Below are 72089 nucleotides of genomic sequence, written 5' to 3'. Positions count from 1 at the left end.
CCCGTACGTAAAAAAAGTTAAAATAAACTTTATTTCTATCAATCATGTAAGCAAACGACTGGGACGGTCTAATTAAGTAATTACTTTATAATATTTATCTATTAATGTATACTATTTTTTTGACAATCTAATATTTTATATCAATTTTTTTTTAGACGCTCGAGAAATCTATCAAAAAATTTGAAAATCTCATCCGCTGGGGACAAGCGCCCCGTTACACCAAAAAAATTGAGTTTTTTTTATTACTCCGTATATAAATTTTTGTGTAATTCTAATAATTTACGTGTAAACGGTTATTTTCCTAAAAAGAAACAGAACATTATGTGTCCACAATTGCTTTCATCATATCACGTCGATGGAGTATTATATCAGGAGCTGCAAGAAGTACCAAGATTAAGAATTTCATCAATAAAGTTTACTTCGAAAATCAACTATATGTACCGTTTCTTCTGTTACTTGGGTTTCTAGTAGTTTTGGGGTTGCTAATGCCCTTTTGTTTGCAACCTATGCATTCCGTATTAGTTTTTATTTATAAAAGTTCATCGTTGTAAAAAAAAAAAAAAAAAAAAAAAAAATCGGCAACCCTAAAGTACAAAGGTAATGTTGCGTGATATTTCCTTCGTTTCAATAAGTTGTTTACATTGATTAATTGGTTGAAACGGAGTACGTTTTTTCTTTTTACTTGTGATCTTACGGTATATTGTATATAAGACGATTTTTCATAACTAAGTATGCTAGCTTTTGTGTTACTGCTAAACAACTAGGATTGAGTCAAGGGAGTTTTGTTTGCTTTACGTGTAAAGATTTTGGTTATGTACCGGATTTTGGTAAGGTTCCTATTATCTACAAAGTCAAAGGTAACGTCTGTCGGAAACAAGAGGACTTCCATTCGTATATCACTATTGATTTTGGTCGTCCTCCAAAATGGATTCGCCTTATGGTACCATTCGAGTAAAGAGAGAAAATCGCGAAAAAGCAAAAGAAAGAAGGGCCGGAAAGGCAAGTAGGTAACCGTACAACTGATGAAGGCGCTCATTATCGAGACGCTTAATGGCAACCGACCCAGTCTGGCATTCGCAATTGCCGTATTTGCAAGCGAATGGCGGTTCATGAACAACGATCAAATCCCAAAAAGACTTGAGTTTGCCGTAATAAGTAGTAACATCCATTCCTTTCACTTGTTTACAATTGTTGAGTTGTGTCTTGAGAGAATGAATACGGGTACCATCAACAACAGCGAATTGCGACTCCAAATCGGACCATAAAACAGAGGCACCCTCGACATAAGAGATGGTGTCGAGTAATGACGATCAATCGTGTTCCGAATCCATTGAACTAACGTACAATGAACAACTTCCCAGTGTTCAAGATAAAAGTCGTCAGTGGGCTTTGTAATGGAGCCATCAACGAAACCGTATTTGCGCCGTGGTTTTAGCGACATTCGCATTGAATTTCGCCAGTCGTCATAATTATCGCGACGGAGAATAACATTAGAAATTTTAGCCTCTGGTACATCATGAGAACCGAGGTAGTATGAGGAGGTGTGATCAAGTTTTGGTTTTTCAAAGGGAACAACTTCTCCAGCCATGGTGACTGTTTCGAAAAATGGTTTTTTTTTTTTTTTTAGGTTTCGGTAACCTGAGCTGGATACCATGTTAAGACGATTGAAAGGGAATAGTGTGTGTGTTAGAATAGCATAGTAATCATCGTCTCGGAAATTGGCTGATACATTGAACCTTCTAATCTAAATACAATGAATAACAGGAGTTAAGTCTAAGATAAGGACTCGAACTATGATCTTTTTTACAGTTAAGGACTCGAACTATGAGAGTTTACAGTTAAGGGACTATTTTTAACACCGTCAAAGATTTTCTTCAAAAGCTAATACTCCCTCCCAGTCACTATATTGTTCCCATTTGATATGGGCACAATACTTAAGGAAAAGTATTAAAATAGGAGTAAAAGAGTTGTGTGGGGTTGGTGATAGAGGAGAGAGATGAATTATTAGTAGTTAAATAAAGAATTGTGGGACCAAAACATAAAGGAAAATAATAAAATAGGAGTAAAAGAGTTGTGTGGGGTTTGGTGATAGGAGAGAGAATAATCTGTTTCGGGAAAGAGGGAACATTATAGTGACTGGGAGGGAGTATTTCCTTAAAAGATACGTGGGACCCATACTAAAGTTTACTTCTTTATTTTAATTTTTAATTTTTAATTGTTAATAAAAGCTTAAAATTAATAAAAGCTTAAAATCAAATAATTTTATAACCGAGTATGGTAATTTTTATTGACTGATCTGTTACTATAGTATTATATTTTCATGTTTGCATTAATTTTGTTAAATCTTGGTCGAAGAGGAAATCGAGGTTTTTGTTGGGAAATTAACGTCATTCTCTCGCATGAAACGAAATTAACGTCATTCTCTCAGGAGACTTACTGAAGTAAGTAAAGGGTAAAAGTAAAGAACTACAAGCAATAATAAGACGAGACGGTATTTAGGGTCAAAATTAGGGCAAAATAAACTCAATAGCCAAATTGACCGAAAACTCCCCTATAATAATAACGGTTTCGAGAGCGGAAATAAATTAGACTTGATAATAAGATTTCTTAATGTTAATTTAATTAAAAAAAATCAGGTTTACGATATTTTACTAATTAAAACTCATAAGCGTTCTATTTAAAATTGTATTGGCAACATTCATGATTACGGTATCATTAGTGCATTGTATAAAAAAATTGCCGAAAAGAAATAACTACATACTTCGTTAATGCAACCAATAAATAAAGCTGCTCCAATTTCCATCTTTATTTTTTCCAAAAGGAGTTTTAATTTTTTTTATCTGGTTAAACATTCAAAAACTCAATTTTCATCATCATCGTTAATTAACGATCGTTACTCGACTCAACGAAGCTTACATACACATAAAAAATAAGAGTAAATATAGATGAGTTAATCAAAATCGGGCAACACTAAATGTGATCATGGAGTTGTAGAAACTAACAATTGCATTTAATGTGGCCCCGCATGTTTCCCCTGATATGAAGCTTTTGTTGAAGAATCATTAACGCCGTGAAGTCTAGTCCCTTAACGGTAAACTCTCATAGTTCGGTCCCTTAACCGTAAAAAAGATCACAGTTCGGGTCCTTATCTTAGAGGTTAACTCTGAATAATAGCATAGTAATCATCGTCTCGGAAATTGGCCAAAGACCAACCAAAGACTCTCAGATATCCGTTAATCCCAACAAAAACTTTATAAATACCGTGCATACATTGTACGGGATCTATACTAGTTTTGTTACTAATAGAGTACTAAGCCCATTAACAGGTCCAAAATAAAAGATCTCCTGCATAGATATTTATTCTAGGTTTTGTAAAGTTATACATCTAACGACCCAAGATGTGTGAGTCTAGTGGAATTCCAGGGTAACCTCAAAGCCTCCTAAGGAGGAATTGCGAGGTCCTGGGTTCGATTCTCTAGATGAACACTTTCCTGGGGACCTGACGCCCGGAGAGGGAATAATCCCCGCGGGAAAGAACTCACATGGTACAGGCGCCTAGCGGGGTGGGGTCTCAGATCCGGGAGGATCCAACCTCCTCGTCATCAAAAAAAAAAAAAAAAAAAAAAAAAAAAAAAAAAAAAAAAAAAAGTTATACATCTAACGACCATAGAAGAAGCCGTTGTCGACGGTGAATATCCCGGTCTACACAAAAAGGAAACATTGTTATCTTTCAATGTCTTTGAGAAGTACGGAGTACGGCTCTAGCGATGGTGCTTATGATTGGGCTGAACTGCCTTGTGACATTATAGTATCTATCTTCGAACATCTAGACGAATACCTTGTCGATCTACGTCGGGCTGTTTCGGTTTGCGTAGCGTGGCGTCGTGCTGGGTCTCTTCTTAATTCCAAGAAGCCTTCCATCATCAAAATTCCTTTCATATGCGGCTGCGGTACACGCATCACTAACTGTGTATGTCGAGACCGCAACTATAATAATTCTGAATTGAGGCCAAATTTGTTTTATTTTTTCATCTCCCCGGCAGCCCCAAATCGGCCCAAAACTCGGGTTTGGCTGATTCGTGTGGAGGAGAATGGAACGAATAAATGGTTACTTGATCCATCCTCGAATTTAGAGTATAATTTTAATCTTCTCGACGAACATAAGATATTGGGTGTGGCTACACTCCATATCGTCAACATCAAAAACAAATATTATATCCATATTCGTAAAGTTATTTCAGTTTCAGATTTGGGAATGTTCTTAATATTGTTTGGTGATGGAAAACTAGCTTTGTGGTCAGAAGATGGTCAATGGAGTTATATAGAGACCGGTAATTACAAGTTTGAAGATATTATATATCTTCGAGATGAATTGTACGCAATCGACAGAATTCGTAGGCTTGTGATAATTAATCCGACTACACTCGATCTTGTTGAAGTCGCTTCTCCACCCAAGGGAATCGAATATGATGTTAAAGTCATGTATCTAGTGTGCTCGGACGGGTTCTTGTATTTAGTATATACGAATTTCTATAGAAGTCACCTAAGTACGGAGCCAAAGGATGTCGGAGTTTTGATGTTCGACAAGCAAAGCCGTGCGTGGGTAAGAGTCGAAAACTTAGGGAACAAACTGTTTTTCATAACTAAGTATGCTACCTTTTCGGTTACTGCCAAACAACTAGGATGGAGTCGAGGGAGTTTGATTTGCTTTATGTGTGATTATTTTTTTAAGGCTCTTATCTACAAAGTCGAAGGTAACGTCTGTCGAGAAGAAAAGGACTTGCAGTCGGAAATCAAGGTTGATTTTGGTCGTCCACCAAAATGGATTCGCCGTATGCTGTTACCTTCGAGCGAAAAGAGAAAATCTCGAAAAAGCAAAAGAAATTCCGCATCTATTATCTAAGAAAGACTCGAGTCAATGAAATAGAAGCAAAATGGTTCACTAAATACCTACGAGTATTATTCTTCACTCAAAACTTTGGACTCTTGCGACGCTTTTTAAACCTCTATTGCGACTACATTCGATCTTGTTGAAGTCGCGTCTCCTCCCAAGGGAATCGAATATGGTGTTAAAATCATGTATCTAGTGTGCTCGGACGGGTTCTTGTATTTAGTATATAAAGGTTTTGTTGGTGGCGAAGCTTGGTGGGGGAAATATGGAGTTGGGAAGAGAAACCGATCATGGTATGAGTTTAGACCCGTACTAGTGAGGAATTGTAGTCCTGAAATAATTGGCGAGCCAAAGGACGTCGGAGTTTTGATGTTCGACAAGCAAACCCGGGCGTGGGTAAGAGTCGAAAACATTGGGGACAAAGTGTTTTTCATAACAAAGTATGTTGCCTTTTCGGTTACTGCCAAAGAACTAGGATTACAATTCCTAGGATTGGTTTCTCTCACTACTACAGAAACGGACTACAATTCCTCTCAAGTATTGGTCTAAACTCATACCAGGATTGGTTTCTCCTTCTACCATGCTTCGGCACCCACAAAACCTTTATATACTAAATACAAGAACCCGTCCGAGCACAATAGATACATGGCTTTAACAAGATTGAAAACAAAATGTGGCAATGGAATCTTTTGTGTTTGTGTCACACAAGACTAGTTGCTGACAAAGTAGGGTAAAAACAATCATCTTTTTCGCACCTAGTTCGACATCCAACCCGATTTAATATTGAGCAAATACTATACTACTTCGTATATGTTCATTTTTTTTTACGTTGTTTTTCCACCGTAGAAGCTAAACCCATATTTGGGTTTGGTCCTATTCTCCCTTGAATATAATATAAGAAATATATATTATAATAATTAAAAGATTCTCCATTTTCATTTTTTTTATCAAAAATATTATTTATTATACTTTTCTAAATTAATTATTGATGATGTAAATTTTATCATTGTGGAGATAATAGTACTAACTTTTGAAAACTCTCTAAGACAATACTTAAGAATGACTCCTATTTATATCATAATATCACTCCACCTTATGGTAATCTTCCGATGTGAGACAACTACTCTACTATTTATACGTAGTAAATTCACCACACCTATATTTTTTTTCAATATGAGACAAATAACATACTAAGAAATACAACATTTTTTTCACACCTAGTTCAACATCCAACCCAATTTAATAATGAGCAAATAATATACTACGGAGTACTTCATATTTGTTAATTTTTCCATGAGATTTGTCATAATTTACACGAGACAAATGACTATATATAAAATCGTCTTATATAGAAGATACCGTAAGATCCACAAGTAAAAAGATAAAATGTACTCCGTTTCAATCAATTAATCAATGTAAACAACTGATTGAAAAGGGGATATAGTAACACGCAACGTTACTTTAAGGATGCTGAGAATGGGTATGATCGTTTAGCAGATAAACATAAATTTTTGTGTGTGCTCGTAAATTGATCGTTTAGCAGATAAACGTTACTTTAAGGGGATATTTGTTCATTAGCTTCGTTGTGCTCGTAAATTGGTCGGTGTGTCTTCTTAATTAGCATCATTTGTGTGTTTTTAATTACTCTGTATATAAATATATATTTTTAAGTAATTCTAATAATTTACGTGTAAGTGGTTATTTTCCTGAAAAGAAACAGAACATTATGTATTCATCATTGATTTAGAAATATTTCTGCCATAAGATCTAGGATTTCAATTTACCCTGCAAAAAACAGCTTACGACGGGCTAGAAAACACGTCGCAATCCCAAACTAATTCCTTGCATGAGTTGCATCGATATTTTTGCAAACGAACTCTGTTGCAAGGCAATAAAGTTAGTATGACACGTCTTTCTTGTTATAAGGATTTTTTTTTATATTGTATAAGGCGAGAATTTCACAAAATCTTATTTAAACATGTATATCCGTCTAGAACTTATAACGACTTACCTTTCTGGCCTTTTTTTTTAGGGGGCGTTTGGTTCGTACACGGGTATGGGGTTGGAATCAGGAATCATACCCGGGTGGTATGGGTTTGGAACTTGATTCCTCATACCTTGTGTTTGGTTCATTTTTGAGTGGTATGGGTTTGAACATCAATTAAGGTTAAAATGCGTAAATTAAAGTATTATAAATAATAATTTTCAATATTATAAAATCACTAGTATTGGTGTCCGGCTTCGCCCGGGCTACCTCTACTTACCATTAAATTTTTTTTTTTCATTAAATAAAATTACTTAAAGTTGCATAACCCATAAATTTATCATTAATATATTTTTTATTACATATCCTAAAATTACAATGAAATAAATTCTAAGACAAATTCACTACTCCCGCTATTAATATTTTACTCTTATTAATGAAACAATAGTAATAACATTTCACTAATTGCCCGTAATCATTGTTACTTTCACTACTCCCGCCTTAATTATTGTTACTGTCACTACTGCCGCATTAATATTGATAATTTCACTACTCCCGCCGTAATTATTGTTACTTTCACTATTGCCGCATTAATATTGATTATTTCACTACTCCCGTTGTTGTTTCTACCACTCTCACTAATCTCGTTGATAATATTGTTACTTTTACTATTCAAATGAGTGATTACTATCATATAACTATATCCAATGTTACTACAATTCTTTTCTTTACTGATGAAATTACTTTTACTACTTAGGCATGCAATTTTAAGTGGATTATATATTTATATAAATATATTACATATATGCATTAAATCAAATCGAAAGAATTATGCAATATTATATATTATGGAATCTAACTTGAATTATTTATAACCTACATATTATATTTTTGTATGTTAAATAATTAACATTTATATACATCTAATAAACTGTAAAGTTTAATAAAATTGCATAAATTTTAAATTTAATATATAATTTTATGATGATAATAATTAATACCATAAGTGTGCATGTTTATACTAATTAATTATTTTATCTTAAGGAAATTGACCATATTCTAGTATTCTATAAATATTTAGGAAAATTACCAGACATCTTCCTTCTTTTAGTCTCATTGAAATTGACCATCTTAATTAATTATTTTCTTTTAAGGAAATTGACCATGTTTAGGAAAATTACCAAGCTTCTATATAATTTAATTTTAATCCAAACTATATAATATTTGCATTAAGATCCCTCAATCGGGTCCATCACACGGTGCTATTGATTTAAAACTATATAGTATAATTAATTTGTATAACTTTCTTTAATTACATTGAAGTCTCTTGGTTTCTGGATTTAATATATAGTATTGATGAAAATGATTAGTTAATCAAATAAGTATATAAAAAATTGGATTTCAATATGCTATAATTTATTTTTTCATATTTTTGATCAATTTAGTTTGATACCCGTGGGTATCAATCTCATACCCACCACCCTCTTTGGGTATGAGAAACCCATACCTCATGGGTTTGAGGTATGGGTATGAAACCCTTGTATTTGCCAAACAAACACTTGGTATGGGTTTGGCTCATTCCAAACCCATACCTCATACCTTTTTTGGGTGAACCAAACACCCCCTTAGAGTAATCTCATGAGAGACCGTTTTTCAATAAGTTTATTGAGAATATTTTACAATTTTAAGAAAAGTGGTACTAAAGTTAAATAAAATAGGTACAAATCTCGATTAAAGATAAAATGGATACATTTATTATATAAATAAATAGGTACGAAATTACCATGTCACGATCAATAACAAAAGGGTCACGAAATACAAATAAAATGTAATGTTACGAAAGACTGATCTCTCAATAACTTATTAAAAAACTGTATCTCACAAGTTTTAGTGTTCTTTCTATTGCTTTCACGATTTTCTCTTCCTACTCGAATGTGGCACAGGGCAAACCCAGTTTGGAGGAGGACCAAGATCAACCGGTATATCGGAATGCAAATTCTCTTGTTTCCGACACATGCTCCCTTCGACTTTATAGACGATAGGAGCCTTACCGAAATCCGGGCCATTATAAAAATCCTTACACATATAGTATATGAAACTGCCTTGACTCCATCCTAGTTCTTTGGCAGTAACCGAAAAGGCAACATACTTTGTTATGAAAAACACTTTGTCCCCAATGTTTTCGACTCTTACCCACGCCCGGGTTTGCTTGTCGAACATCAAAACTCCGACGTCCTTTGGCTCGCCAATTATTTCAGGACTACAATTCCTCACTAGTACGGGTCTAAACTCATACCATGATCGGTTTCTCTTCCCAACTCCATATTTCCCCCACCAAGCTTCGCCACCAACAAAACCTTTATATACTAAATACAAGAACCCGTCCGAGCACACTAGATACATGATTTTAACATCATATTCGATTCCCTTGGGAGGAGACGCGACTTCAACAAGATCGAATGTAGTTGGATTAATCATCACAAGCCTACCAATTGTGTCGATTGCATACAATTGACCTCCAAGATTTATAATATCATCAAACTCGTAATTACAGGTGTCTATATAACTCCACTGACTATCTACGGACGACATAGCTAGATTTCCTTTTTCACCAAACAATACTAAGAACTGTTTTCCCAAATCGGACATTGGAATAACCTTACGCACAATAGGCGGGTCCAAAAAGGAGAAACCTCTCTTAAAATCGTTTTCGATGTCTGAGACATAATGTAGGGTATGGAATTTAGCCACACCCAAGATCTTAACTTGGTCGAGAAGATTAAAATTATATTCCAAACGCGAAGGTATGACTAGATGATCATTCACCGAAGAAGAGGGTGAACGAAGCAACCATCTATTTGTTCCAATCTCTTTGACACGAAACATCCAAACCCGAGTTTGGGTCGTATTTGAGGCCGGTGAGATGAAAAAATAGTACCAACTTTGACTCAAGACAGGATCATAGTTAATTTTAGGACACGATGACAAACATCCATTGATTTTATTTTCCCAGCAGGTGCAAATAGAAGGAAGTTTGATTAAGGTATCCTTCTTGGAGTTATGGAGAGACCCGGCACGACGCCAGGCTACGCAAACCGAAGCAGCCCGACGTAGATCGACAAGGTATTTGTCTAGATGCTCGAAGATAGATACTATAATGTCACAAGGCAGTTCAGCCCAATCATAAGGACCACCCGTAGAGCCGTGCTCCGTACATATCAAAGCCATCAGAACAAAACGATGTTTCACTTTTGTGAAAACCGGGATATCCAACGTCGACAACTAGAACAAAACAATGTGGAATACTGCTGAAACCACGGCTGCTTCCTCTATTGGTAGTAGACGTATATCAGTATAACTTTACAAAACCTAAAATTTTGTTGGGAGGGATCTTTAGTTTTGGATCCTTTAATGGGCTTACTTTTCTATGAGATTTGTATGACTATTAGTAGCTGCAAGTAACCCATTTATAAGATCGCCTTGTATAGAAAAGACCCATACGTAAAAAAAAGTTAAAATAAACTTTATTTCTATCAATCATGTAAGCAAACGACTGGGACGATCTTATTAAGTAATTACTTTATAATATTTGTCTATTAATGTATACTATTTTTGGACAATCTAATATTTTATAACAATTTTTTTTAGACACTCGAGAAATCTATCTAAAAATTTGAAAATCTCATCCGCCGGGGACAAGCGCCCCATTTCACCAAAAAAATTGTGTGTTTTTTTTTTACTCCGTATATAAATTTTTGTGTAATTCTAATAATTTACGTGTCCACAATTGCTTGGTGTTGCCTCGCTGGTTGATCTCGTGAAAGCACTAGTCCTCTGCCTCTCCCTCTGCTTTATTATTATTATTATATACCAGCGACCCAAAAGCTTTCATCATATCACGTCGATGTAGTATTATATCAGGAGCTGCAAGAAGTACCAACATTAAGAATTTCATCAATAAACGTTTACTTCGAAATATTAGAAGCGCAAACGAGATTTATCTCCTTTGCTTGATTCATTGATATCATGGAAGTTCAAATATTGTTTCATTGTTTGCACTAGGCTCATTAGAGTAATGAGCTAGTATGACTCTTTCCGTCTCAACTAGGGGTGATAATCAGACGAGATAGTTCGCGCGCAATTAGAGCTTGGCTCGATAACTTAAATGAGTCAAACCAAGAATGTGTTGGACCGGCCGGCTCGAAAAACTTGCGAACAACTCGAACTTATATGATAATATCTTTATATAACCATATCAAATATTTTCATTGATTTGCTCAATATTTTTATATATAATTTCCGAATCCGTTACTGAACTATCAAGAGAAAAAAAAAATGATAACATAAGAATCATATATAGGTTAAGCTCGTGTTGAGCTTGAACTCGAGCTCGGGTTAAACCAGTGAGCATGGTAACAAGCTCAATTTTTTCAAGCTCGGGTAAGCACGATATCGGTTTGAGCTTGAGTTTTTTTTATGAGCACAAGCTAAGCAAGGCCAAGCTCACGCTACCCTCGCCTCGTTATCACCCCTACTCTCAAACAAATGATTGGACCGAAAGAGTAATTACATACTTACCTATCAGGCCTTTCTTTCTACTTGTTCTTTGCGGTACTATCTTTCTGCGCGAATGTAGCATAGGCTCATTAGAGTAATTGATCTCCAAGGTATATAATATCAACAAACTCGTAGTTACGAGTGTCTATATAACTCCACTGGCTATTTTCTGACCACAAAGCTAGTTTTCCTTTATCACCAAACAATACTAAGAACCGATTTCCCAAATCGGACATTGGAATAACTTTACGCACATAAGGAGGCGTGGTCCAATCGAACGAAGGTCTCTTACGAGGATCCTTTTCGATGTCAAAGATATAATGTAGGGTATAGATCGAGCTCAGCCACACCCAATATCTTATGTTCGTCGAGAAGATTAAAAGTATACTCTAAACCCGAATGTATGGCTTCATTGTTATACTCTCTAGAAGAGACGGAACGCAGTAACCATCTATTCGTTCCAATGTCTTCCGCACGAATAAGCCAAACCGGAGTTTGGGTGTGATTTGAATCCCGGGAGATGAATAAATAATACGAACTTTGCGTCAAGACAGAATCATAGTCTCGACACAAACATTTAGTAGTGGTGATGTTATATGCACGGCAGGTGCAAATAAAAGGAAGTTTGATAGTGGAAGGCTTCTTGGAATTAAGTAGAGACCCGGCACGACGCCAGGCTACACAAACCGAAGCAGCTCGACGTTGATCAACACGGTAGTCATCTAGATGCTCGAAGATAGATACTAAAAGCTCGCAAGGCAGATCAGCCCAATCATAAGCACCTGCCCTATAGCCGTACTTCTTATTTTTCAAAGCCATCAGGCGCAAACAATGTTTCTTTTGGGTAGACCGGGGGATATTCACCGTCGACAATTAGAATAAAACAGTGTGGAATAGTGAAAGAAACCTAGACAACACTTTTTGGAAGGAGATCTTTAAATTTGGACCCGTTCATGGGCTCACTTTTTAGTAAGATTTGTCTATGTTATGCGCGAAAGCGTGTTGAGATGATATAATAGCAAAATAAAGAATACAAGAAGTTACGCGGTTCATTATCAATATGATAGCTACGTCCACAAGGGCCTAAGGAAATATTTTACTATGTAGTAAGAGAATTACAGATTACTAAAGACGAGTTCTCAAACTTGCCTCACCAAGTTTTCTATCTTTCTATAATAATTAACCTAGAATATAGTCGGGTTTTTGTATAGTATTATTGCACCCAAAACAAACATAGGAAAAAAACTATAGTCGGATCTTTGTATAGTATTATTTCACTTTTGTGTAAACCGGAATATCCAACGTGATAACTAGAACAAAAGAATGTGGAATACTGAAAGAAACCACGGCTTCTCTATTGATAGTAGAGGTATTAGTATAACTTTACAAAACCTAAAATTTTGTTGGGACTTGGGAGGGATCTTTACTTTTGGATCCTTTAGTGAATGGGAGGTGCTAGGGCGACACCGGGTGTTACTGAGTTTCGGTAACACCCTAATAAAAAAATAGAAAAAAATAAAAAATAAAAAAGTAATTTTCGTTTTTGCGCCAACATCTTAGGGATAAAACTGTAATTCCCAAATTTGTTATATTAATAAAATAAAATAAAAAAGATAATAATTAAAACTAAACTAAATCTAATATCCCCTATCTTAATATACAACAATAATCATAACAAATGCATCATCTTCATCTCTTCTGGATCGATAGTTGCAGTGTCAAACTAAGCTAGGGTTGTGTGCATAGTCATGCAAAAGAGAATTGTATTATCAAACCTAAAGCGACAAATAAGTCTCAAACCTCCGTCTATTCACTATCTCACATAAGCTGGTATTAAAACAGCAAAGGGGATTTGTATGTACGCTACAAAATTGAATTATTTATTGTTCATTTCTTATGTTGAATCATGGTCAACAGTTAGGAAGAATTTATGGTGATGAACATGATCCAAACTTCCACCAATAACGCACGAAAATGTCGCTGAAATCTTTTTTTTTTTTTAATTTTATTATTATTCCTTATTGTTAAATTCCTAAACTACCCTTTTATAATAATAAGTTTGAAATTTCAATTTTGATGGTGGGAAAGCAAAATACATATGTAAATTACAATAATACCCCGGGTGTCGCTCACTTTGAGTAACACCAGGTGTCGCCATCTCATTTCCCTTAGTGAATTTTTTTTGGCAAATTATGGTTCTTTTACAAATTAATTTGCCACTTGAGTTCGGTTTTAAACTAATTTGGACCAATGGGTCCACATCATTTTTATTTTTTTTCGTGTTTTTATATAAAGCCGCTAAGATAGTTAGGCCTCGTTTGGGTGTCACATTAAAAACGGGGGAATTGGAAAATCATATGAATTGTCCAATCATGTGTTTTGTAAAAACATGGGAAATTAATTCCCGTATGGCAACCAAATGAGGCCTTAGCCGTTTTAGTCGTTCTTTTCAGAGGGCTGATTTTCATCGACGGCGTTTTAGTAAATATCGACGACGTTTTTCAAAAAAAAAAACGATAACTACCCTTGCACTTATCCACCACTTTCTCTCTCTAAAAAATTTCCTCTCAAATTCTAGTAAAAATCAACTAAATTAAAAAAAAAACAACAAAAAAATTAACAAGATTAATTAACATGACGGATCCCGAATCACCGGTATTTAAACAACTTAATCGCTTCATTATTTGGTTAATTTTTTATTTTTTTTGTGCACAGTTAATCACCGGTATTTAAACAACTTAATCGCTTCTCTAAAAAATATCACGTATTGACTTAAACAACTTACGTATTGACTTACAAAAAAAGATTTACGTATCCCGCGCTTCGCGCGGCCTGTTTTAAAATTTTATTATTGTAATTGAAGAACAAATAACATAATTTCTATATGACCTTTAATATTTTTAATTATAAATAAAAATAAATCAATTTTTCTCAAATTTAATTTTTTTAGGTTTAAATTCAATGTTTTAAAATAAAATACATATCATTTTAATTAAAACTAATAAGTCATAATTAATTATGCATGATCAACGTTTATATTTTATTTTGTGATTGATCAAATATCATATTAATTAAAATAAAATTTATTCGAATAATGCAACAATCAACATTAAGTTCTCAAATTATATCATTTCACTATACGTTATGTTCCAAATCAATTAATATTTGTTCAAAATGATGTGAATATAATTTTATGTATTTTTGAATTTTTTATGTATAACGTGTGATATTTGTGTATCAAACATATAAAGTTCAAACTCAACTTATTCAAATGTTTTGATTGTATCTTACATGTGTTATGTGTCAAACATATCTATAAGAATTGCACCTTTTGTATTTTTAAACAAATATATATAAATGATGTTTAAGAGTTTACCTATAAATAAAATAGGTTAAACTTTCTTAAGTAATATTTTTTGAGGTTTAACTTCAAATACTTAAAAGATAACATATCAAATATTTAACTAAAAATAATAATAGCTAGTCATAATCAATATTTATACTTGACGTATACATATTTTAATTGAAGATATTAAGGAAAAATGTAACGTTTTTTCTAATTTTTCATGTCGTTTATAATACAATATTATTTAATAATCGTTACTTTTGTTTTGATTATTCAAATGCACTCTCGATCACTGTGTACATAAATACTCGTTATCACACTATTTAAACCTATGAAAATCTCACATGTATTAAATTTTTCGCAATAATTTTTTTTTTCATTTTCACATAAAAACTTATCTTTTAGTAGTTTTCTTGAAGTTATGTTTTTAAGAAATACAAAGACTCTTCCAAATATATTTTTCTTAGGATTTAATAAGTTTTATAATTTTCTCAAAATGTCTTTTTATGTAAACATAAAACATTATGAGACACTCACTTTAATCATCTCTACAAATAAAAATCTTTCAATAAATATAATGAAAATTATACTCAATTTGAAGCATTTTTCGCAATGAAAGTAATTATTTACATTTTGGAATTTTTATCAAAATGATTTTTTTAAAAAATTTAGTATCAAATCACCGTAATTGTTATATATAATTTTATAATACATTTATTAAACTGTAATAAATACTTTGCTGAGATTTATGTAGCATTTATTAGATTTATATTTAATGTTCAGCTGTAATAAATACTTGTATTTATGACTGGGTTGACACGTGGCGCATCCACAACGCTTCAACCCAGTTTTATATATACTAGTCTTAAACCCGTGCAAATTGCACGGGATTGTCATCTAAAGTTGTGTATTAAATTATGTAAATAGAGAGACTGCTCTTTAATTATTTTCATATTTAAATTTGTTTCAACGAATATTATTTCATTTGAAGTTAGCAAGTTTGTGGCCTATTGCCCTATTGGAGGTATCTAAAATATTAGAATAATAAAACTACGCTTTATATAATTATATATCAAAACATAGCAAAAGGTAGACAAAATTAAAGGAAAAAAAAAACAATAAATTATTACAGTCTACAATCATAAGTTGTATTATAACTACTCAAACATTCCTTTTTACACTACGTTATTTCTTCTATTGGACATGTATTTACCAATATCAGAAATCAAAATCTTCAGTCTCTTTTTGCTGGTGATCCTTGTAATAGCCGGGTAGAGATGGTCATATGCAGGGGCGGACCCACATTGCCCTTTGGTGTAGCAATTGCTACACCAAATCCCATGAAAATTGTGAGAAAACTATCTATTTGCTACACCAAAAAATTATTATCAGCCACCATTAATTGCATTTGTTTCTCATTCTTGCTGCTTTCATACGAATAATGCAGTAAATTAGTTAAGCATTTCCAATATCTCAATGCAATTAATACAGAGTATTAAATGAATTGGTTAAGAATCCACATTTTATTAAACTTTGTTTAATTAAAATGAGTTTTGGAATAACTTTTTATACTTACCTATTTGAATTTATTTCTATATATGCTCTCAATTTTTCTCACAAATTCTTAATACATGTAGAAATATTGATTAGTAACATTTTCATAAAAAGCCAAGTTGTTTTATTTTCTTTAATTTTCTTTACCAATTTCATCGACCCACCCTTGCCGTTGCGGCATGAGTTAGGATCTCTTAATTATAATGTTATTATTTTTGTTCATTTTATTATCTCCGATTTGGTTATGTAGGATCTTAGAAGGTACCATAACTAGTTTTAAACCCGTGCAAATTGCACGGTGTAGTTCAAATTTGTTGTCTAAAATAATGTTAAAATGTTGGTTGAATTTTGTATAAAGTCGTATTTAAGAATTTCAATTTAAATGATTGACAGATTCGTATATTCAACCTTAGTCATTTCAACACGTTTAAAACTTAGATTATATTAACAAAATTAAAATGGGAGACATTACTCCCGTGTAAATATAAAAGTAATGTCTGCATATGACAAAATGAATCTGTGCAAATTGTACGGGATTGCTTTATACATGTTGACTGTTAATCAGGGCCCGTGCATTTAAACTTATTGTGTAAATTGCACGAAATTAATCAGGATATTTGTAATCTGACCCGTGTACACATCCGCATTATAAATTCAAAATACGCAATTTGCACATATTATACATATGTGTAAATTTGTAATTTGGGCCAGTGTATTAAAATTATAATAATTATAGCACGTGTAGTTGTTGTTATTTTAAAAAAGTTTATTTTTTAATGAGCGTAAACGATTTATTAAGGGTCAATTGGCCGAGTAGTTGTTGTTGCACGATATTCCTCTTATAAGCTAAATTTAAGTTTTCACTTTATCTTATTACTTGGGCAGTTTTATAAAAACCTGGCATGTATATGAAACAAAATTATTCGGATGTAAAATAACACCAAATTAGTAATTTGCACGGGTTTGAATTGTAGCAGTCCCGTATAAATTGTTGAACATGTTTTTCATTTTGTCAATATCGTGCCCGGAGAAAATGAAAATTTTGACCTATGCAAGTTTTAAATGAAAATTTTGACTTGTGTTCTTATTGTTAATTAGTGAAACAGGACAAAATGAACATTGCGACCCATGCACGTTTAAAGCGGCTACGTCGATTTGTTAAATATTCATACAATCATACCCGTGATATTAGCTTATTAATATACAAAGTAATAATTTATAAGTAAGTGATAATGATTAACTTAAACAACTCTAGTAAAATATAAGATGCACTATTATGCGATATATTATGACAAAGTTTACAACTTTTTTACCTTAGCATAGAACATCAAATAAGATATTACTTCTTCCGTTCCAGTTAATAGTTTATAGTAATTTTATTTTCTTTTCAGAAAATAAAGTACGTGTAAATTATCAACTGAAACCGAGGGAGTAATTTGTATATTTCATTTTTTAAAGTGGCCCAATGATTACTTACTTGTGTTGATAAGCCCAATTAATTGCCATTAATAGCCTAAAACCCTAATTAACCCACCCTCTACGATGGTCTTCCATCATTCCCACATCCCACACACAGTAATACAATACAACTTTCATTTAGTTTTCCCTATCTTCCTCAATCTTAATAACATCAAATAATCCTAATTTATTAACAACTTTTATGGATGATATTATATGTTTAACAAAGCCAAACAACCCAAAACCTAAACAAATACTAAACCAATCCTCCGTAAATAAACCTAAACCTTATAGTTCAATCACCTTCATCCTCAAACCCACCCTTGTAATTGCCCCATAAGTCCATAACTCACCTCCTCTTCTCTCATTACCAAATGCATCCCTAACCACTCTTTCTCTCATACATACCCTTATAAGCTTCATTATTAAAATCATAAATAAATTACCGTATCTCCACTAAATTATTTTGCAACTCGTGACGGAATTTTTATGAAATTGATATTGGTTAGCGAAAAAAGGCTAGATCCGTGTTTGCATGTTTCTAATACAAACTTTTTGGTCAGTAATATTAATTTTCGATTTTTTTCTTTTGTAAAGTTTCATTGTGAGTTAATATAGTATTAGCATAATTTCTAATTTTCAAATTATTGATCTATAACATTTCCGTGTTAAGGATTTTTTTTAATGATTATTCTTAATTATTTTTTTTAAAAAATTGAATTTGCCATTTACAGAATAGTTTTCCTATATTTATTTAAGGTGTATCAATACGGCTTATTTTGTGATATTTTACTGTTTTTGCGTACTAATATTTCATATATTTTCATTATTATTATTACTACTATTAATATTATCATACAGATTATTATTATTTTTATTAAAACGCAATTACATAATAAACTGTATGTCACACTGCCGACAATTGTTTAATACGGAGTAGTAATTAATTTTTTTATTTTATATATTTGTAGTATGATGTAATTTGTATAATTAAACTATAGTTAATATAATTGCATTGATTAGTTAAGTTGTTGTAATTTTTTGTATTGTAATTGTTATTGATTATTTGAACTGATTTATATTGGGTAAGCAACAACTCAAATGGTAATTAAATCTTGCTATGAACGTGGCTCCTTAAAATTAGCAAAAATAAAGACTCTTTTGAATTATTGACTTTCAACCACAGAGCGACACCTATGCTCTGTGGTTGTTCCTTTAATAAATAGGATTTTGGTAGTTTACTGAGCTGCTTAACGAAATCAGTTCTTTCAATGTATGGTATTTGAGAGCTAAAATTTAGGGTCGAAGGAGGTTTTAGTGTCTTTATTAATAATCTATATTTTAATTTGACATTTACTTTATTATCTTGGCCGGGTATGCAACATTTTATGAGTTACCATAAGACATGTTATTTATCTACTTCGTAGTTATCGTATTTGTATTTTGCTACACCATAAAAATAATTCTCGGTCCGCCCCTGGTCATATGTAAACACGGACCTTGAAAGATAAAGCCCAACATGTGCTAGGTAGGGGTGAGCAAAAATATACGATACGACTTTATAATAAGAATACGATACGGTAATTGTTTTGAGTTATACGGATTTCCGTATATACGATACGGAAATCCGTATATACGATACGGTACGGTTTTCATAAAACCGTATCTTATCCGGGTCGGGCAAAACCAAAACCGTTTATACGGTTTTCGACACGGTTTGAAATTTTTATGACTTATTTTACTAACTTGTCTCAAAAAATAAAAATTAGTTCTTCATCAAAGATAGTCATGTTAGGGGTAATTATTAGCTCTTGAATAACTACAATGTTTAATTGCGCATTTGTCACCAAACCGTATTCTGTATACACGGTTTTTCCGGGTACTCGAAAACCGTATCGGATCCATATAGTGATTTTTGCAATTTTTAAAACTGTATACCCGATACGGTTTTCAAAACCGTATCAGGTATACGGTTTTGTTCACCCCTAGTGCTAGGGACTGATATGAATATTTTTAGCTATATATTTTACATATAGTACATACGTTAAAGTAACCAAGTGGTGTTACTCCAGTGGTAGCCGGGTTAAACCTTGAAACTTGTAGAAATTTAGGAGTTGAAAGGTTTCGGGTTCGACTCTATAAGCTGGGGCGATGATCACTTGACCACTGCAGCTCCCGAAGGGGGTGGCTTACATGGTCCATGTGGTGGTGCGGGAATGCATGGGACTGGGGGAATTCAACCCCCTCGTCAAAATAAAAAACGTTAAAGGAATAGTGTTATAGGCTTATAGTTAACCTAAAATACCGCTAAAACACCATTGTAAAGTACTAAAATCTACGTTAAAACAATATCCCAATTCAGTATATTTATCAATGAAACGATCAGTAAGTCTTGTTTAAGACGGATACTCCGTCTTAAAATATTAGAAATTTTTAACTTTTTTATGGGCAACTTGTCTTGTGGTTTGATATGTATTTAACCCGTCTTAAACTTAAAACGTATAATATCCGTCGTAGATGATAATTTGTGTGAGATGATATCTTAGTATGGGTTGGATTATGTTGTAAGCAACATTGATGTTCATGATGGCATGGGCCGTATTAGTAATCTATATACTTGACCCATAATAACCCTTATTAAAAAACCCTTCCCTCCATTATATAAATACACCCTCCAACTAACCCTAACGCACTCCTTGTTATAGTCACCCGCCTCACACTATACCCTACCATCTAACTCCACCTCTCTCTACTAAAATTCAGTCCACTTCTCCCTTTCAATTGTCCATTTCCGACACTCTTATGACTTATCCTTCTCTAAAAGCTCAGATTTTCCATTAAATCTCACTTTCCCTCAAACTTTCACCAAACTTTCATTCATTCATCCTCAAATAATGAGATTAAAAATTGGATGTCATTTTCATGTTGAAATAAGTAATTTGTTTTGATTAGTTGTATTTAATTAGATATTTGAGGAAATAATAGTTTTCTTATTCTTTTGCATGTATTATCAACTCAATGATCCTCATCTAGTCATCTTTGTACATTTTGTTTGTATTTTAAAGATGTCAGTGATGTATACTCTGGTGTGAATTTTATTTCGATCGTCAACTTTATCCGATTTTATTTGCATTTTAAAGAGGTCAATGTTGTACATCTATAATTTCTACCGTGAATTACTTGTTTTATCAAATTGAGATTAATGAGGTTCGTAATTTTTGTGCCATTTAATACAGTATTCTTCATTAATTATTTAAGAAAATAATTTTTTTATTCACTCCTACATAAATTTTCGTTTTCATTACATTTTCAACTCTTAGATCCGGTGGATTTAAGACCATTAGAAAAAGCACAATCATTTTAATGAGTAATACTCCATTTTATTCATTTTTACATGAAAGATTTAAATTTTTAGGTCGTTTTAATCTTGAATGGATTTTTTAAATAAATTATGCGTTTTTATATTTTGTTATTAATTTCTTTTCGAGACAATAATTGTCTTCTTATTCTTTATTTAGGATAGAAAATCATCAGGCAATGGGAACGAACAATTCATACAATAATGTATGAAGTCTTTATTTATGCTGATGTATTTTGGAATTGAATAATTTTATAGTTCAACATTGAAACACTTGGAGAAAGGAAGTATCAAATGCTATGTAATTAATGGGTACGTAGAACGTGCGTCCTGAAAATCAGGAATGAATTAAATTGCTTTGACTTATTGACTTTTAACCACAGAGCGACACATCAGCTCTGTGGTTGTTCTTTTAATAAAGAGGATATATAAGATATATATTATTAATGTCAGGATGAAAGTAAGTGATAATATTTTAATGGTTTAAGCCGTTTTCCGTTTGGTAGAAAGAATAGCTTATTTAATTTATTAATCAATCTTATCATAATCTTCGGGTTAAATATTACCACATGATGTTAATAAAGACAAATTTTGTGACATTTCAAGGCAATTTGCGATATAATTTGGTATGTATTTGATCTATATTAGACTTGAGACGGAAAGTGTCCGTCTTAAGTGAGAATTAGTATATACGACTAAAGATGGTATGACTCGCATTGAAATTGGTTTTCTTAATTAAAGCTACATGCAGGGTTTGTACTGTGGTTTACATAAATTTGACAAATACTATGGTCTAAAAATTAGCGTGTTACTATATCATCCAAAAGAATTTGTGTTTTGCATCTATAATTGGTTGAGTGGCAATAGTAGAGGTCTATATGATGCATCTCAAACAGATTATTATCATCAATTATTTGAGAACATGATTTAAATAGTTAGGTGCACCACAATTTATATTGCAATAGCAATGAGTAATTCTCCGTATACATTACCATTGTATGCTTAAGAGAGATAGGTAAACGACTTTCGAGATATTAGAAACTCCCAACTTTACAAATTAATTATATGGCATTATATGGCTTAAGATCATGTAAAGACAAATTCACATACGAACTACAAACTATACATGGTATATACTCATCTTTTGATCATTATTTTCCCTAATTGAAGTACAAACTGGTTGATCACAAAAAGGAAACTTCAAGTAGTGCCCTTCGAATACTAATCTCCTACCATTAATCATTACGGTGTAAATCAATAGATCAAGTATAGATTGTATAATTTGAATACCTAAAGAAAAAGTAGAATATAATCCAGAAAACTATCAAATAGTGCACTTTAAAACCTATTCCACCACCGAATACTCCTATAATACTATAACAAATAGTGTGTTGAAGTTTTGGACGTAAAACAAATCCAAGGAACTAATATGCAAGTAACAATGTTTTGATAGTATTACTTTCGTAGTATATTGGAAACACACTGTGAATACTATTGAGTAAGAAATAACGAGTACTTCCTTTGTTCTGTCAATTTACATTTGCTTTATTTTGTGAGGGGAAATAATAAACTAAGTGTAAACTATTGATGGGACGAAGGGAGTACGTATTAATAAAAGCAGAGGTCACATGGTCCGCTCCTTAATGTAGCATAGATAAAAAGCTATTACTAACAGGCTCGTGCATCGCACGGGCATTAACTCTAGTATATATATAAAAGAGGCTTTTTTCAGGCAATTCTAGAGACTCCAACTTTATAAAACTACCTAATTAATTTTTATTTAAAATAATATTATGTATAATTATCCCAATATTTATCTATCTATCTATCTATCTATCTATCTATCTATCTATCTATCTATCTATCTATCTATCTATCTATCTATCTATCTATCTATTTCAATTTGAATTTGATTAGATGTATACCATCCGAAATTAGCTAAAATTTCATCAATGATAAAGTAATCTTTATGCTATACAAGTAGTAGATAAGAATTGCATATAGACTCCTAGATTTGAACAACACTATAGCTGAACATAAGAAACCCTATATATACAATTTACCCTTTTTGGTTTAACTATGCTCTTCCGATTTCTTCTTATTATTATTATGCTTAGCTACTTTTTTTTTGTTTCATATAGGTTTTGTATATTATACAGTACTTTGTATGAATTAGTAGTAGTTCATTTGGTAGATGAGTCGAGTCGATTTAATAGATTCTGTTAAATTTTTGTTTTTATTGTTTACTTAATAGATGTATGCACATCGTTTCAATTCTATTACCATCTGCTCCAATTTAATACGCGTTTTTTTTAATATTTCAGGTGTTTAGAATATAGTTTGGGCCCAGAAGGTTCTTGATAACAAGACAAGATGTTCACATTGACATAACGAATATGATGGCGAGTAAGAGGCATAATCTTTACTACGGAAATCGGTATTTCATGATCAAAAGAACAAACTGATAATTCAATTTATCCTTTTGATGAAATAATATGAGTGTTGGTAAGTAATATTACTATTCTGATCAAAAGAATAAATCGATAATTCAAAAATAATATAAATTCATAAACCTAATATGGATATGCATACTACATTGTGATGAGCTACTACAGAGTATTCTTTCTAAAAGTTTTACGAGGTATTTTTTTCTTTTTTTTTAAATTAACCAAAGCAGTAACTTCTAATGCTATCACTTTGTTGGAGTTGTAACAATGCTCAAATTATATATACTCATGGCAAATATGTTTTTTTTATGACTTTTTGAAGCTTTTTGAAAGGGTCAATTTTCGGTCGATTTCAAACAAGTGAACAACTAACATAACTTCAAAGTAGGAACAAATATGTTGTCTTTTGTGTTTACCTTCCTTCAGGATGTATCTAAACTATTGTGAGAGATTTCAAACATATTTAAATTGGAAATTATTACTAAGATTATTATTAATTCAAATAACCTATTTTACATATGTATGTTTAGGTTTTCTAAAATACATTTATATGAATATAGATGGAGATTGAGAGCAATATTTGGTAGTGATATGATACGAGCGATGGCCATTAGATAACAAAGATACAGAGAAAAAATTTGATCTAACATAATTTTCGTGTTTGATAGAACCGCAGGTCCACCGTAATCACAAGAGTCGGACACAAGGTGATCTCATGAGGCCTAGTTACCCAAAAAAAATACTCCGTTAAATACCGAGACTAACACCTACTTGGCGTCCAAGTCTTTTAAACACTAAGGGGTCGTTTGGTTCACTACTTAGGAATAGAATGGATTGCAACGAGAAACCATAGGAGTATGGGGTTCCAATTCCATACCTTCCAAAACATGTTTGGTTCATTAGAAAAATAAACATGAAGGAATGGAGTTTGCATCCATGGGAAAAAGGTGGGTATGGGATTCCAAGGGGTTTGGGTGGAATGAGAATCCATCAGGATTCTAACTCCATTCCAAGACACCCCAACCAAACACTTGAATGACTAGAATCCATTCTATTCCATTCCAAACCTCCCAACCAAACACCCCCTAAATAATACTCAAACTACTCCCTCCGTTCCGTTCATTTGTTTATCTTCGATTCTGGCACAAAGACCAATGAAAAAAGAGGGACCATCTGGGGGCGATGTTGTTAAATGACTTATGGATATAAGCTACGTAAATCAAAGTATTACTCTTAAAAAATATACCCAATATAAAAAGGTAAACAAATGACCGTAATGGAGGGAATAACTCCTAAATTACCGCCTTACCGCCTTATGTAAAATTTCCCATATTCTTTCATAAATATAAACAATTAAATTTTTAGTTTTTACTACTACAGTTCTCCCTTTACAAAGATAAATGAAATTAATCAGATGGAAAAATGAGGTGAATTTTACACAAAGGTCATGTTATTTACCTCTTAGCCAATTCGAAAACATTTACTTTCATAGATTTTTCATGTTATTATATTTTACTATAGTGCCATCTATTTACGAACATGATTAGAAAAATACTTTAAAAAAATGTGTCAAAGTTGTTTAGGCATTTCATAATTTCTCATTTAACAATAATCGTAAACCATAGCATACAATCAAACCGTAAGTCTTACCTTGCTTAAGATATTATACACTATGTTTATAAGGATTAGAATAAGTAATAATAATTAATAATTAATAATTAATAGGCTTAAGTGAAAGATGTAACACCGTAGGTAGTTGAGTTTGATTAGATTAGATCGTAAATAGATGGTTGGCTTTGATTACCTTGAATTAAACATAATCTATGAGTCCTAATCCCCGGACAAACTTCCACCAAGATTTTGATTTACATTATGGTATGTTTGGGAATAAAGATTGTATTCTAAAATTTAGATTTGACAATTTACATATTTGGCAAACCTATTAGATTTAGATTTCCAAATCCCTACCAAATTCAAGTAAGGCTAAAATAAACTCATTTGAAATCCACTCTCTAACCCCCTTCATTTCAAATCTTTATTTCACTTTGCTAAATTTAAAATGAGACATTTTAAATTAAATTCTTGTTGCCAAACACTCTCTAAAGATATTCTACCTGGCGTAAGAGTTGAAAAAAAGACTGTTAAGGCTCAAATTTGGATTTTTACTTTGAAAAATAGGATTTTTACTCGCACATTGATCAAAATTTTAGAAATAGATTTGGTTTTGAGCCAATACATGCTACACCGTAATTTTTTTAGTATATATAAAACATGATTTTAATTAAAAAGAAGAAAAAAACATATTTGTGCAAATTCTATCTAATAGAGTTTTATAAGTTATCTACCAGTGGAAAATCATAAACTTTTATGGCTATATATACCATCAAAAGATGTGTATTCTCATAGCTAATATAACTAATGTGCACTAATGAACAAAACGGAGGGTCACAAAACCTACTCTCACGGTTCATACATCGTGTCAAATGTTAGCCACATTCATCCCAACTGTTTGTATTGCAATGCGTTGGATAATAGGACACATATGTGATGCAGGAGTGGTCTGACATTCCTGTCGGAGGCTCTTTACCCAGTACAGAGCAAAGGAACCTTGCATTTGGTGCTGCTGCACGCATGGTGCATCCAGCCACAGGCAGGATACAAGTTAGCTTAATGACAGTTCCATAGCGTAATATAATAAACTGATATCATGCTCAGAGTAGAATGATAACTTCTATTGTGACTACTTTTCCTATGCAAATGACAATTATTCGCAATTTACAATTTACTAAATTATATTTCAGTAGAAAATTTAACTATAAATTTGAAAAGTGAAAAACCTTAAAATAATTTGTAATTATCCTCTTATTCTAACAAATCGTAATTCCTATTCCTAGAGTCCTTACATAAACGTACTTCCTAATCTTATATAAAATTAATAAGATAAATTTTTGAAAAGAAATAAACTTGGTGTTCAAATTTATTAAATTTCACGCATTAAACGGCCACATTAGTTGCGGCTGTTACATTGTTTATGTGATAATGGCTGTAATTAAGGGTGAGATAATGAGCCATTAAGTTCGTCTTAATGCTCATTATTCCCTTAATTCTCATCCTCGTAACTGCTCTTTTAGAGCATTATAACTAGTGTGATTCTATGTGAATCAACATACACACAGTAACAACAACACACAACACGATTAAGCAATACAATCACGGTTAAGCTCTCCATCCTAATGGAGCTTTGGAACTTGGGGTGTGAACACATACGGTGACTCTAGTAGCCACCGCTATTGGTTTTGGTTCGGATTCGTGGGCAGAAAGCGGCACGTCGATCATCGTACCTATTCCGCTATTAAGGTACGCATATTTCTAACAGTGGTATCAGAGCTGGTCGTATCTCGGCTTCTGTCCCGACTTTTAAAGACATGATTACATTAAAATTCGTTTTTTTTTTATCATGTTTCTCCGATCATCCTATTGTTTTTGTAAACCCACATTTATGATTAATATGTTGTTTTTTTATTTCATAGATAATGTTTACATATCTAATTCATATGTTGAGTTAGAATCGAATTCATATGTTGAATTTGCATACAATGGTTATTGCCCCTATACCTCCTGACTGACCTCAATCCCGGCGTTCGTCGCCAGCGTGCGATTCTCCGAGATGCGTTTGAGTCCCATGTTAGTTCCGGCGTCTGTCGCCGGCCCGGGTCAGTTGCAAATCTGCAGTCGTCTTCACCGTTCTGCGCGTTCGAGAGCGTGGGTCGGATTAATCGAAGTATTCATCACCGATCTCTGTGACGGTGGTAATAATTTTGATAAAGATTGTGTCGAAATTCAGTTTCCCGCAATTGAGATAAAAACTGTCTTGTACAGACGGCGCATATGTGTCACATGCCGATGTCGACCATGAAGCATTGAGCGCGTTGGTTGACTAAATCGAATTCTCCGGCACTGATCTAAGTGATGGCGTCGGTCGCTCTAGTCAAGTTATTACATAATTGATGGTATGTCGCTTTGATGACGGCGGTTGTTTCTGCTTTATTCTGTGTGAATTTGGTTTTAATCGTAATAAGAAATGGAGTATTGTTTTGGGGGGTTTTTCCTCTGGATCATATTTTTTTTTTGGGGATGAGATGGTTTAATGAAGAGGAGTTCTTCATCTTGAATGTGTTTTAAAAGGAAAAGTTACAGAGGCGTAAGTTTTTTTATTGTTTATTATAATATTTGCTTTTATGTGGTACTGTGAGTATCTCTGCTTTTATGTATGATTATTGACTATGGTACTCTACTTCCTTTTGGTTTCTGAGTATGCTAATATGTTCATTGGATTAATGATAGAAATAAGTTCACATTATACAAATGTTTATAAAGTACAAATACGTTTTGTATAGTTTTATTATGTACATTTGTGTTATACTATATCATTGTTAATGTCTCTAAGTGACATTATAAAATGCTAATTTATTTAGCTATATTTATAAGTGTCTGAATATGTTTCATACAAAAATGAACGTGAGTCATATAAATTTGTTTTATATGTATAAAAAAAAATATCTTGGCGATTTTAGCTATACTCGAGATTTTATGAATGTGTTTCATACTCCGCATATATATTTGTGTTTGGACCATATAAATGTATTTTATGTGGGTGATAATATCTTTCGTGATATTAATTATATTTTATGAATATGTTTCATAATTCTTATTTTACGTGTAAATGGTAAATATCTAAGTGATATTTTACAAGTCACGTAAATTTGTCTTTGTTTGTAAACTTTAGTTGTCTTTCTGTTTTAAGCATTTTGGCTAGCAGTTTTATGGGTATGAGAAATATTAATATTCGACTCCGTGTTCAATTTAGTATATGCTACTCATTACTATCTCTATATTGTGTTTTGCAAGATAAAGTTAGAACTTGCGAATACGTTTCGTTAATTTAATCTTGTGAAATTGTGTAATTTTGTATTACATAGAAAAATAAATATCTTATTGACATTTGTTGTTGGTGAGATTTTATCTTACATACAAGGCTCATATCTTAGTGATATGATAATTATTGTAAATTTGTTTTACATCCTTGTGATATGAGGGTTCTTGTAAATTTGTTTTACGAAATAACTTATATCTTTGTGATATGACGGTTCTTGTAAATTTGTTTTACTAAATGACTTATATCTTTGTGATATATTAGATTATCAGTTTATGTAATTTTGCTTTACATAAATGATGTATATCTTTGTGATGTACGTGTACATGTAAATTCGTTTTACATAAGAGAGCCCGTTATATCTTAGTGATATATAGTAGTAACGTGTAAAATTAGTTTTTACATGAGAGATAGAAAGAAGAATACATATTAGTTGTGTGTCAATCATTCATTAAAACTATCATATATGCTATGAACAAGTTTTTTGTAATCTTTAAAGTCATGCAATTTTGTTTTGCATAGCATTTGTGTAATATCTAAGTGATATTATTATTCGTGCTAATGTGTTTAGCTGATATTATAAGGGTGAATGGCTATTTTTGTTTAGCCGATTTTTAAGGATTAAGTGATTTAGTTTCATTTAATCTGCGTGTTAATTAAATTGTTGAAATTTCTCGTTTATGGCGTTTGTGATGATTATGAGCTTAGCGAAATTTTCGAACGAATAATATAAATGATGGGGTTTAAATAATTTAATTTGGAATTGTGCCTTAAGTCGTATACTTGTGTTTGACAACAAGTGTTTTTTGGTGATTTGTTCACCATGGTAAAGCGGTTTGAACTTTGATAAATAGAGTGATAAGATTTTGTATCTTATTAATTAATCACGATTTGGAGAAATTGTGATAACTATTATATGATCGAGGATGAATATCTTACTAATGAGTAGGATTATGAAAATCTGTGTTTTTTACTAGCATTTGTTCAAATATAGTAAGCTTGATCCATGCAAAATTGTGTTATTTTGTATGTAGACCTATTAAGTTAGTTTTGAGACATGTCTTAAAGCTTATGTAGCGTAAGATTAGGTGTAAGTCAATTTCGATTTGACTTGGGGTACAAGACTGTGTGTTTTGACCCGAAAGTGTTTTAAGGACTGTCGTCGTTTTTTTTATCATACGTGAGATAACGATGTGCCTTTTAAACACGTGGTTGGCTGACATAAAGAGTTATGTTTCCATGGTGATTTGTTTGCCATTCGATTTTGGGATTAGGAAAAATGGAAAACTCTTGATGTTTTGTTGTCGGTACACTCAATCGTCTTAGTAAAAGTCTCAAACTTATTGAAAGGGGAGAAGTGTGCGTCTTGGCGCTAATGACTCCCGAAATGATTATTAATGGTCTATGTTTTTCTTGTTATTGAGGACAAATATGCGGTATTGTTAAATATGTTTGACTTAGTGTCGACAAGAGAATAATGTGGAGATAATATTAATTTGGTTCATGATAGATTCGAGTCAAATGACATCATTTCCCTCAATTCGAGTTATATGTTTGTTTCTTGCATCTACTGCTAATTCTTGTCCTTTGTGGATTTAGAAACAGAGCGGGAATATTTATAACTCGTAGTAATTTAATCTATTGTTTGTCGATAGATTATTCAGTTTTAGTTATGCTAAACTGTGTTTCAAAGAGGCTTTGTGCTACATTGATATGTTAATTCTCTATGCTCTTGGAGTGCATGATTATTTTTCAATAATCAGTTTATTGGAAATCACCGGATTTTTATTTAACCTCTTGTTAATAGTTCATTATGGCTATGTGTTTGGTCATAATGTATATGTTCACCGCTTTACTTTGTTTATCTATTTGATTACATTTAAATATATGTTCATTGTCTTTAACTTTTATAATTCAATCTATTTTTATTTTATTTATGGGTAGTTAAATGTTAAGGAACATCATGAGACCGTATGTTTTTTCCTCTTCATTTGAGATGATTCATGCCATATGGGTGTGTATTCATTATTTTATCATTTTATATAATGTTTGATATGTTCAAACATTTTATGATAAAAATGAAAAACCGACTTTGAACTTAGAGTCAGAACTCTTAGTAAATGTGTTGGTCGAGAATAATTCTTTGATATGTTCAAAGTCTAAATGAGAAAAAATATGTGCGTTGATCTTGCAATTCCTAATCGCTATGACGAGAGGTGTTTTAGTTGAGGAATTGTACGTCACTTGACTTGGTTAAGTGGTATATGACGCTGATCAAGTATTCCTTCTTTTGGTTTATAGGAGGATTCCTTAAATGTGTTTTGAGGAAATTTTATTCGCTCCAAAATAAGTTTTGGATAATATAGAGGTTGGTCATTCATGTCTTAACATTTGTTAAACTTTGTGTTTTAAGTGACCCACGATATATATTCACTTGGATGTGTTCCTAAGTGTTCGGTGAAGATTAGTAGACTTTTGTCTTGTATTCGTTACAATGCAAAAATATCTCTTGGTGAGTGGGAGAATTTGTGATCTAACTGAGACACCAAGGATAGTTTAAGTTCTCTTCCGTTTTGGATAGTGGGAGTAGTCCCATGATCCAAGGTAAAGATGAGAGTTTGTCTACTAAAGAATAAGCATTAACTTGTATGTCAAGTTATAAGGATTAACATAAGGTCGATCCTTAAGATGTTTTGCTCATTATGATAGTGAGAGTTGTCCTAACTATTCACTTGTTGTTACCACTTTTAGTAAGTGGGAGCTATCACTTCTAGTAAGTGAGAGTCTTCACCAAGTAATAAAAATAGATCGTTAATATGAGAGCATATAGACATTGTGACAATGTGTTTATGACAGTAAGGTTTAAGACTATTATGAGATACCTATTATGAGATATGTTCTCAAATGTTCGGATTTGTTCCGCCTTTTCTTCTAAGTTTTGGTCATCTATTTGGTTTTTTGTTTTCAAATAGATGTAAAGACTATTTCTCGAATCAAGGTTCTCGAGGAACTTATATACATGGATCGATCAATTGAGTTTGTCTCAAATGATTAAGATAATAAATCTTTGTGTCCTTCAAGCTTATTCATGTGTTAAATGATCTTCCATATATATATTTCAAATTCCATAAATCATTTGTGTGATATTGGATGGTAGTGGAATTAATATGGTTATGTCAAAATTATAAAGGAGAATAAGTTCTCTTTGTAAATTGGTGACATATTGGTATATATTTAGAAGAAAATAATATTTTGGTTATGTCTAAACCTACGATCAAGCGCAAGAAATGATTAGAGTATTATTTCTTGTTCTAGTGCAGTTGTTATTTTGATGTGTACCTTGTTTAGTACATGGTTGAACGTCAACTTTTATGATTGATAAGTATTTTGTTACGAAATCGATCCTATACACTACAATGATATGTAATCAAGTGATTTTAACTTTTACCTTTGTGGTAAGAGTAGATTAGTTCTTGTGTAGGACTAAGTGTTGTCATCAAGTAAGATTAACTAACAAGATGGTTGGCGCATTATTTTATAAGATGTGTTCTTAATTAGTTCATGTGTTGAGCTAATTATGTAAAATAGTCAGCTTAAGTTTTAATCTTGTTGAGTTGTGGATGTGTTTGATAATGGACTTTTTTGGATTAAGATTTTGTATCTTTTGGAAAATGTTCATATGCATTTGTTGCATGATAAGGCACATAAGATCTCACCAAACTTTTAGATTGCCTAGTCACACAGGTAATCGCCTTGACACTTATGTAGTGGGCAAGATGAGACTGGGTCACTTAACACTTAATAAGTGTTGAGATTATCTTTGTACATAAGTTGTATGGAAAAGATATTGACTCGTTATAGAGTCGCCTTAGTAAGTCTAAGATGAGACTTTTGTAGTCGAAGTATGAGAAGACACCCTATTTTCATACTAAAGTTTTGAACCGAATCACAAGTGTCAGATTGAATATTGAGTATATCAATCTAGTGGCTTGGGTTAGATACTTGAGTAGTATCTAGACTTATGATTCGCACGACATAGAAGCGTGATATGCCCATTATAGTGGGAGCTATGTTGTGACACATATATCATACTATGTGTGTTTTGTCGACCGTAAGGAGTGACAGATGATTCCCTAATCTGTTGCTGTGTGAGCCCTTTTTTGGACTTGTGTGTCCTATTTTGGTACGAAACCCTTTGACTTGGAGCTGTGAGATGAAATTGAGATTTGATGTTGCAACTTTAGCGTGATTTCGGAGAATCATAAAGTCGTTGGTTCAACGGGTCATGTTAGGAAAGCAGTCGAGTTGAGATGGATTTTCATTAGTGTCTAAGGAATGGTTAATTCAACTACACCATGTTAAGCCCGGCCGGCGGTTATATTGTGTATATAACTACGTGACATGTCATAGCATAAAGGGATAGTGTATGCTGCGGTGTTGTTTGAATGATCTGGGGAATCGTTATTGTGAAAGTATTATGTTAGTTTGATGGAGGCTTAATATAACGCTACTTGTTACATATTGGTCGCACGCCTCATTTTCCTGTATGAAACGTGGTTGATAGTTCTTATTGAGTTGTGTTTAGATGAGCTTGGTTGTGTGGCCAAGTGGGAGCTTTTGACTCGGTTGTGTGGCCGAGTGGGAGTATTAAATTTCACGCATTAAACGGCCACATTAGTTGCGGCTGTTACATTGTTTATGTGATAATGGCTGTAATTAAGGGTGAGATAATGAGCCATTAAGTCCGTCTTAATGCTCATTATTCCCTTAATTCTCATCCTCGTAACTGCTCTTTTAGAGCATTATAACTAGTGTGATTCTATGTGAATCAACATACACACAGTAACAACAACACACAACACGATTAAGCAATACAATCACGGTTAAGCTCTCCATCCTAATGGAGCTTTGGAACTTGGGGTGTGAACACATACGGTGACTCTAGTAGCCACCGCTATTGGTTTTGGTTCGGATTCGTGGGCAGAAAGCGGCACGTCGATCATCGTACCTATTCCGCTATTAAGGTACGCATATTTCTAACAGTAATTAATAAGATAGGAAGATTTATACGGAGTACCTTATTTGAGTAATTGAAATACAACTTTTACGTATCATTCAAAATGATATTAAAAGATCTAAACAATTAGAGGAAGGACAAATTTGAAACCCGTGCAACGCACGGGCACAAAATCTAGTAGAAACTAATACGGACATTTTTTTTTCAAGCATCATTTTTTAAAATTTCCCCACAAAAGGATCAAATAAACCTAAAGAAGGGCTCCCATAGTGTGACTATAAAAAGTGAATGTCAACCTGTTATGGAAGCATTGAGAAGTGGAAAATAAGATCGTCGTTATTATTTTCATGTTGTAGACTCATAGATGATATTGTATTATGTTAGTATGTACTCCGCAAGTTTTGATAAGGTGCCATTGTCCTTTAATTTGTGAGTCGTAATTTTGACAAGGTTGCCCACGAGTTAGCTAGAGCTAGTCCATGAACGATTGGTAGCATGGTATTCGTTACCACAGAAATTTGATATGCTTGATTTTATACTCCCTCTATCTCAGCATTTGTTATTTTTACACAAAGACCAAGAAACAAAAAAAATTATTGAAAATTAGTTATAATTAAGTTTCTCTTTCACGAGCATGTATGTCTCTTGCCTATTTCAATATCCACTTGTCAAAAATAAAAATAGACAACAACAATTAATTAATACACTTCAAAATGAAAATAGATAACAATTAATTGAAACGGAATGAGTATATGCTATGGTTTAAGACCCCTTTGAGTTTTTCAAATAATAAAAAGATGGTGATGTAAATTTTGGGGTTATTTTGATTAATTTTAGGTTCATTTCACAAGTTTTGAGTAAAATTGCCTCAGAAATTTTCATTTGTGACGGAAAAAATACGTCACAATCTTGTGATGTGAGACAAAGAGATAGGTGGGAGAGGTAAGTGGGAGGGTAAGTGGTAAGAGTATTGTGAGAGGTTACAAGCTTGTGACCGTCAGAATAAAGACGGACTGTTGATTACAATATACTCCATACGTTATTACTCCCATATCACATCAATTAGTGTCATTGTAGACGGGGATATCGGTCTAAAATGCAGATGAGTCAAATATGTCACCACTTTCATAATAAGACAACCTCCACCATCCCACTTGTTGTTTGTCTTATTATAAAAGTGGTGACATATTTGACCCGTCTATAAATTTAGACAGATAATGTCCGTCTAAAGTGAGATTTTGTGATATCCCATATGGTTTGATAGCACATAACTCAAGGTAAGTAGGGCTAAACAACTTGAAGAGTATGAATGTTTACTGTTTATATATACGTAAATACGGAGTACTATATATTTTGAAATTATGTATAGCACTCCACGTCTGCACGTGAAGTTCTACCAGGCTACCACCTAGGCAGTAAGCACCTATCTATGCTCTTATTATTTCTCAATTGTTTACTCTTTTTCTCTGAGAAGAGCAACTTTCCTAACTTTATGGGGTCCATTTCCTAACTTTATGGGGTCCTCCTTCCACCTACTAATAGGCTAGTTCAATTTTTTTTCTCACTTTGGGGTGTCCTAGGACCCCCTATGCATCAACGTAAATCCGCCACTGACTAGTAGTAAACATTGCGATTTTTCTGCGTAAATATGAGATTTGTGCCCACAAGGTTGAACCATGGACCAAACGTTGAGATCCAACGTTCAGCCATGGACCAAACGTGGGAAACCAACGTTGGCCATGGTCCAAACGTGGGAAACCAACGTTTGGACTATGGCCAACGCTGGGTTCCCACGTTTGGTCCATGGTCGATTGTTGAATCTCAACATTTAGTCTATGAGCTAGTTCATTTTTTTTTTAAAACCGGGTTTTCAGAATTGAGAAGGGTAAGACATTAGGAAAGTCTAGCAAGCAAGACAGAAACCCTACTAGGTTTAGGAATTAATTCCAATACTACCTATATAGAAGCCGTGGTTTCTTTCGGTATTCTACATTGTTCTGTTCTAGTGGTTGACGGTGGATACCCGGGTTTACACATAAAAAAAAAAAAAAAAACATTGTTGTGTTTCAATGGCTTTGAGAGGTAAGAAGAATGGCTCTAAGGGTAGTGCCGCTTATGATTGGGCTAATAATCTGCCTTGTGACATTATAGCATATATCTTTGAGCATCTAGATGACTACCGTATTGATCAACGAAGGGCAGCTTCGGTTTGCGTAGCCTGGCGTCGTGCCGGGTCTCTCCTTAATTTCAAGAAGCCTTCCATTATCAAACTCCCTTTTATTGGCACCTGCCCTGCATATAACGACATTGCTAACTCTCTGTGTCGAATAACCTCAATAACCCCAAATTCGTTGTATTTTTTCATCTCCCCGGCCTTATATCGGACCCAAACTCGGGTTTGGCTGATTCGTGTGGAAGAGATTGGAACGAATAGATGGTTACTTCATCCACCATCTTCTTGGGATCATCGAGAAGAGTATAATTTTAATCTTCTCGACCAACATAAGATCTTGGGTGTGGCTAAGGTATATTTGTCCGATCCGTTGAGCAGGCCTCGTGTTCGTAAAGTTATTTCAATAATGTCCGATTTGGGAAATCGGTTCTTAGTATTGTTTGGTGATAAAGGAAAACTAGCTTTGTGGTCAGAAAATAGTCATCAGTGTAGTTATATCGACACTAGTAATAATTACGAGTTTGAAGATATTATAAATCTTCGAGATCAAATATATGCAATCGACACAATTGGTAGGCTTGTGATAATTAATCCGACTACACTCGATCTTGTTGAAGTCGCTTCTTCTCCCAAGGGAATAATAATCGAATATGATGTTACAATAATGTATCTAGTGTGCTCGGACGGATTCTTGTATTTAGTATATAAAGGTTTTGTGGGTGCCGAAGCATGGTGGAAGGAATATACGTATTTCAATAGAAGGCATTCCTGGAAGGACGTTAGGACACTAATTGAGAGGAATAATGGTTGTCCAATTGGCAAGCCAAAGAAAATGGATGTCGGAGTTTTGATGTTCGACAAGCAAAGCCGTGCGTGGGTAAGAGTCGAAAACTTAGGAAACAAACTGTTTTTCATAACCGAGTATGCTACCTTTTCCCTTACTGCCAAACAACTAGGATGGAATAAAGGGAGTTTCATTTGCTTTATGTGTAAAGATTTCCATTATGGCCCGGATTTTGGTAAGGATCCTTTCCTCTATAAAGTCGAAGGGAACGTTTGTCGGAAACAAGGGGACTTTCATTCTTATATCACGGTTGATTTGGGTCGTCCTCCAAAATGGGTTCGCCCTATGCTACATTCGACCAGAATATAAAATTGTAAAAATCGCAAAAAAAAAAAGGAATAGAAAGAAATGCCGGAAAGGTAAGTAGGAACGATATGTAATTAATCCCTCGTCCCAGTCATTTGTTTGAGATAGAAATAGTCATTATTGCTCTAATGAGCCAAGTGCAAACCATATTGGAACTTCCATGATATCAAAGAAAGACTCGAACCTATGAAATAAAGGCAAAATGATTCACTAAATTTACCTACAGAGTATATTTTTCTTGGTTTGACTCGTTTAAGTCATCCAGCCAAGCTTGGTCAAGCCGAGCTCGAATTGCGCGTAAAATATCTCGTCTGATTATCACCCTAGTTGAGACGGAAAGAGTCATACTAGCTCGTTTGCGCTTCTTATATTTCGAAGTAAACGTTTATTGATGAAATTCTAAATAATAATAATAATAATAATAATAATAATAATAATAATAATAATAATAATAATAAGGGTTAATTGATAAGAATAATCCAAACTATGACGGTCCTGCCCAAACTAATCCAAACTATGCATTATCCCATAAAAATCTGATCTATTATATCATTAACTTTTAATGATTCGGTGGAAGGGCAACCTATTTAATAGGTCACCTCTACCCTTAAGTCATTTTAATCCTTTAATTTACTAACTTATTCATCTCCTTATTCGCTCTTTCTGTGGAAATTTTATAAGAAAAGCTTGATTATATTAACTGAATGTAAGGCTATAAATACAGGGCTAGTATGAACATAGGGAGGCTAACCTAGGTAACAAGATAATCTACTAGACTAAAATACAGGATACTAATAATTAGAAGATTACAAAAGATAATACAATATAATTAACAATAGGAAAGGAATAATATATAGGATAATCCAATATATTATCTAAGTAGTAGTATCTTCAATATGCTCCCGCAAGACGGACGTTCCAAAGGAAAGACCGATCTTGTGCAAAATAGGATGTAAACGTGGTCGAGCTAGTGGCTTGGTGAGAGCATCGGCTAGTTGATCATCCGCGGAGATATGTTGGACACGTAATAGCCCTTTGTTGACCTGTTCTCGAACAAAGTGAAAAGCAAGGGCAACGTGCTTCATTCTAGAGTGAAATACAGGATTAGACGCATACTGAGTTGCACTGAGATTGTCACAGAAAATAACAGGTGGCTTAAAAACGTTGTAGTTGAGCTCAGAAAGTAAAGAACGAAGCCATATTAATTCAGCCGTAGCATTAGCCACGGCTCTAAACTCCGCCTCAGTGGTAGAGAGAGCGAGGGTGTGCTGTTTCTTGGATGACCAGGAGATCGGGTTTCATCCTAAGTATATGAGGTAGCCAGTGGTAGAGACATATTCGTCTTTATCGCCGGCAAAATCCGCATCACATAACGTGTGTAGTAGCATGGGAGAGTCACGATGCAGTTGTATACCGACTGTGAGAGAACCCTTTAAATAACGAAGAAGCCGTTTTAAAGCTAACCAATGGGTATCATGTGGACTTTGCATAAACTGGGCTAGCTTATTGACGCTAAAGGCAATGTCGGGACGGGTTAAGGAAAGATACTGGAGACTGCCAACCAAGGCGCGATAGTCAGATATGTTTGAAATGGGTTGGCCACAGGTACGGGTAAGAGGGGGGTAAGGGCTCATGGGGGTGGTGGTAGGTTTGCAATCAAGCATGTGGGAACGGGTTAGAAGATCGTGTATATATTTGGTTTGAGTGAGGCGAAGGCTAGTGGGAGTCGGGGTAACTTCAATACCTAGAAAATATGACGGGAAGCCCAAATCTTTCAAGGAAAACCGATGGGAGAAGGCAGTGAGAAAATGCGAGAGATAAGAGGATGAGGGGCCGGTGACGATTATGTCGTCAACGTAGACTAGCAGGTAGATTTGATGGGAATTTTTGTTAAAAATAATAAGTGAGGGATCAGACAATGATTGAGTGAAACCATAAGAGAGAAGATAGGATTTTAATTCCGTGTACCAAGCACGTGGGGCTTGTTTTAAGCCATAGATTGCCTTGGTAAGTTTACAAATGTGATTAGGAAAATTTGAATCAACAAAACCAGGGGGTTGGGACATATATACGGTGTCAATTAGCGTACCTTGAAGAAACGCATTGTTGATGTCGAGTTGCTTGAGGGACCAACCACAGGTAAGTGCAAGGGATAGAATGAGGCGCACCGTGATAGGCTTGACGACAGGACTAAAGGTTTCAGAGTAATCAACGCCGGGACGTTGATGGAAGCCCTTAGCAACAAGGCGAGCTTTATATTTATTTATGGAATTGTCCGGGTTATACTTTATGCAGAAAACCCATTTGCAGCCAATGACATTCTAAGAGGGATCAGAGGGAATAAGAGTCCATGTTTGATTGTTCAAAAGGGCCGAGTATTCATCCTTCATGGCAGATAGCCACTTTGGATCGTGAAGGGCAGCTTTGAGTGTGACGGGAGGGAGAGAAGGCAAGGAGAGGGCTGCCATTTTGGCATATTTGGGATTAGGAACCCGGATATTGTTCATAAGACGCGTGACAGCACGAGGTTGTTGTGGGATGGTGGTGGTGGGAATAGAAGCCGACTGAGAAGGGGAGGATTCAGGGGAAGAGTGAACAGACGTGGAGGGAGTGGAGACAGGGGTCGAAGTAGGTGTGGAGGGAGGGGATGCCGAGTGATGATTAGGGGAGGTGGGAGGAGTGTTGAGGTTGGAAGAACGAGGAGAGGTAGGAGGAGTTGATGGTGGTGACGGAGTAGTGGCAGGGGGAGGGTTGATGATAGGGACCGAGAAGGAGCACCATTGGGTGGGGGTGAAGGAGGAGGTGGCAGCGGAACCTGATTGTAATTCTTTGTAGGGAAAGGCATTTTCAACGAATTGGCCTGGACATGTCATGACGTGTAAACCCGATTAGTTTGGGGATCGAGGCAATGAAAGACACTTTGGGTAGACGAATAACCTACAAAGATACATGCCTTTGACTTAGGCTCAAGTTTATGAGTGTTATAAGGTCGGAGCCATGGGTAACATAGGCACCCAAAGCTGCGTAATTTCGAGTAGTTGGGGACAAGGCCAAGAAGTTTCGTGTAGGGGGTAGTGTTGGTGAGAGTTGGTGTGGGCATTCTGTTAATTAGATAAACGGCAGTAACAAAGGCATATGACCACAAGGTGATGGGAAGAGAGGCATGAGTGAGAAGGGAGAGTCCAGCTTCAACAATATGACGGTGTTTGCGCTCAGCTAGACCGTTGTGTTCCGGAGTGTGAGGGGGAGAGGTAAGGTGAGTGATTCCTTGAGAAGTGATGGAGGGTGTAAGTTTAAGGTATTCTCCTCCATTATCGGAAAAAATTTGTAGTATAGGTTGGTTAACAAATTTTTCAACCAAAGCACGAAATCGATTAAATACATCAAACGTATCAGATTTCTTTTTAAGAGGATATAGCCAGGAGTATCGAGTATAATGGTCGACAAAAATGACATAATATTTGTAACCATCAATCGAGTGAATAGGGGAGGACCATACATCTGAGAAAATTAATTCAAGGGGTCGTTTAGACGATAATGTGGACTGTGAAAAAGAGAGTTTGTGACTCTTATTAATAGAGCAAGCAGTACAATGCGCAATCAAATCATTCTTGAAATGTAAATTAGATAACTTATTAATTGAACTAAAAATAGAAGGGGATGGGTGACCAAGTTTATGATGCCATAGGGAGACAGAGGAGACACGAGCAAGATGAACCGAAGCGAGACACGGTGCACGCCATTCATAGAGACCTGTTTTAAGTTGGCCTCTGAGAAGCACTTGACCCGTCAGTTGGTCCTGCAAAACACACACATCAGCAGTAAAGTTAGCAACCGCATTATTGTCCCGACAGAATTGAGAAACAGAGAGAATATTTTTGGAAATTGACGGAGCGTGTAAAACATTTGTGAAATGCAAAGTAAAGGAAGAAGAAAGGATGGTAAAAGAACCGATATTGGCAATGTGAAGCGATGATCCATCACCGATAAGCAGCTCATCATTCCCGTCATAAGGTGAGTGAAGTGCAAGGGTATTAAGATCACTGGTTATATGGTGAGTGGCGCCACTGTCAATGATCCAGTTTGAGGGAGGATTGGGCTGGGTTAGAGCAGCGGTGTTGGCTCGGGGAGGGGCTTGGTTGGTCTGGTTTCGATGTTGTGGTGCAGGACGAGTGGGTACGACAATGTGGGGGTACAAGATTTTGAAAATAGGACATATTTCAAGGTAGTGACCAGTGGTGTGACACCACTGGCATTTTCCTTTGAAGGGATTAGACGTGGAGGTAGTGTTGGATTTTGGGGAGGCCGTGGGTAAGGGTAGCATACCGGGTGCAGCAGCGGAGCGGGGAGGATAACAGTTTTGATTTTTATGGTAAGCAATCAGGGCAGAGGCTGGGTTGGAGGATGAAGGGAGGGTGTTGGTGTTGTGTTTAAGGGAAAGGTCGAATTGGAGGATGCGTTCATGGAGGGCGTCGAAGGAGATGGTGGTGTCCCGATGTTTTACTGCCTCAATAAGAGTATGATAAGTCGCATAATCAAGCCCATTGAGAACTTTAGCAACGACATCTTCGTCATCCATAGATTTACCCATGTGTGCAAGTTCATCAACACACGAGCGAATCGATTGCATATAGTCAGTAGCAGAGAGATCGCCTTTGGTAATGGACTGAAGACGATCCTTAATTTGTAAGATGTGGCCCCTTGACGGGTTCGCATAAGTGGAACGAAGGAGGGACCAGATTTCTTGGGAGGTCTTGGCATTGAGAAGTAATGGGGTGATGCTCGGGGAAATAGTACCACGCAGAGCACCACTTAGAAGACGGTCTTGTCGAAGCCACGAGGAGTAAGCCGGATTAGGAATAAGCACCTTCTTCTCGTCTTCAATGGTGGAGGACGGGCAAGGATGGGATCCGTCCAAAAATTTGAACAGATCATAACCAAAGAGGAGGTCTTCAATTTCACGAGACCACGATCGGTAAGTTGAGGGAGTTAGTTGCGTGACAGTAGCAAAGCTAACAGCAATGAACGGTTTTAGAGGTTCACTCGCATTGGGCAGAATTGCAGTATGGCCTGCCATGGATTTGAGATTTGTGTGAGGAAGAAAAAAGTAGATCGAAAAAGGCTCTTATACCATGTGGAAATTGTATAAGAAAAGCTTGATTATATTAACTGAATGTAAGGCTATAAATACAAGGCTAGTATGAACATAGGGAGGCTAACCTAGGTAACAAGATAATCTACTAGACTAAAATACAGGATACTAATAACTAGAAGATTACAAAAGATAATACAATATAATTAACAATAGGAAAGGAATAATATATAGGATAATCCAATATATTATCTAAGTAGTAGTATCTTCAATACTTTCATCATCATCATCTTCTTCTTCTTCTTCTTTACACTTCATTTCATCAATCTATAGACTTCATCATCCTTAATTATTATTGTCAACATCTCCATTCCCCTTTATACCCTCAATTCCAATAAGGCAATAATGTATATGCTAATGTCACCGCTTTAATAGTTTCTTAGCAAACTGAGGGATGACGATCTCCTGGCACCGCACGATACCTGCGATACCACTATAACTTAACCATCTCTCACTCCCCTTTATTCCATCTTACTCTATACATGCCCTGCAACTTCGGAGGGGACTTCAACTTCACTTTGTGCGTTGTCTTTTAATTTTTTTTTCCGCCCAAACTCGTGAACCCTTCTATGTCTGCTAGTGCTTGATTAATAGTAATGATTAATTTTATATAAGAAGAAAAATATTCAAACTTTATTACAAAGAATGAGTTCTTGAAATTCCAACTTCATTATTACTATAAATCAACCAATCGTTGGTTGGCGCAGTGGTAGCATGAGGCTGCGCTTGGTAGGGAGGTCTGCGGATCGATCCCCCACAACTGCGATTGGGAGGAGTTTAAATACCGTAATCCTTGGACACGCCCCGAAATCCGGATTAGTCGGCCCAATGTAGTTCGGATTACCGAATTGTTTAGACTAAAAAAAAATATTATTACTATAAATCAATCAATTTCCCAGGAAAAAAATATGATTATAATACTAAATAGGGTAGGAGGTTGTTGTTGTCGTACTAGTGCTTTTTGGGTTGTAATTAGAGTAGTATTTTTTGGGATATGCTTGTATACCAACTCTTTATTGTGATTTGTGCTCCTTTGAATAAGATGAGGAGGAAAACGATGGGGTTTCGATTTTGGACGAAATATCAGATTTCATTTTTTAGGTTTCTTCTTCTCATACAATTTTTTTTGGATTTCTTTTTCTCATGTTAATTTTATTAGTAGGAGAAATTAAATGAAGGAAGAGATTTTTCAAGAACATATCTGGGGAAGTGAGATGAGGGAAGAAAAGGGAGAAGAATGGCCTTAATGAAACAAAACAAAGGAAGAAGATGAAGATTGGAAATCAAGAACAATACAAAGGAAGAAAATGAAGAATGGATAAAGGGTAAAAAGGCAAGTAACTTGGAATAGGTAAAATTTACCGGAGACAACCAGCTAGGTTGCACCAAAACGGACACGAACACGGACACTGACACGACACGGACACGTGACACGGCATCTCATGAAATTTAGGACACGGAACACGTCATTTAAATTTAATAAAATATACTCCCTCTGTCCCGGTCATTTGTTGTCCTTTCTATTTTAAGAATGAATTTGATGATTAATTTCATCATTCTCATCAATTTGTTCCACTTGTCATTTAGTTATTGGCATTTTCCTCTTTCATTGGTATTTGTGCCAAAACAAAAGGACAACAATTGACCGAAACGGAGGGAGTATATTTTATAGTTATATATTTGTGATTTTATTTTTGAAAAAGTATTGAATATTAAATTTAAATAAGTGGAAGTAAAACTTACGTTAATTATAACTAATTCTCATTTCCAAAACGAAAAACCAACTTATAATCAATCTATTTCGACATTTCATTACTAGTCTAAAGAACATTATTTGTCTCCAATTCAGCGTATTTCCCCACCAAATTCAACTATATAACAATTCTCACCATTTACCTTAAATTCAACTTGATTCCGTTTGGAGGTGTGTCCAAATACCATGGACACAGCTCAAAATATCATGGACACGTGTCAGACACGTGCCCAAATAAAAGATGAAAGTTAGACACGGCTTTACAAGTGTCCGACACGTTTTGACGTGTGTCCGACGAGTGTCGTGTCTGACACGGGTATCTGACACGGGAACGCTGATTAGGAGGAGTGTCCGTGCAACCTAGACAACCAGTCACAAAGAGCAACAAGGCATTAAAAGTTAAATGATATAATAGATTGGATTTTTATGGGATAATGCATAGTTTGGATTAGTTTGAGTAGGACGGTCATAGTTTGGATTATTCTTATCAAATAACCCTAATAATAAAAGCAAAGGGAGAGGCAGAGGCAGTATACTCGTGCTTTCACGAGATCGAACCAGCGAGGCAACACCAAGCAATTGTGGACACATAATAATGTTATGTTTCTTTTTAGGAAAACTAGTTGGAAAGCCGCGTGCTCCGCACGCGGCATCCAACGTTTTTCAATTGCAGCGGTTGTGTTTGCAGACGATTATACAACCATTTTTAAGTTGTTTAATATTGTAAATAATAAAGACTACTATTAAAATTCGATATAAAAAGTGTAGAAAAACATTACTTTATTTATAATTACAATAAACATTTAAAAAAAAACAACAGGGGATATATTATAATACAATTATTGTATCCCTTATTTTTCTATTTACATTACTATTAACATTACTGTTTTAATAAAGCCGAGTTCACTGTTTAACTTGTTCAGTCCTCATCTAAAAGCGATAGAAGTTCAATTTCAGGAAGTATTTCATGTCCTGTGGCCGTGTAGTAGGCAGCTTTTAAAGTGTTGTAGTTGTGTTGTACTTGTTGCATCTCGTAATAGTTGAAATCAAGGACATCGAATCCATATAAGCTCTTTAGAAATTTTATAGCCTTTCTTGCGCAATTTTGATGGGACGGTCCGACAAGCTTGGACGATATCCCGATAATGTTTAACGTTTTGGAAGACGCATGATCAGTGCGAATGCGAACGTAACCTCTAAGTTCATCCTCAGTAACTGCATGAATACCGAATTCTGCATTCGGTAACTGAAGTTGTTTAAGTATTTCATTTAAAATAATTTTTAAGTTTACTTCAACAGGACATCGTTGTATTCCTGAAGTGTCTGCACAAAATTAGATAACAAAGTCAGTTTAGTATGTACAGGAAAATGTATAATCGAAAGAACAACGTTGTGCAAATAAATTTGAAAAGTAAAAATGAAAACTAATACCCATCGCAAAATATTTATAACGATTAGTTGTTTTCAGGTTATCACCCCATGTATCGTATTTATACATATTTTTACGTGCATGCAACATGACCTTTCGTTTTTAATTTTTTGCCATCTGTAGGGTACGTGTAGCTTAGGAGGACTACATTTAAAATACGTGGCGCACAAATTCAACTACTGGGAAGGATTGAGTTTCTTTTAGCGGCAACCAGATTTATATGAGTTAGCAGAGATTAAATTTAAATTACACATATTCAATATAAAATTACTTCTAAATGATTTTATGAATTAGTATCGGCCTTTTTTTTTAAAAAAAAACACGATAATCAGAAACGCAGACTGGACAGCGTTTCAATTAAATTACATTGAAAGATATTAATTTTTTGTATCATCTTACGAATTTGTATAACTTTGTATAGAAGAAATTAACTTTATATAAAGTATACATTAAATGACGTCAGTACGACAAACGCAGTCACAGTATTAGACTATGAAAGGAGTTTCATCTATTTACTGAATATTATTTGTTAATAGGTAGATGTATATACAATATATCTCCTTTTTTAGTTATTTGTTTGTAATTCACTTACCATTAAATTATATTGACAGCAACATTTAATTGTAAATTCATTTATACTAAAGCGTTTTTTTTGTTAACATAATTGATAAAATAACAATGTGGAAACTCAAAACGCTAAAAAAATCGCTATTGTAATTGTAATTTATTGATTTTAATATCTAATTGGTTTTTAAAGGAATCGGTGAAATAAAAATCAATATTACCGAATACGATACAAGCATAACGTAATTTCAACAAAGAAAAGTTGCCACTAAAAGTGTTATTTATTTAAAGGATGATTAATGTCAGCCGACCCAAAATCATTTTGGGACTAAGGCTCTGATGTTGTTGTAGTCTTGCTGAAGACGGGTCGGAGCAAGTGACGGGTAATGCCACTCACAAAACGGATAGGGGGGACAAGGTAGGGGCACCCCATGTACTTCCCTTTCTCCTCTATTTGGGTCATTTGTGTATTTTCTATCTATTACTGGACAAATTTTAATATTTCCAGCTCGCAGACCCTATTAGCGGAGGTATATTATTTCCAGCTCGCGGACCCTATTTGTAGTGTGCTTGTACCCTTGGATGACGTCACTATTTACAGTAGTGCAATTAGGTTGTTCTTTCAATTGCTTTTTTGACTTTTACTTGTTATACTTTGCGGTCATGCCTCTCACTTCTGGAAAAAAAAATTTACTTATGTTTCTCAATTTTCCTTCCTCATCAGTATCTGTCTCACCTCCATTACACCTCTCTTTTGTTATCTTGTGGTTGAAAATTCATATTTTTATTTTATAAAAGCATTTTTTGTGCAAAAATTCTCATTTGTGACGGGCAATATCCGTCACAACCTTGTGACGGGTGCATTCCTATTTGATTCACCCCCGTTATAACATCTATTCTAATCTAGAAACATTTTGAACATACATAATACATCACAACATTAGACAAGAGCTATCTTGGTTACCAACCTGTAGGGAGTACTATAGTACTCCATAGTATATATTGACTTGTGGGAATACTTTGTGTTGCGGGAGTCATTAGCTCTCAATATCAAATTATGATCAAAGATCCACGTTGTTAATTTCGGTTTCAATACAATCTCACTCCTAAAATTCCAAGATTTAAGCACCCGTTCAAAGGATAAGTAGTAGTCGGTAGTTTATACAAAGGCAACAAGTATTAAGCAAATATCCTGCTAACATAAAGAACAAGGAGTTGATCACAACTGACCAAGAAGCCTCAAAATGGCCTGTTTTGCACTCAAAATTATGTGGATTCGGCTGCATTACCCACAAACGCATCCGTTGATAAGACAGCTACGGTCCATATGAGATGATTTTGGTATCAATTCACTACAAAAAAGAAAAAAGAAAGACAGTGGCACTTAGTCTATATATAAGCATACGATTCATGATAATGTTCGGCAACTAAAGGTTATAGCATCATAAGATTTAAAGATGATAGTATGCTTTCAACTGCCAACTTTAGCAATAATAAGAAATTGAAAATATTCTAAAACGTGTCCATATGGCAACATAGGAATTTCAAACCCGATCCGAGACAAGGAGTTTTAGGACAGGATCCACCAAATCGGAGCGACGAATTTTAGGTGCGCCCATATATCATGTAATCATACATCCTGGCTATATGGCATTTTTTTAATTTTCTTTAGATTATAGGCTTCCTTATTTAAGAGAAATTATATCCTCACTTTAACAATTCTAATTTTCACACCAACTAAGGTGGAACAGAGAACTTTCAAAAGGTGAAATCAGAGATGGTGGATGTGATTTCTCCACAATTTAGCCACTATATAAATGCAACAATTCACAATCCTGAAGGCATTGAGCTAAGCAAAACAAGAGCTTAATTTCCAAAGGGGTGTTTAGGAGAAAGCGCCATGGCATTCCGTTTTCAGAGCTCCCACATCGAGTCAGAGCAGGAAGCTAGCTACTTTGGGGACTCAATGGGTGGCATGAGCTCTTACAGTGGTTTCCAAGGTGGGTTTGGGAGTGGTCTCGGAGGTGGGCAAATGTCAGAATAGCCGAACTACTCAAGTATGGGTTCGGCAGGCCTGGGTATGGGTGGCAACCAAATGGTTAGTAGCAACTATGGGATGAGCATGGGAAGTGGAATGCGTATGGGATATCAAGTCGGCGGTGGGTTTGGGTCAAACATGGGAATCAGCGAGGAGAGTAGCTACTACTCTGCCAACAATGGCTCATTTGGCTACAACCCATGCCCAAGGGTAATGTTTTTTCCACCAAGATTTAATACTATCAGTCTATGACCATATGTAATTATCCCGAAATTTATTCATTTTTTTCAGTCTGATGATGTGTGGCTTTGATCTGCAGTTCTGAACATAACAATTAACAAGGGTAATCATGATTCATGAAAAAAAAACAATAAAAACAAAATATTAAGAAAAAAAGTAAAGAAATTACCTTTATTTTGAGCAACAAGTTTGATGAAGGATCAAGACACGAACAACAAATGAACAAAACCAAGTAAATAAATACTACCAACTACAAATGAGGGACAATGACAGCATATAGTGTGGCAGTATAAAAAATCAGAAACAACCAGCCTTCAATCAAACCCTAAACAAACAACAAATCATAATATGTAAGCCTAATTAACAGTGTATTAGATCTAACAATTTAATGAAGATCTTATCATTTTGAGCTGAATAACATTGGCTCGGTTTTGGCCAACGTTTTGACAGCGCAAGAAGGCATCGTTGTTGAAGTCTACCATGTCGTACCCCAGAAAAGAAGGATAAAAACTGGGTTTCTGAAATTAGGGTTTACTGATTTGGGGAAGAACAGAAGGTTTGGAAATAGAGAGAATTGAATCATTTGGATAGGAGGAGTATAATTGACTAAATCCAAACAAAGATGAATGTGATGAGCATGATATAGGAGAGGACTAACGTGGTGCAAGAATCAAGATGGTGAAGTTGATCGTTAATTCGTGGTGGCTAGAATGATAGAGTGAAACGACGGATAGATGAAAAGATAAAGAAGAGACCAGATTTTTAGAATAAAATATTCAGTAATGGCAAGATTGTAAATAATGACGTCACTGGAGGATAGAAGCATGTGAAAATAGTGGTCAGAAGAGTATCCTCTTTTTATATAAGGTATAGATAACCGCTTATGCGTAAATTATTAGAATTACAAAAAAAAAAATTATATACGGAGTAATAAAAAAACACACAATTCTTTTGGTGTAACGGGGAGCTTCAAGCTTGTCCCCGGCGGATGAGATTTTCAAATTTTTAAATAGATTTCTCGAGTGTACTTTACAGCTAAAAAAATTGTTGTAAAATATTAGATTGTCAAAAAATAATATAGATTAATAGATAAATATTATAAAGTAATTACTTAATCAGATCGTCCCAATCATTTGTTTACATAATTAATTGATAGAAATAAAGTTTATTTTAGCTTTTTTTTTACGTATGGGTCTTTCCTATATAAAGCGATCTTATAAATGGGTTATTTTATACTTGTAGTTACTAATGTTGATTTGAACTTCCATTAGTCGGGTTTTATTGTTTGTTAAAACGGGTTGAATAAGACCGGTAAAGCTCACTACAGTTATGTGATCCATTGGGCCTAGGTCTTGTCTCAATCAATATTATTAAATACAGAGTGTGATGTTATGATGAGTGTATGGCCTATCTATTATATAGTGGGCAACCTGATGGGCCCAAGTACAGTCTTATTATGGCTAGGTCTCTCCTCCCGTCTAGAATAACTCTAACCTATATAAGTAGGTTATTGGGATGATATACCTCATCGATTGTCATCATAAAGAAACCTAGAAGAAGGAGGAGAATATCCTAGCATACTAATCACTATCTTTATAGTATTCATCGATCACTTCCGCTAACGATCTCATGGAAAAGTAACCGGCCAGTAAAGATCCCTTCCAAGTCCCAACAAAATTTTAGGTTTTGTGAAGTTATACTAATATACGTCTACTACCAATAAAGGAAGCAGCCGTGGTTTCAGCAGTATTCCACATTGTTTTGTTCTTGTTGTCGAAGTTGGATATCCCGGTTTACACAAAAGTGAAACATCGTTTTGTTCTTATGGCTTTGAGTTGTACGAGGCACGGCTCTACGGGTGGTGCTTATGATTGGGCTGAACTGCCTTGTGACATTATAGTATCTATCTTCGAGCATCTAGATGATTACCTTGTTGATATACGTCGAGCTTCTTCGGTTTGCGTAGCCTGGCGTCGTGCCGGGTCACTCCTTAATTCCAAGAAGGATAACTTAATCAAACTTCCTTCTATTTGCACCTGCTGGGAAAATAAAATCAATGGATGTTTGTCATGGTGTCCTAAAATTAAATATGATCCTGTCTTGACCCAAAGTTCGTACTATTTTTTCATCTCACCAGCCTCAAATACGACCCAAACTCGGGTTTGGATGTTTCGTATCGAAGAGATTGCAACAAATAGATGGTTACTTCTTCCATTCTCTTCGGAGAATGATCATCTAGTCATACCTTCGTGTTTGGAATATAATTTTAATCTTCTCGACAAATTTAAGATCTTGGGTGTGGCTAAACTCCATACCCTACATTATGTCTCAGACAAAAACGGTTTTAATAGAGGTTTCTCGTGTTTGGACCCGCCTATTGTGCGTAAGGTTATTCCAATATCCGATTTGGGAAAACGGTTCTTAGTATTGTTTGGTGAAAAAGGAAAACTAGCTATGTCGTCCGTAGATAGTCAGTGGAGTTATATAGACACCCGTAATTACGAGTTTGATGATATTATAAATCTTGGAGGTCAATTGTATGCAATCGACACAATTGGTAGGCTTGTGATGATTAATCCGACTACACTCGATCTTGTTGAAGTCGCGTCTCCTCCCAAGGGAATCGAATATGATGTTAAAGTCATGTATCTAGTGTGCTCGGACGGGTTCTTGTATTTAGTATATAAAAGGTTTTGTGGGTGGCGAAGCATGGTGGAGGAGATATGCAGTTGAGAAGAGAAACCCGGGCGTGGGTAAGACTCGAAAACATTGGATTGAGTTTAGACCAATACTTGAGAGGAAATGTAGTCCTAAAATAATTGGCGAGCCAAAGGATGTCGGAGTTTTGATGTTCGACAAGCAAACCCGGGCGTGGGTAAGAGTCGAAAACATTGGGGACAAAGTGTTTTTCATAACAAAGTATGTTGCCTTTTCGGTTACTGCCAAAGAACTAGGATGGAGTCAAGGGAGTTTAATTTGCTTTATGTGTAAAGATTTTTATAATGGCCCGGATGATTTCGGTAAGGCTCCTATCGTCTATAAAGTCGAAGGGAACATGTGTCGGAAACAAGAGAATTTGCATTCCGATATAACGGTTGATCTTGGTCCTCCTCCAAACTGGGTTTGCCCTCCAAACTGGAAGAGAAAATCGTGAAAGCAAAAGAAAGAACACTAAAACTTGTGAGAGATAGTTTTTTAATAAGTTATTGAGAGACAAGTCTTTCGTAACTTTACTTTTTATTTATATTTCGTGACCCTTTTGTTATTGATCGCGACATGATAATTTCGTACCTATTTATTTATATAATAAATGTACCCATTTTATCTTTAATTGAGATTTGTACCTATTTTATTAACTTTAGTACCACTTTTCTTAAAATTGTAAAATAGTTTCTCAATAAACTTATTGAAAAACGGTCTCTCATCAAGAGACTTAGTCTAAAAAGAAAGGCCAGAAAGGTAAGTTTTTAAGTTTTGCTTTAATGAAATCGAGCTATAATTTAAAGTTTTTGAACTGACACACTTAAACATAAAAAAATATAAACTTTTAACAAGCTCAGGAAATTACACATAAGTTTGGATAAATGTAGAGTGTTTTTACAATGTTTATTATACAACTGAAAGTATAGTAGTATTTACGCTTTTTTACGGGGTTTACACAAGGTATGCTAACTAACTTCACAAAGAGGGTTTGAGTTGAAGTAATATATAGTACATATAGTGGTCCAATTCATAATTACAAATAGTGGTCCATCTCTTTCTTTTTTTTTGAGGGAAAGTGGTCCATCTCTTTCTTATGTTTAATTTGTTATATAGAATACCTTAATTACAAATATTAAAATCTAAAATATTAAAACTAATTTGGTACAAAACTCAATCATGTTTCTACTCCCTTTTCCTTATTATATGAGCATTTGAAACATTATATAGATCGAGCGAGAAAAGTCGTTTAAGTCATGTCAGAATATAACTGATTTCCTTAATTGTGTTTATAATTTTAAATACTAAAATTAGGATTTTTTAATTATCATTTCATATATATTATATCAATATTCATATTTTAATAATATTTGTCACTTAAATGTTTTATATTCACATTTAGCATAACCTTATATTTAACTCATCGGGTAAAACGGACGGGGCTTTAACCCTAAATTAACAGGCCATTTTAAGTTTTAGTCAAACGAGTCACGGGACAAGATTTTCGAGCCTCAGCCCTTGAAAAAATGGTTTTCTACGGTCGAGCTTACTGTTAGAGTCATATTTTGACCGGTTTAGCTTAAATTTACGAGCCACGATTTTGCACGAGTCACATTTTCTCATGTTTTACTAATTAAGAAACTAAATGAAAAAGGGGTTAAAGTTTTCATTTTAAACTTGCACGGGTTCTACAGACGTGCACATGTTTATCTAAATGAAAAAACAAGTTTAACCATTTACACGGGTATGTAACTATTCAGACCGATTCACTTTTACATGTTTGTTTTATTTCATCTGAATAATTTGAATGATAAGTAAGTGGGTTTTTTTGAATTCGTCAGAGTAACAAGACAAAAGTAGTATGTGGCTCTAATTTAGCTAATAAGAGGATATATCATACGCAATACTACAATAACTACCTGACCAATTGATTCAAAAGCCCCTACTGCATCATTTACGTTAATTGCAAATGAATTTTGTAACCCAAATCTAACATTTAAATATGACTTTATAACTCAAATACTCAATTATGATATTTGTCATTTAAAACATCTTAACAAAAAGTAAAGAGATTTTATTACTTCATTTTACAACTTTATTTTTAAAGATAATAAATTTAAAAAGAAGGTAATTAATTAATATAAAAACCTATCTTATATATTATTTTTAAAATAAAAACTGAAATAGTATGCTCGTGCAATTTGCACCGTTTAAGACTAGTTGAATTAGAACTAGGAGTACCACCGTCTAAGACTCCCCCTCAAGCAGGAGATCGAGTGAGATCACGAATGCTTAGCTTGGACAAAAGAAAACTAAACTGTAGTGATGCCACCGGCTACAATTAACTCACGGATGAAATGACAATCAATTTCAATGTGCTTTAATTTGTACGCTCATGAAAAACAAGATTAGCTTCGATATAAATAGCATCATCAATTTCGATATGAATAGCTGTGATATGAATAGCATCATCAATTTCGGGGCATATCAACTTTTGCCAGCTCTACTTATTATACCTGATATAGACAACATCAAATTAAAATACTTGATTAACTATTAAACACTCACCTAAAGTATTTGACTTTGCAAATATTTTATTTATTACGTCAAATTACTACTAAAAATAAACCCGTGCAATTATTTACCCAAAAATGACAACCCATAATGACTAATACTCGATGATGACTCGGTTAGAAGTCAACAACCAACATAGCTAAAATTTTAGGTTTGTTCGAATCATTTATTTACATTGAGTAATTAATTGTGAAGAGTCACGGGAGAGAGCACCTAAGAGGGGGAGGGGTGAATTAGGTGTCTATTTAAAATTTAAGCTTAATGTAAGTTTCTTTTAAAACTCTTAAACACTATAAACAATGCTTAGATGAAAGGAGGAGTCGATACTTAGACCTAGAGAGTTTTAAGTATTCAACAACGATTCAGCAAGCAGAAGTTACAGTGTACTCAACCGTTGATTCAGAAGATAAAAACGTGAGTAGAGTGTGCAGCGGAAATAAAACAAATAGACACGACAAACGATGTTTTTAAAACTGGTTCGATCACTACTCCGCGACCTACGTCGAGCGCTATTTTATTAAACGTCTCAAAAGTAAACTCATACAAACTAAGACCACCCCGAATAATAAAACAACTCCCCAACCTATTGCGGTTGCTAATGCTTAAAAGCTACTCCGCTTCCAAGACTTTTGCTTTGGGCTACTCCGCCGAAAGATTTCGTGCTTAAAGCTACTCCGCTGAAAGACTTTGTGCTCAAAAGCTACTCCGCTTCTAAGACTTCATGCTTAAGTATAACTCTATCCTAAGACTTGGTTTGGTTCTACCCGGTTGTTATAAGACTCCACTTATCTCAATGTTGTTCACTCAATTGAACGGAGGAGAGATAAAGTTTAAGTACAAAACACGAGATCCTTGAATACAACTAAACGATTAGGTGCAATACAATAACTCAATAAAGACTCAAAAGATAAGAAAACAAACTTGCAAAATGATTCAAGATTTGAAATGAAAAACGGTTTTGCAAAGTTAATTTACTCGATTGAAAGCTTAAGTCTTTTTTAGTTTAAAACTCGTTATTGCACACTTGTAAAAATGAATTAAGCAAGCTATTTATAATATCCAAGTAATATACTTTACACATTAAAATATCTTACACTCATATGCACAAGTGATTAAAATAATGTAAGTAGTTTACTTGGGCAACATGCACAAGTCAACTGGAATTCCTTACCAAGCAACCGAGTATTCTGCCTCAAGAAATCGGTGCCTAAGATTGCAAGAAATCATATTGTGTACACACACAAAAATAGGTTGGGTTTTTCATCAAGAAACAAGCATAAATGATTGTGTTTATTGGAACCATAAAGATTTCCATAAATGTAAAAAGCAAACAACTCATTTATAGAAAGTCTCATATTGTGCAAGCAAAATACTTAGCAAGACATTGAAAGCTTAATTTTCTTCAAAAGAATTCAAAACATTTCCAGAAATTATTTGTGATACTTGAAAGCATTTTAAATAAGATTCAAATAATTTCGAAATATTTCTTTCAAAGACGAGCCTTAATTAACAGTTGACTGAACTGTTGTTTTTGCACCTAAACGTAAATTCGAGTTAAGGATCTCCTTACAACACATGAATTTTAGCACTAATGACAATCTTCATTTTTGATCTTCATGATGACATTCTTGATAACCTTGAATTGACAATTGGAGCTTCATACTACATGGTTAAACTTAAAAAGCACACAATTAAATAAATAACAATGAGATTAATTTGTCTTAAGGCATCATCAACTTAACTTAATCAGATTGGGTCTCTTCAAATTGAAACGAAGTGAATTTTTCTTATGGATCTTTCGGTATAGACTCAATTGAAACGAAGTAAATTTTTCTTATGATCTTTCGGTATTTCTATACGAGACGAAAGTCATACTAATCTGAATCAATTTGTAAAAGAAGCCCAATTTGCCAAAAAAATTAATAAAGGATCCAAAAGTAAAGATCCCTCCCAACAAAATTTTAGGTTTTGTAAAGTTATACTAATACGTCTACTACCAAGAGAGGAAGCAGCCGTGGTTTCAGCAGTATTCCACATTGTTTTGTTCTAGTTGTCGACGTTGGATATTCCACAAAAAAAAAAAAAGGTCATTGTTTTGTTCTGATGGCTTTGAGATGTACGAGGCACGGCTCTACGGGTGGTACTTGTGATTGGGCTGAACTGCCTTGTGACATTATAGTATCTATCTTTGAACATCTAGATGACTACCGTATTGATCAACGTCGGGCTGCTTCGGTTTGCGTAGCCTGGCGTCGTGCCGGGTCTCTCCTTAATTTCAAGAAGCCTTCCATTATTAAACTCCCTTTTATTTGCACCTGCCGTGCATATAACAACATCGCTAACTGTGTGTGTCGACACCGCAACGATTATTCTGAATTGAGTCCAAATTCGTTGTATTTTTTCATCTCCCCGGCCTTAAATCGGACCCAAACTCGGGTTTGGCTGATTCGTGCGGAAGAGATTGGAATGAATAAATGGTTACTTCGTCCACCATCTTCTTCCGATCATCGAATCATACCTCCAGGTTTGGAGTATAATTTTAATCTACTCGACGTAGATAAGATCTTGGGTGTGGCTAAGGTATATTTTTCCGTTTCTGAGATCACGCCTTGTGTTCGTAAAGTTATTTCAGTTTCCGATTTGGGATTATTCTTAGTATTATTTGGTGATGAAGGAGGTGATAAAGGAAAGCTAGCTTTATGGTCAGAAGATAGTAAAAAATGGAGCTATATCGACTCTGGTAATTGCGAGATTGATGATATTATAAATCTTCGAGATCAATTGTACGGAATCGACACAATTGGTAGGCTTGTGATGATTAATCCGACTACACTCGATTTTGTTGAAGTCGCGTCTCCTCCCAAAGGAATAGAATATGATGTTACAATAATGTATCTAGTGTGCTCGGACGGATTCTTGTATTTAGTATATAAAGGTTTTGTTGGTGCCGAAGCACGGTGGAAGGATTATAGGTATTTCAATAGAATCCAATCCTTGAAAGAAATAGTTAGACTTGATGTTGCAGGGAAGTCTCCTCCTGAAATTGGCGATCCAAAGGATGTCGGAGTTTTCATTTTCGACAAGCAAACCCGTGCGTGGGTAAGAGTTGAAAACATTGGGGACAAAGTGTTTTTCATAACTGAGTATGCTAGCTTTTCAGTTACTACAAAACAATTAGGATTGAGTCAATGGAGTTTCATTTGCTTTATGTGTAAAGATTTTGGTTATGTCCCGGATTCCGATAAGGCTCCTATCATCTACAAACTCAACGGTAACGTCTGTCGGAAACAAGAGAACTTGTATTCGGATATCAAGGTTGATTTTGGTCCTCCTCCAAAATGGATTCGCCCTATGCTACATTCGAGTAAAGAGAGAAAATCTCGAAAAAGCAAAAGAAAGAAAGGTCGGAAAGGCAAGTAATCACTAACAATATGTAATCACTCATTTGTTTGATATGGAAATACTCGTAGTTATTATTGCTCTAGTGAGCCTAGTGCAAACAATATTCGAACTTCCATGATTCAATGCTATAACTGACTCTTAAATTCCCCCCTCTTGGAAAACTTAAAATTAATTGTGATGGGTCCGTCTATGTTGATAAGCGTTTAGCTGGGTTAGCTTCTATTTGTCGTGATCATCTTGGAAATTGGGTTATGGGATCCGGGTCTTTTGTGTCGTGCAACTCGGTCTATAATGCTGAACTTTTGGCTGTCCGTGACGGTCTGTCCCTTGCCACTAAATTTCCTACCTTTGATGGAATCATTGCTTCAGATTGTAAACGGGTGGTCGATGATATTTTACACCATGATTTGATTTTGAATGCTAGTTCTAACCTTATCATGGACTGTAGGGAACTATTACAGGACTTGCCCAAGTGGGAAATCGCATTCAAGAAAAGGGAATTGAATGTAACTGCTGATCTTGTGGCTCGCTGGATTGTCAAGCATGGCAAACGTTCACTTTCGGGTTTGTTTTGGTGGACTGACCCTCCACCTTTTGCTCTTGTTTATCTTAGCAGGGATAAAAACTATGGAGGATCCACTCCTATTCCCCGTCCCGATCCCCCTTGAATGTATCGTACTCGCTGAACTTTATTTTTTAATTTTAATTTAGTACCACTTTATCAAAACAAAAAAAAATCCGCATCTATCTAAGAAAGACTCGAGTCCTTGAAATAGAAGCAAAATGGTTCACTTAATACCTTAGAGAGTATTATTCTCCTCTAAGTAGAGGAGATGAATACTGTTTGCGCTTGTTATGTTTCCAAGTAACCGCCTTTTATAAAATTCTTAATCCCAATTTTATAATCATCCATGAAATATAATCATCTCAAGATTTAAACGGGTTCAATAATACGCTACTTAGTTATATGGAACAAACTTTCCAGGTGGTACCGAGTTTGACTGTTTGAGTACCACCCAGGGCATAATAGTAAATTTCTTAACTTTTTAAATTTTATATGATGAACTAGTAAAAGGGTGTTTTAGGAATTTAATGCCTTCTTCTTCATTGTCGTATCATCGTATGTTAAACTTTAAGCTGATGGTTGAAGTTCCTTGATTCGTTTTATATTCTAACACTCCCCCTCACACGAAGGCCCTTTTTTCTTTTTGGGCTTGAAGTGTGGGTGCAGGCGGGATTCCCTGGCCTGTTCTGATTATCCACTTTAGAATAGAGGGGGTGGGATTCGAACCCGTGACCTTTTGGTCACCAGGCTCTGATACCATGTCAAGAAACCATCTCAACCAAAAGCTTAAGCTGATGGTTGAAGTTCCTTGATTCGTTTTATATTCTAACAGATTCGTTAAACATACTTCAACTTAATATCATTTGCTACGAAATACGGATTTACTAATTTTGACTATTTATTAGTTTGCTAATTTCGCTATGATGGCAATATGTTTAGAATATTAAAGAGATTCAATTCATCCTGGTTTTGCATCTAAAATTAAAAAGAAGTTGCCTAAAAAATAATGTAGTCAATCTATAAAGAACTGTGACATAACTGAAGAACTAAAGATGATGCTAATGAGGTTTTACGAAATATTTATGCAAGTTAATTACGGAGTACACAATAGTTTAAGGAATTGAAAGTATGTTAGTTGCAGATAAATAACTTATATTAGTTCAGTTTTCAATTGATCAGTTTTCGATTGATAATCGGGATTTTGCTGACAATAAGTCAATAATCGATGCACTCTTTCCTTGACCATCAATTCTATCTTCACTCTATTCAACAGTTGCAATGCTAAATTATGTATATGCCCTTCACAAAGTGTGAAATTTGTTAATACATTTTTTAATTAATATTTAATTAGGGTGGCACTCAGATTGGGCGCCACCAGGTGGCGCCATATTACTGTCCTTATTTAAACGGGTATAAATATTGTGTTAGGCCTATACGAGGTCTTTTTGTCCTCGGCGATATTCTGGTATAAGTGGAGATGATTATCCATTGTTAATGGACTTACATTACCTATTTACCTTATCAATAAATCTTACTTATAATCGTTGTTAAATAAAGCAATACAAGCCTTATATAGGTATCATATAATTCATAACTAAGAAACCTATCCATAGCTAAAAACCAAGTAAAACAAACGTCTAATACAATCTACCCGGTATTGTATTAGAAGTAGGACTACCACCGTCTAAGACTGCCCCTCAAGCAGGAGATCGAGTGAGGATCACGAATGCTTAGCTTGGACAAAAGAAAACTAAACTGTAGAGTGATAACACCGGCTACAATTAACTCACGGATGAAATGACCAATGTTGATATGCTTTAATTTGTACACTCACGAAAAACAGGATTAGCTACGATATGAATAGCAGCTTGATTGTCATAAAATAAACAAAATAACGATGCCACCTTATTTCTGCAGAAATATTTGTTATGGAACGATAGTCAGCCTCAGCCCACGAGCGAGAGACAATGGTATGTTTCTTTGTTTTCCTTCGATAATCCATTGGGACATTATCAAGTCTATTAGGTCAAATTAAAAAGATCAAGTTGTTGAAGAATTTCGGGTGGTCGGTGATATTTAACACCATGATTTGATTTTGAATGCTAGTTCTAACCTTATCATGGATTTTAGGGAAGTATTACAGGACTTGCCCAAGTGGGAAATCGTATTCGAGAAAAAAGAATTGAATGTAACTGCTAATCTTCTGGCTCGCTGGATTGTCAAGCATGACAAACGTTCACTTTCGGGTTTGTTTTGGTGGACTGACCCTCCATCTTTTGCTCTTGTTTATCTTAGCAAGCATAAAAACTATGGAGGATCAACTCCTATTCCCCGTCCCGATCCCCCTTGAATGTATCGTACTCGCTGACCTTTGTTTTTTAATTTTAATTTAGTACCACTTTATCAAGAAAAGAAAAAAAATCCGCATCTATCTGAGAAAGACTCGAGTCCTTGAAATAGAAGCAAAATGGTTCACTTAATACCTTAGTGTGTATTATTCTCCTCTAAGAGCATCTCCAATGGACAGCTACAACACGTTGTAGCTTGATTTGCCAATACGGTTTTTTAAGCTATTTTGCTCTTCGACTACATATCGCTCCAATGGTTGGCTACAACACTTTCTAGCTTTATGGGTCCTACAATAGAATTTTCCTCCAATTATAAAATTTACTTTTTATTTTATTTTTATTTTTTAAAACCAAGCAACATGCTTGGTAGAGCTACAATGCTCATAAGCTACATCAATCTTTCCTCACTCCAATGGTAAGCTACTTGCTTGCTATTTTATAAAAATTGCAAGCAAGTCCTTAGAGCAAACCATTGGAGATGCTCTAAGAGCATCTCCAATGTTTAAGCAAAAGGACTTGCTTGCAAATAAAAAAGTTTTCAAGCTACTTGTTTAACCATTGGAGCATTTTACATGTATTAGCTTAAATTGAGCTAGTAGCTCCATGGAGGTAGTAGCTTAAATGGGCCTATAAGAAAAAATTTACCAATTAAAACAACACTAAATATTTTTAATTTTTATTTTCGAAGAGCATCTCCAATAGTTAAGCAAAAGGACTTGCTTGCAAATAAAAACGTTTTCAAGCTACTTGCTTAACCATTGGATTGAGCTAGTAGCTTCATGGAGCTAGTAGCTTAAATGAGCCTACAAGAAAAAAATTACTAATTAAAACAACACTTAAATATTTTTAATTTTTATTTTCTAGGTAAAATAAGTAAATGTATTAATTAAAAAAATTGCCAAAGACCAACCAAAGACTCTCAAATATCCGTTAATCCCAACAAAAACTCTATAAATACCGTGCATACATTGCACGGGATCTATACTAATTTTGTTACTAATAGAGTACTAAGCCCATTAACAGGTCCAAAATAAAAGATCTCCTTCATAGATATTTATTCTAGGTTTTGTAAAGTTATACATCTAACGACCATAGAAGAAGCCGTTGTCGACGGTGAATATCCCGGTCTACACAAAAAGGAAACATTGTTATCTTTCAATGTCTTTGAGAAGTATGGAGTACGGCTGTAGGGGAGGTGCTTATGATTGGGCTGATCTGCCTTGTGACATTATAGTATCTATCTTCGAACATCTAGACGAATACCTTATCGATCTACGTCGGGCTGCTTCGGTTTGTGTAGCCTGGCGTCGTGCTGGGTCTCTTCTTAATTCCAAGGAGCCTTCCATCATCAATATTCCTAACTGTGTGTGTCGAGACCTCAAGTGTAATGATTCTGAATTGAGGCCAAATTTGCTTTATTTTTTCATCTCCCCGGCAGCCTCAAATCGGCCCAAAACTCGGGCTTGGCTGATTCGTGTGGAGGAGAATGGAACGAATAAATGGTTACTTGATCCATCCTCGAATTTGGAGTATAATTTTAATCTTCTCGACGAACATAAGATATTGAGTGTGGCTACACTCCATATCCTCGACATCGGAAACAAATATTACATTAGTATTCGTAAAGTTATTTCAGTTTCAGATTTGGGAATGTTCTTAATATTGTTTGGTAATGGAAAACTAGGTTTTTGGTCAGAAGATAGTCAATGGAGTTATATAAAGACCCGTAATTACAAGTTTGAAGATATTATATATCTTCGAGATGAATTGTACGCAATCGACACAATTGGTAGGCTTGTGATAATTAATCCGACTACACTCGATCTTGTTGAAGTCGCTTCTCCTCCCAAGGGAATCAAATATGATGTTAAAACCGTGTATCTAGTGTGCTCGGACGGGTTCTTGTATTTAGTATATACGAATTTCTATATAAGTCACCTAAGTAGGGAGCCAAAGGATGTCGGAGTTTTTATGTACGACAAGCAAAGCCGTGCGTGGGTAAGAGTCGAAAACTTAGGGAACAAAGTGTTTTTCATAACTAAGTATGCTACGTTTTCTGTTACTGCCAAACAACTAGGATTGAGTCGAGGGAGTTTCATTTGCTTTATGTGTGATTATTTTGTTAAGGCTCTTATCTACAAAGTCGAAGGTAACGTCTGTCGGGAAGAAAAGGACTTGCAGTCGGAAATCACGGTTGATTTTGGTCGTCCACCAAAATGGATTCGCCGTATGCTGCTACCTTCGAGCGAAAAGAGAAAATCTCGAAAAAGCAAATGAAATTCCGCATCTATTATCTAAGAAAGACTCAAGTCAATGAAATAGAAGCATTAGCAAAGTGGTTCACGAAATACCTACGAGTATTATTCTTCACTAAAAACTTTGGAGAGACGGTATCTCATTACTTATTGAGACTATTTGAGAGACACTTGTTTTCGTATTGCTTTTTGTACTTTTTTGTACCATTTTATTATTAGTCGTGATTAAAATATTTCTTTTATTTAGTACAACTTTTCATAACAATTGTACTTATTTTATTTGTAGCCATTTTTATTAGTACCTTATTTTATGATATACGCATCTATTTTATTACTTTTTGTCCCATTTTTCAATTAGTTTTTTTTTTTCTTTTTTTTTGGTGGGGGGGGGGGGGGGGGGGGGGGGGGATGTAAGCTTTTATTGATGCACGAAACAACCTATTACAAGCTAAAAAACAGTTTTGAAACATAAGAAAAAATACAAGCAAATTGAGAGCTAGACTATTGCTTGAATCCAATCTTTATCAACTTGGGACATACAGACAAGAGGGAGAGATTTGATCTTTATCATCACTTGTCCTTTAATATCTTGCACAACCTTTTCAGGTCTAAGAATCAGGTTATAGATTCTAGACCTATTCTTTTGCATCCAAATGCTATAATGAGCATTCATGAATGCACGCAAAGCAACATTTTTTTTTTATGGCAGTCCATTGCCTCTGCTGCACCCATTTCAGGATGTTACGAGTAGGAACCTGCAGCTGAAGGAACTGAGCAACACCTGCAACAATCCTCTTACTGTACTGACATTTTTGAATAAGATGAGAGTGAGTCTCAGAATGTAATCCACACAGCATGCACAAATCATCTGAACTAATGTCAAGCTCAAATAATCGTTGTTTAACCATTAAGGCATTCCTGGCCACCATCCAGGCAATGAACCTATGTTTAGGAATACAGAACTGATTCCATACATAATTATGTCATGGCACAGTTGAATATTTCTTCCTCAACCAATTATAGCCATCCTTAACCTTGTAACCCTTACCAATCCAATCCTCATCTCTAAAACCAACCTGCATTTTGTCCATGACAGTGCAGAGTTTTTTCCAATACCAGCTAACTGTGGTAGGAGGTGTGCAAACAGACCAGGGGAAAAGCTGTAAGTATACCAGACTCACCCACTTAACCCACAAGGTATCAGGCTTAGTGTAGATCCATCACACTAACTTCCCAATGGCCTCAGCATTCCAGGCATTGCTATCTCTTATACCCATCCCCCCTTCACTCTTAGGACAACAAACCTTCTCCTAAGCAACAGGTGAGGCGCTTAGGCATTCAGGATTGCCATCCCATAAGAAATTCCTGCAAATATTGTCCACAGTTTTGAGTACTCTTTGGGAATTAAGAAGATATTGGCCCAATAATTATACAAAGAGGTGAGCACAGATTGGATTAGGACCAATCTTCCAGTATAAGACTGTTTCCTATTACCAAACCTATGATTCTCTCAACAACTTTATCAATAAGAGCTTGGGAATCCTTTTCATTCAGTCTGCCAACAGTGATAAGAACCCCAAGGTATTTGAAGGGGAGTGTACTCTCAGTGAAGCCAGAGATGCGCAGGATATCCTCTTTAACACTGTTTTTCACCCCATTAAAATAAATGTTTGACTTGGTGGAATTCATCTGCAACCCAGTGGCTTTAGAAAATGTGGCAATAAATTTTTCAATTAATTTGTATTTATGTCTCAATAAGTTTATTAAGGTTCCGTCTCTTGAGGAGACCTATTAATTCCTAATCCCAATTTCATTATGGTGGCCATCTTATAAGAAGAGAGCTTTTCATGAGTCACTTGTGTTAGTTGAGTAATTACAAGAAATGTGGTTAAACTCTCTTAAAACGGATATAATCATCACAAGATTTAAACGGGTTCAATAATACTCTATTTAGATTAGTAAATACAAAGTATTTAGATTAAACAAGCTTTTTTTTTTAAATGGCTCAAATCCGTATGACTATGAGAATGGTCTTCTCATGGCCTTTTGAAAGAAGCACTATAACTCTAAGACATTAGATTTAGATTAGTAAATACAACGTATTCATTCTTCCGCTCTTTTCGGAAGGGGGGAAATTAAATACAAACTTTTTAAACTCGTTGAAATTTTCTTGGCAAGATCGAACGTCGTAGTTTTTTGAACGGAAAAACATCGGTTAAATTTTTTGCTTAATATTTTTAATATCACACCGTTATACGAACGGGTCGATATGGGTTTTGGGTCTGGTTTAGGTAAAAAAACCGGGTCGATCAACATCTCTTTTCTATCATTTTTTAAAAACTTTTTTTATATCGTAATTCATACCATTTATATGTTTTTTCTCCTCTTACTTGTCTTAGTCAACTTAATTTTCACCATTCTCGCCATCACCACCTCGTCGTCATCATCATCATCATCATTACTCTCACTAACTCGCTAAGTACGACAGTAAGACTCAAATAAAAGGACAATGATGATTTGACATTTGATCTGAGGTGATGAGGTGGCGCTGAAGTGGAGTGCGTTTACACGTAATACGATGAAAGTGATAGTGTGGGACACATTTCGAAGTGATGACGTAGCACGTAATCGAGTTGATGTTGTGGCAATGCTAACATGGATTGCGGTTCGATATAACACGGTGAAAGCAATTATGTGGCACACACTTCAAGGTGATGACATGGCATGTCGCCTGAATTGATGTGATGACGTGTTATATGGTTAAAGGTGATAAGCATTCTATATATATACATTTCTCTCCTTAAAATTTTATAAGTCAATATTTATTTGACATTATCAATTCTAAGGAAGATATATATGGCTTTGACCCAACGGTCAACCCCTTGCGGGTCGGGTTTCGATCCGCTATTTACGGGTCAAAATGGGATCGAGTATTTTTTGGGTTCGGGTTGAAAAAACCAGGTTATTTACGAGTCTGGTTACAGTCGATTTTCGGATCCGGTCAGATTTTGACAGGTCTACTTACCATTGATTGATTACCGATGGGAGCTCTGAATTTGATGGATAAAGGTTACGGTTTTTAGAGAGAGGAGAGGGAGAGTGAATAATAGGTATTTAGTGAACAATTTTGCTTCTATTTCACGGACTCGAGTCTTTTCTTAGCTAAATCTCCATATATAATTAATAATATTCGATATATAATTAATAATTTCATGTATTTTTGGACTCTAGACTGGGATGGAGGAAATAATTACATATTGTCCCTATACACAAAAACTCAAATGAAGTTGTACGATTACCTACTTAGCTTTAATTTCCGAGTTTCCGGCCTCCTTTCTACTGCTTTTTCACGATATTATCGTTCTGGTCAGTGGCGGAGCCAGGATTTTAAGGCAGCAGGGGCGAAAATTTTCAGCGGGGACAAAAAGGAAATATTATAAAGGGGTCGCGAAAAAATACGAAAATATTACCTAAAAATTTCGAAATTTTCAAACTTCAGCGGAGGGGACCACCCCTACTAGCTCTCCCTCGCATAGGGCAAATCCAATTTGGAGGAGGACCAAATTCAACCATGATATCGGAATGCAAGTTCTCTTGTTTCCGACACATGTTCCCTTGGACTTTATAGACGATAGGAGCCTTATCGAAATCATCCGGGCCATTATGAAAATCTTTACACATAAAGCAAATGAAACTCCCTTCACTCCATCCTAGTTCTTTGGCAGTAACCGAAAAGCCAACATACTTTCTTATAAAAAACACTTTGTCTCCAATGTTTTCGAGTCTTACCCACGCATTGGTTTGCTTGTCGAACATCAAAACTCCGACATCCTTGGGCTCGCCAATTATTTTAGGACTACAGTTCCTCTCAAGTATTGGTCTAAACTCATACCAGGATTGGTTTCTCGTCTCAACTGCATATCTCCTCCACCATGCTTTGGCACCCACAAATCCTTTATATACTAAATACAAGTACCCGTCCGAACACACGAGATACATGGATTTGACATCACATTTGATTCCCTTGGGACGAGAAGCGAGTTTAACAAAATTGAGAGTAGTAGGATTAATTATCACAAGCCTACCAATTGTGTCGATTGCATACAATTGATCTCCAAGGTATATAATATCAACAAACTCGTAGTTACGGGTGTCTATATAACTCCACTGGCTATTTTCTGACCACAAAGCTAGTTTTCCTTTATCACCAAACAATACTAAGAACCGTTTTCCCAAATCGGACATTGGAATAACCTTACGCACAATAGGCGGGTCCAAAAAGGAGAAACCTCTCTTAAAACCGTTTTCGATTTTGGTGTTATAATGTAGTGTATGGAGCGCAGCCACACCCAAGATCTTAAATTCGTCGAGAAGATTAAAATTATATTCCATACACGAAGGTATGACTAGATGATCATTCTCCGAAGAGGGTGAACGAAGTAACCATCTATTTGTTCCAATCTCTTCGACACAAATCATCCAAACACGAGTTTGGGTCGTATTTGAGGCCGGTGAGATGAAAAAATAGTACGAACTTTGGGTCAAGACAGGATCATATTTAATTTTAGGACAAACATCCATTGATTTTATTTTCCAGGCAGGTATGCTTCTTGGAGTTAAGAAGAGACCCGGCACGACGCCAGGCTACGCAAACCGAAGAAGCTCGACGTATATCAACAAGGTATTCATCTAGATGCCCGAAGATAGATATTATAATGTCACAAGGCAGATCAGCCCAACTCAAAGCCATCAGAACAAAACAATGTTTCACTTTTGTATGTAAACCGGGATATTCAACGTAGACAACTAGAACAAAACAACTAGAAAGAAACCACGGCTTCCTCTATTGATATTAGTATAACTTTACAAAACCTAAAATTTTGTTGGGAGGGATCTTTACTTTTGGATCCTTTAATGGGCTTACTTTTCTACGAGATTTGTATGACTATTAGTAGCTACAAGTAACCCATTTATAAGATCGCCTTGTATAGGAAAGACCGAAAGACCCATACGTAAAAAAAGTTAAAATAAACTTTATTTCTATCAATCATGTAAGCAAACGATCAGTAATATATTATACAACTGGTTGTATATACAACCTATTTAATATAGTTGAGCTTCATTATAAAGTTGTCAAGTTCTATTAACAAAATTATCGAGCTATGCCACAAAGTTATTGAGCTTAACAGAATAATTATTAAGCTCAATAACTTAGTAAAATAGCTCAATAACTTGTAAAATAGCTCAACAACTTTGTGTAAGAGCTCAACAATTTTGAGGAGGTTGTACAATACTACTATACAACTAGTTGTAGGATACTATTTGTGGCAAACAATTGGGACGATCTGATTAAGTAATTGTTAGACCACACTTGGTTGATGATGCCAAGTTTCTTTGTTATTTAATGGTTTGCTTCTTAGTTATGTTTAATAGCATTTGAAACTCACACTTACTTCTCAAAGATGGTGCAAGAATGATTAAGATGAAAAAGAACCCTAGCATAAGCCAAATGTTGTAAACGAAGTTCTATAACGTACTCAATTTGTCAAGTGCAATGCAACAGTATCATGCAACAGTGCAATGCACCGTGTCTTCTGATATAGTCATACAACGAAAGGAGAATTTCAAAAATGTAAACAAGTGTTTAATCTTTCAAAATCTTCATTGTTTTCAAAAGATATCATCTTACAAATCTGAAGAATAAAAGGAGATTACTTTTGAAATTACAATCGTAATTGTGCAAGTTGATTTTATTGCCAAAAATGGACGGTTCACTTTTTCTATTTATAGCAAAATTGTGAGTTTCAATAAAAGCTTTGAAAAACTCTTCTTGCATTGGAAATTGATTTTCTTTTTTAGCCTTACAAACTGATGTACTCTTTATATAATTGTAAATGAGAAAATATCTTGTAAAAACTATTAAAATAGTGAGATGAAGTACCATAGGATTCATCTTATGGACACTTCTTTTCTCTATAAATAAAACTCTCATTTATCATTTATTATTAAGACTTTTAAGAACATCTATATATTGAGATAAACATTGCAAAACATTCTGCATTTAAAGCTTTGTTTTCTAAGTGTTTGCAAAACAAGTTTTCACTTTTAAAAGTCTTCAATTGTTTTTCAAAAGTGCCGAAATGTCTTCATGTATCAGTTCGCTGCATTGTGGCATAATGTGTTTGTTCCATGATTCTCGTGTTTAAGTCTTAATTGTAAATCTCCATGTTCTTAAGTGAACCATTGAGATTCTGACTCTGTAAACATGTGAGATAGAACTTATAAACTCTTGAAGCGGAGTAGCTTTAAGTTTGAGTTGCAACCGGGGTTGGTTAGCGAGTTATTTTTATTGTAAAGGGTTTAGTAGTTTGAGTAAATTTTTAAACAAGCAATAAAACGGTTGGACGTAGGCTTCATAGTAGAAGCTGAACCAATTTTGTAAACATCGTCTTGTTTGTTTATTTACTTTTATCTTTCTTTGCCTTTACTTATCTCGTTTCAATTGAGCATTTTTGTCTGTGCAACAATCCATCATACTGTTGCTCAGACCTGCTGTTATTTTCTTGTGAACTTAAATTCGATTGAGTTTCTCAAGTATTGTGCTTAATAGTTCTTACTTGTGTTATCAAATAACCAAGCTAAGTATAAAATTTTAAAAAAGTAACCCTAATTCACCCCCTCCCTCCTCTTAGGTGTTATTCGTTTTTAACTCTTCAGTAATTACTTTATAATATTTGTCTACTAATCTATACTATTTGTTTGACAATCTAATATTATATAACAATTTTTTTAGCAGTAAAGTACACTCTGAGAAATCTATCTAAAAATTTGAAAATCTCATCCGCCCGGGACAAGCGCCCCGTTACACCAAAAAAATTGTGTGTTTTTTTATTACTCCGTATATAAATTTTTGTGTAATTATAATAATTTACGTGTAAACGGTTATTTTCCTAAAAAGAAACAGAACATTATGTGTCCACAATTGCTTGGTGTTGCCTCGCTGGTTCGATCTTGTGAAAGCACTAGTAATGAGGCCCGTCTGTATTCATAAGTAGTATGTCGTTCCTATATGGGCTTAAGTTATCTTGTCTTGCCCTACAAGCTATGTACTCCTATATATACTTCTGTATTGATTAATAAGAGAGAGACAAGTCGTATCGTATTGTCGTATCTTGTTCTTAACATGGTATCAGCTTTCCTAAAACAAAATAAAGATCATTAACCCTAATTTTTTCTCTCGGCATGGTTGACGGCGACGGTAAATCCGAGTCATCCAGAGCCACAAAAATCGACCCCTCATCCCCATACTTTGTCGGCCAAAATGATAAACCCGGGGACCATATTACGGACATTCATCTCGATCTCACTTGACGAATGGACGTATGATGTCCGTACCGCGTTAAAAGCACGTTGTAAGTATGTGTTCCTAAACGGGACAATTAACGAGCCTCAACCATCGTGCACTGCTGCTGATTGGGAGACGCTCCATTCGCTTCTTGTGTCCTGGCTACTCAACACCATCACTCCCGAGGTAAAAAGTTTTCTTCCTAATTACGTAGATGCAAAACGCTTGTGGGATGCCCTCCATGAGCGTTTTAGCATAATCGATGGACCAAAAATTCAACAACTTAAATCGGATATCCATGAATGTTGCCAAACGGAGTCAAGAAGTATTGCTGCCTATTATGGTCGTTTGTGTCAATTATGGGACGAGCTCGATAAATATCAGCCTCTTATTGCTTGTACGTGTCGTCAGTGTGATTGTAATATTGCCAAACAATACGGTGAACGTCGCGACTCCGATCACTTGCATCATTTTTTTCTCGGTTTACTGCCTGTCTATGTGTGGACAGCGGGCCGCCCACGGGGGCGCTTGGGTTGGAAAAGAGAAACAAGCGTTTGCATTTTGTATGGAGTCGCCGCCAATTTTTATGGGAAATTGGAACCGTTCGAATACCTCATGTCATGTCAAGACACAAAGTAGTGACATGAACACTAAGCAATCGTTACCCTTAGCATTCTATGTCTAGAATGACTCTCGTGAATGCCAATGAACACGGGTGTTCACAGATATCTGGAGTAAGGGGTGAGGGTACGTATTAGGAAGTTCTTTTGATCGAACACCTAATCCCGCCCGCCTCGATAGCGGCCTCTACTAATGATTAGGGAAGTTGTTTATACTTGATATATCGTCGGTTATATGTATGCAATGCAACATCCAAGTTTTAATCCTAGCATGTGAGAATTAATACTAAGTCGGTGGACAATTAATTAGCATACAATTGGGTCGAAGTAGGATTTAATGCTCATTTACATGTGAAAACATACAAATGATACAAGGAAATACAATAATTATAAATTACAATAATGAAAATTACATTAATTACAACGGAATAGGCGATTTATGTCGAAAATACCTTCAAAACGGATAATTTGAGAAAAAGGAATAAAAGAAAGAAGGAAATAAATTAACGAACGAATGGGTCATAAAAGCAATAAACATGGATGAGACGGAATTATGATGGATTAATTACAGGAGTGAAAAATATTAACAAGTGAAACAAATTAATTGGATTAATTAGGTTAAATACGATGGATTAATGACGAATATGCGATGGATACGACAAAAGACAGATGAAAACTATATCAAAGACGAATTCCAGAAACTCAATATTGATGAATTGAATCTCTATAACCTGGATTGAATTTAATGACGAAAACCCGCAAATATTGGATTACTTGGGATTTAAGTCGGATTTATGATGATTAATTATATGCTAATGATGGCGAATATAATATACATGTGAATTATATGCTATGATGATGAAGAGTTGACAAGCAAACGAAACAAACAAAAGGATTTTGACGAATAACGAGAGGATTTAACGAAGAAGAAAGGAAGCGAATCTGCGGCGGCCCTCACGAAGAGGCGCAGCGAGAATGCGCTCCTTTTCAAGAGGCGCAGCGATTCTTTGCGTCCTTTCTTGACGGTTATCTACTGGAAATCCGTAAAAAGAGGTTTTAAAGCACGGTTTTAGAAATCGGTTTTAATGGTATTTTCGACGTAAACCTTACAATTGTGATACAATAATTAAAATACAATAAATAAAGAAGGATTTACACCCTCAGACTTACATGTTGACGAAACGAGAAGGACTAAGATATCAATTAGTGATGCTCGACGCGAATGCAAAGAAAGTGCCCTCGTAAGAGGAAAACGATTAAGTTAATTAAGTTGATTGATGTGTAGTTGGTCAAATTGGTCGGTCATGCAAACGGGGAGGCTGGTACTCAGAAGGATCCGAGCTTACGTGGTCGAAAGTTCAAGCACGTAGACGCCAAAAAGTAAGAAGAAAGTCTAGAATGCAAAGGGAGAAGAGAAGGGCGGACACTCGCGTGAGAAATATGAGGAGCGAAGGCTCCTATTTATACTAATCACGTGAAGGAATTAGGGTTTCGGAGACTCTTTGGAAGTGAATCTCGGAAAGATATGAAAAAGATACGAGAAATACGCAGAAAAGGGTCTGGGAAGAGGCGCAACAGCCACTGCGTCTCTTGGAAGAGGCGCAGCACCTGCTGCGTCTGTTCCCAAGGGGTTTCCTCCTGCAGAAGAAAGATCTCCGTGTTTGAGTTATGGTAGGATGGAAATAATTCGGTTTTCCTTAATATCTTATGTGAATATTACGGGAAATTGTTTACTAAAAGATAAAATTTATGAAATATGGAATAGAAATATCCGGAACATTCCAGAACATTCTGACTCGGGATTTAATGGTTACCAGAAAATGGAGACGGTTTTAGGCCCGGACTCCGAATATACTCTAATTACTGCCAAAACGACCGTATCGGGACGTAGATGACAACTAAGAGGTAGACATATATATTTGAGCAATCACTTGACGATAATCTTACGAATTGTCACAAATCGTTCCGCATATCAAACATGCGGCTCAATCATCACCGGGTGGTTTGCGAGAGGTGCAGAAATGAGGTATCTACAGAGCCCCCACTTTGACTGAGGCTTGGACAAGGCGAAAGTCAAAGTATAGCCATCAGGTCAATCGAAGATTACAACCTGACGACTATGGCGACGCGAGGCGGCTCAAGGGGTCTGAGCCAAGGACCTGTCGTCGGGAACATTTTAGAGTCTGTCAACTATCGGGGAGGGTCGCTTAAAGTCCATTAGACTACGTAAGAAGGC

The 72089-nt window shown here is 35.0% G+C and overlaps 4 protein-coding genes across 4 annotated transcripts; all 4 read left to right on the top strand.

Moving 5' to 3' along the window:
- The first annotated feature begins 3733 nt into the window (after positions 1 to 3733).
- Positions 3734 to 4903, top strand: LOC141641916 (F-box protein SKIP23-like). Its single transcript, XM_074450559.1, has one exon. The coding sequence runs from the start codon at positions 3734 to 3736 to the stop codon at positions 4901 to 4903; it is 1170 nt and encodes a 389-aa protein (XP_074306660.1).
- A 30711-nt stretch (positions 4904 to 35614) lies between these two features.
- LOC141641915 (uncharacterized) lies at positions 35615 to 36871 on the top strand. The gene has a single exon (XM_074450558.1). The coding sequence runs from the start codon at positions 35615 to 35617 to the stop codon at positions 36869 to 36871; it is 1257 nt and encodes a 418-aa protein (XP_074306659.1).
- Positions 36872 to 55421: 18550 nt separating this feature from the next.
- On the top strand, positions 55422 to 56738 carry LOC141641914 (F-box protein At2g17036-like). The gene has a single exon (XM_074450556.1). It carries the CDS (start codon positions 55422 to 55424, stop codon positions 56736 to 56738), a length of 1317 nt encoding a protein of 438 aa, XP_074306657.1.
- A 4068-nt stretch (positions 56739 to 60806) lies between these two features.
- Positions 60807 to 61910, top strand: LOC141641913 (F-box protein At2g26160-like). Its single transcript, XM_074450555.1, has one exon. The coding sequence runs from the start codon at positions 60807 to 60809 to the stop codon at positions 61908 to 61910; it is 1104 nt and encodes a 367-aa protein (XP_074306656.1).
- The last annotated feature ends 10179 nt before the right edge of the window (positions 61911 to 72089 follow it).

This window comes from Silene latifolia, chromosome 2, assembly GCF_048544455.1.
Source record: "Silene latifolia isolate original U9 population chromosome 2, ASM4854445v1, whole genome shotgun sequence".
In the NCBI taxonomy this organism is placed as follows: domain Eukaryota; kingdom Viridiplantae; phylum Streptophyta; class Magnoliopsida; order Caryophyllales; family Caryophyllaceae; genus Silene; species Silene latifolia.
Note: the sequence above shows the minus strand (reverse complement) of the source record. Positions and strands in the feature narration are given on the sequence as shown.

What these genes read in the sequence shown, in the direction of transcription:
- LOC141641916 (XM_074450559.1), top strand. Translation starts at nt 3,734, where the DNA reads ATGTCTTTGAGAAGTACGGAGTACGGCTCTAGCGATGGTGCTTATGAT.
- LOC141641915 (XM_074450558.1), top strand. Translation starts at nt 35,615, where the DNA reads ATGGCTTTGAGAGGTAAGAAGAATGGCTCTAAGGGTAGTGCCGCTTAT.
- LOC141641914 (XM_074450556.1), top strand. Translation starts at nt 55,422, where the DNA reads ATGGCTTTGAGATGTACGAGGCACGGCTCTACGGGTGGTACTTGTGAT.
- LOC141641913 (XM_074450555.1), top strand. Translation starts at nt 60,807, where the DNA reads ATGGAGTACGGCTGTAGGGGAGGTGCTTATGATTGGGCTGATCTGCCT.